This window comes from Salmo salar, chromosome 18 (assembly GCF_965601325.2).
Source record: "Salmo salar chromosome 18, fSalSal1, whole genome shotgun sequence".
In the NCBI taxonomy this organism is placed as follows: domain Eukaryota; kingdom Metazoa; phylum Chordata; class Actinopteri; order Salmoniformes; family Salmonidae; genus Salmo; species Salmo salar.
This window is the reverse complement of record NC_138308.1, coordinates 25068329-25140417: the sequence shown is the minus strand read 5'-3', so window position 1 is coordinate 25140417 and position 72089 is coordinate 25068329. Positions and strand designations below refer to the sequence as shown.

General features: G+C 42.9%; 2 protein-coding genes across 2 annotated transcripts; one reads left to right on the top strand and one right to left on the bottom strand.

Annotated features, from left to right (window-relative positions):
• Nucleotides 1–37938: 37938 nt before the first annotated feature.
• Nucleotides 37939–58972, top strand: sh2d4ba (SH2 domain containing 4Ba). The gene is made up of 8 exons (XM_014154951.3): nt 37939–38354; nt 38601–38760; nt 39008–39155; nt 45445–45583; nt 45862–46168; nt 46881–47008; nt 51197–51417; nt 58125–58972. The coding sequence occupies exons 1-8, from the start codon at nt 38186–38188 to the stop codon at nt 58215–58217; spliced, it is 1365 nt and encodes a 454-aa protein (XP_014010426.2). The 5' UTR covers nt 37939–38185; the 3' UTR covers nt 58218–58972.
• A 1573-nt stretch (nt 58973–60545) lies between these two features.
• Nucleotides 60546–71487, bottom strand: tspan14 (tetraspanin 14). The gene is made up of 9 exons (XM_014154886.3): nt 71364–71487; nt 70568–70656; nt 69002–69052; nt 67306–67452; nt 65568–65738; nt 65016–65141; nt 64463–64513; nt 63154–63267; nt 60546–63073 (listed from the first exon to the last, which is right to left on the bottom strand). Exons 2-9 carry the CDS (start codon nt 70646–70648, stop codon nt 63005–63007), a joined length of 810 nt encoding a protein of 269 aa, XP_014010361.1. The 5' UTR covers nt 70649–70656; nt 71364–71487; the 3' UTR covers nt 60546–63004.
• Between the last annotated feature and the right edge of the window lie 602 nt (nt 71488–72089).

The window sequence follows — 72089 nt, the reverse complement described above, 5'->3', positions numbered from 1 at the left end:
AGTCAATAACATATTAGAAAAAAAAGAAAGTCTATATACAGTGTGTGCAAATGGTGTGAGGCGGTAAGGCAATAAATATGCCATAGTAGCGAAGTAATTACAATTTAGCATGTTTCATGCTTAAGCGTGCTTAAGAGTTAGAGGACAAATTGTGATATCGTGATTGTTAGATTCAGTCAAATAACAAAAACATTGAAATAATTTCGCCCTGTGAGAACAGCTAGAACATAAGGACGCAATTTGTGCATTTCCTCCTCCTCACTAAAGACATGGTGAAGAGGAGACTAGCTAACCTTCCTCTCTCCACCTCTGCCCGCCTCAGTGCCCGGCCCCAGAGGGCCAACGCAATGCAGATGCCTGTCTCTTCTGTTCTGTGTTAGTTAACAGCCGCCATGAGCTTCACCACTGCTCCACTCGTCCCATTTCATCAGTCTAATTCACATCAACCCTGACTAAAAGCTAATAACGCAGGAGCTCGGCGATCATGACCTGTGCCAGAATACACAGAGGGGTCCCTATTGACGTAATAAAACACAAGTAGGATGAAGGAATAATGTTTCGTAGCAGAGAGTTACAGTAGGTCTAGTTTGGAAACATAAGCCCAAAAGACAGCTACCATACCTTAGGGAAGAGTGGAAGTCAGATAATAGATCTCTGCCTCTGGGCTACAGTCAGAGTGTCTCTTGAAACAGCTGAGTTGGGAACCTGGCCCATCAAACCTCCCCGGGATGCAGGAAATTGTGGTGTTCGATACTAACTAGTCAGTATATCAACCACCCTGTCCCAATCAGCATAGGTTCACAGCTCTCATTAATTCCACTTTTGCACCAAACTAAACTGGCCCAACAAACAGGTAGTGATGTTTTTCCAATATATTTTCGTTACACAGCACGGAGGCAGCCTAACCCTATTTTCCCTAATGGAGCATTTATTACACACTAGCATTCATGCCTTTGTTTCCTGTGCTGTTCAATTCCCTGTTGAATTCCCTAATCTTACAGGCCCTTGCACCACCTTGAGCACCTGTGGAGGGTGGCCTAATGCCAGCGCCGCAGGGACAAAGGAGAGAAGGAAGGGGGGAGGAAGAGAGAGAAGGATAATCCTGTTAGCAAACTAATCACTGTGCCCAGGAACCACACAGGGAGAACGTCTAGGGATGCCACGAGTCTCTACTACTAGGAAGGAAACCTGTCATGGCTGCAAACTCATCATTTAAGAAAGGCAAGAGGGCAGGCAATCAGAGAGCAGGCTGGGAGTCCATTACCCATAATCAGCCAAGGCCCTTGAGGAGAGTTCGCTGAACAGGAGTGCAGAGAGCAGAGCTCGGCCAACACTCCAGCAAGAGATCATGCCTTGCAACAGGTGAAGCACTGCTAGTCCTTTGACTTTCATATTTCAGAATATTACATCAGCACGGTCATGGGCAGGTTAACAGGCATACTACTGTGCCCTGCCAGGGGATGACTTTTCATAGAATGGAATGATTGAGTGTTCATTCTTTTTTGATGATCATAAGAGATTTCACTGTGGTTAAGTTCTTGCCCATTTGCCACCCTATGTGACTGCCTAGAGTTGCTTAATGGGAGGGCAGCTGGACACTGAGTTTCCAATAATTAAATAAGCTTGCATCAGCAACTATGGGTGTGTTCATAAATTCAATCTGGAGTGCCAGAGTGTGTTCAGAGTGCGCTCTGGGCACTCGTAAATTCAGAGCGTTCCGCTCTCGGAGCGTTCAGAGCAGACACAGGATGCTCAGGCCGAGGAGTAGGGTTGATCCAAGCATTCTGACCTCACAATGGCAGTCAAGCACCCAAGCTAACTGGCTAACGTTGGCTAGCTTGCTAGCTACTTCCAGACACAAATGAGAGAACACCTGAGTCCGAACATTTTAATCGCCATAGCAGAGTTGGTTAGGCTGTTTTCATGTTATTGTAACAATGCTGTTGGCAACATTTGAATTACGCTTTTTTGCCGACATTTACTGACACCAGCCATATTCAACGGGTGTTGAGCGTTCATAAATTCATCAGTTATTCTGCGCTCTGGCCAGAGTGCTCTGAAATCAGAGTACATAGCCAGAGTGAATTTACAAACGCACCCTATATAAAAATGCTACAGTATCCTATATGCTAAGCCTCTTTCCCTCAGATGAACAACCAGTCCTTGGTTCCTACTGTGTCCTTTGGAGCTGTGCACACCAAGGACAACCATGGCAGACACCTCAATGGTGTTTACATTAAACTTAAAAGTTATTCCAAAAGGAGAATATTATTTAAATAAATGAATACATCAAGTATTCTATGTAACAATCTTAGGAGTTGTATGGTACTTGTACATACAACAGAAGATTGCATTCATATTTCATGCCCGTCGAGATATGCTTACCATATATTTTATATTCAACATTTTAGAAAACAGAACACATTATGGCCTTTTGAAGCAATCAATCATATGTTTCAATACAAACATAAGTATCAACAACAAGAAAAGAGACAGCTTAGTGTAATTCTTAAAAGTCTAAACTGTTCTGGGGGGGGGGGGGGGCGTAAGGTTTTAAGGTGTCTGGAGATAGAAGAAAGCTCAGGAAATACACTACCGGTCAAAGGTTTTAGAACACCTACTCATTCAAGGGTTTTTCTTTATTTTTACTATTTTCTACATTGTAGAATAGTAGTGAAGACATCAAAACTATGAAATAACACATATGGAATCATCTAATAACCAAAAAAGTGTTCAACAAATCAAAATATATTTTATATTTGAGATTCTTCAAATAGCCACTCTTTGCCTTGATGAAAGCCTGTCACACTCTTGGCATTCTCTCAACCAGCTTCACCTGGAATGCTTTTCCAACAGTATTGAAGGAGTTCCCACATATGCTGAGCACTTGTTGGCTGCTTTTCTTTCACTCTGCAGTCTGACTCATCCCAAACCATCTCAATTTGGTTGAGGTCGGGGGATTGTGGAGGCCAGGTCATCTGATGCAGCACTCCATCACTCTCCTTCTTGGTAAAATAGCCCTTACACAGCCTGGAGGTGTGTTGGGTCATTGTTCTGTTGAAAAACAAATGAGAGTCCCACTAAGCCCAAACCAGATGGGATGGTGTATCGCTGCTGAATGTTGTGGTAGCCATGCTGGTTAAGTGTGATATGAATTCTAAATAAATCACAGCCAGTGTCACCAGCAAAGCACCCCCACACCATCACACCTCCTCCGTGCTTTACGGTGGGAAATACACATACGGAGATCATCTGTTCAATCACACCGAGTCTCACAAAGACAAGGCAGTTGGAACCAAAAATCTCCAATTTGGACTACAGACCAAAGGACACATTTCCACCGGTCTAATGTCCATTGATTGTGTTTCTTGGCCCAAGAAAGTCTCTTATTCTTATTGGTGTCCTTTAGTAGTGGTTTCTTTGCAGCAATTTGACCATGAAGACCTTATTCACACAGTCTCCTCTGAACAGTTGATGTTGAAATGTGTCTGTTACTTGAACTCTGTGAAACATTTACTGGGCTGCAATGTGAGGCTGTTAAGTCTAATGAACTTATCCTCTGCAGCAGAGGTAACTCTGGGTCTTCCATTCCTGTGGTGGTCCTCATGAGAGCCAGGTTCATCATAGCGCTTGATGGTTTTTGCGACTGCACTTTCAAAGTTCTTGACATTTTCTGTATTGACTGACCTTCATGTCTTAAATTAATAATGGACTTTTGTTTCTCTTTGCTTATTTGAGCTGCTCTTGCCACAATATGGACTTGGTATTTGATAATGGAATTTTATATCCTAATGCTATAAATTAACAATCAATAAGCCTTGACTAATCCCCAGGGTTTGTAAGACACTGGGTTCATAATTAGGCAAGGACTCAGCTTTCTGCAAAAGGTCTGTTCAGTTTATTCAGAGAACGTTCTGAGGTCTAAATGACAAAGATGTTCATTTTATCCTCTCTCCGCTTACGCACACACATCCACACCCAAAAGTAGATAACCTATGCACACACATACGCACAGACAGTAGGTGAACAGTATCTCTTCCTTGACCTGCTACCACTGTTCCAGCACTGCCTGTTCCTTTCCCCATAGATTAGGAGAACCTTGAAGGCTCCTCTCTAAATGGTATCCTTGAAGGTATCTCTAAATACACACACACATTTCTCTCCCTTTCCAGCCTCTACTAGACCTTTATGAGACTAACGTTCAGTACATTAATTATACATGCTCCATAAGTAATAATTAATGATGGATTATTGATTCATTTACCCTTATTAGATAATTCTCTTATCAGTATTTTACCAAATAGAGCTATATTCTGTATACCCCCACCTTGTCACAACACAACTGATTGGCTCAAACGCGTTAAGAAGGAAAGAAATTCCACAAATGAACTTTTAAGAAGGCACACCTGTTAATTTAAACGCATTTCAGGTGACTACCTCATGAAGCTGGTTTAGAGAATGCCAAGAGTGTGCAAAGCTGTCATCAAGGCAAAGGGTGGATATTTGAAGAATCTCAAATATAAAATATATCTTGTTTTACACATACACTACATGACCAAAAGTAGATGGACTGGACACTTGCTCGTCAAACATTTCATTCCAAAATCATGGGCATTAAAATGGAGTTGGTCCCCCTTTTGCTGCATTATCACCCTCCACTCTTCTGGGAAGGCTTTCCACTAGATGTTGGAACATTGCAGTGGGGTCTTGCTTCCATTCAGCCACAAGAGCATTAGTGAGGTCGGGCACTGATGTTGGGCGATTAAGCCTGGCTCGCATTCGGTGTTCCAATTCATCCCAAAGGTTTTCGATGGGGTTGAGGTCAGGGCTCTGTGCAGGCCAGTCAAGTTCTTCCATACCGATCTCGACAAATAATTTCTGTATGGACCTCGCTTTGTGCACGGGGGCATTGTCATGCTGAAACAGGAAAGGGCCTTCCCTAAACTGTTACCACAAAGTTGTAAGCACAGCATTGTATAGAATGTCATTGTATGCTGTAGCATTAAGATTTCCCTTCACTGGAACTAAGGGGCCTAGCCCGAAACATGAAATACAGCCCCAGACCATTATTCCTCCTACACTATGCATTGAGGCAGATAGCGTTCTCCTGGCATCCGCCAAATCTAGATTCATCCGTCGGACTGCCAGATGGCAAAGCGTCATTCACCACTCCAGAGAATGCGTTTCCACTGCTCCAGAGTCCAGTGGCGGTGAGCATTAAACCACTCGAGCTGACGCTTGGCATTGCACATGGTGATCTTAGGCTTGAGTGCGGCTACTTGGCCATGGCAACCCATTTCATGAAGCTCCCGATGAACAGTTCTTGTGTTGACTTTGCTTCCAGAGGAAGTTTGGAACTCGGTAGTGAGTGTTCCAACCAAGTGAAACAGTATAGCTTCCGTCCCTCTCCTCGCCCCTACCTGGGCTCGAACCAGGGACCCTCTGCACACATCGACAACAGTCACCCTCGAAGCATCGTTACCCATCGCTCTACAAAAGCCACGGCCCTTGCAGGGCAAGGGGAACAACTACTTCAAGGTCTCAGAGCGAGTGACGTCACCGATTAAAACGCTATTAGCGCGCACCACCGCTAACTAGCTAGTCATTTCACATCGGTTACACAAGGACATACAATTTTTACGTGTTACACGCTTCAGCACTTGGCAATCCCGTTCTGTGAGCTTGTGTGGCCTACCACATTGTGTTCGTGAGAGTCTCCCCTTTCTACAATGGGGTATTAGTTTGTATCCCAAACGGTTCGGACGATACAGACAAAAATTAGCACATCAGTGTTACCGACTTCAGACGGTTGTAGACCAAAACGGAGAACACCATCGTGTCCGTGAGAGTCTCCCCCTTTCCATAGAATGGTAGTCCAAACCATTCAGATGATACAGATGTTTTCATGAGAAGGACGATTTTTGGGATGTCTCCTGGTCCAGTAACAAACAGCGCTGTAGCTCTGCCACTTTCCACCGCAGATGTGGAAGGGTGACATAGGCGGATGTGACGGATTGAGATGCAGCCCATAAAAAAACAGATATCTCTAGCTTAAACTGACAGATTCTGATGGGGATTATTTTATTATGTTAATTACATTGACACACCGGTGCGTCAATAGACTCTAGGGGGTTTTAACAAGACAGCTGATGCAAAGGAATGATATGATTCACATGTGAACACAGTCTACTTTCCTTCAGTATTCTGATTCCCTGTGACTTACAGTGCTTGATTTGGGCAGGAGCTCACAGGAGCTGAGTACTGGCACCGCACATTTTCTACTGCTTGTTCCTCTCATAGAATATCAGCTCTAAAGTTTTATGGAGCTCCTGCACCTAAATATAAACAGTACAGGCACCCACATTGAATACCGGCAACTATATCAGTCCAAGTCAAGCGCTGGTTACTTATGATCTCAACAGGTGTAATCGGCACAATTTTTTTTAGCTTTTGCTAGTTTAATAAAAACTTGACCACCAAAATAGACACTATTCACACTGAGGATGTCCTGCGGCCGAAACGTTGGTCTTTTGTTTTCACCTTTCATTTATTAACTTTCTTTTCGACAGCGTGCAGCTCTCTATCTCATCCAGTATTCTTACTTTTACTCCTACGGACCTGGAACAGACACTATTCAGTAGTAAGGGCTTTAAAAGAGCGCAGACAGCCTCTAATCATTCACCAAAATAGACATGAAATGACTTCTCGGTCCTGTATGGACATAATGTCATGGCTGTGCTTTTTAAGTGACAGTACTTATTACGCTGTACAGTCTCTGCAATAAGTGTCAATTAATTCCCAATTAGACTGTCTCCTTATGTCATTACTGACACACAGCTGTTACTTTTCATGCAGGGACACTTGTTATTTTTTGGAAAGTTAACTCACCTGAACCAAGTCATGAAAAATATAACCCTCCTTTGAAACTGCAGTCAATTAGGAGTTGCACTTAAATTCCACTGTGACTGACATTTAGAAGGTTCTGCTGACATATCTCTGACAGTGATTTTAATTGCCTTTTTGGCTGAAATTTCCCACTAATTATAATGTACATACAGGTAGTTGTCGTATGTGACTGAAAAAAAAAATGTTATACATCCAATTGCACAAAATGGATTCTTCGTCCTTTCGTCATGGAGATAATATCATCAATAAAATTACTCCTGACACGAAAGGAGGGAAAATGAAAGTGTTTGGGGTAAGATCTTATGAGACTAGCGTGCAGCAAGATTACCAATCAATGGCTAACTGGAGAGAAAACCCTATGACAGATACTTGAGTTATGTTTAACATGAGAATTTAGCCTCCCAAATCAGGATGAATTGTACTCTGCTGCTTAAAGTAACACAGGGAGGAGGGACATTAGCCTTAGCGTGGTTCTCTCCTCTGTTGCTCTGCAACGCCACCAAGTTACAACGGTACAGCCTGTGCCTGTCTGATCCAGCTCCTTCTGGGACAACTCTCTCCATCCAATCCACACTTTAAACGTGTCAGCTCCCATGGTGCACAGGGAGACCCTAGGCAAGCCATTTCCCAGGTCATGGCGCTTGACATCAGAGTTTCAAAACCCAGAGGCCCAACATCGCAATACTTCAGGGAACGCTTTGCAAAGCAGACTCTACGGACCAGACTGGGTTTTGGGGTTTGAGAAGTCAATAAGAGAAACGTAAAATTATTCTTTAGTTGTTAATTTTCTCGATTTCTAAAGGAACTACCTAGATTCGAGCCAATATTGTAACTGTCCAGAAAAATCACACTTTTAAAAGTTCATATTCTGTTAACTCATACCCAAAGAATGTGGTTGTCTCATCCTATAAATGGAGAAAAAAAAACACTTCAAAATCCCACCTCAAAGTTGTATCTTAACAGACAGTTTCACAAATGCTTGAGGATGAGCTGGCCAATCAGCACTCTAGAGGAGAATGAGCTGGCCAATCAGCGTTCTACTGACATAAATATTTTTAATGACCGGTATTTCTGTTGTTGGGTTACCCCCACACCATTCCAACACAGAAAACTATTTCACTCATATTGTAAGTAATTATAGGTCATATTTCATAGAACTCTGGAAACACTGGACAGCTACACATTTTCATTTTCGTCAAAAACAACTTAATTTCGAAGGAGTGCCTTTGATTTGACGGCATTTGATGGCATGACTGTGAGACGCCATGACGTGTTTCTGTGCATGACATCGCCTACAAGCATGATTGGGGTTTTCTATTGGAGAAGCAGTTTATAGGCATCTTCATACTTAACCATCTTTGGCTTGACCCTGTCCGAAAGCAAAGCCTCTAGTGGGTAACTGGGAGGGGAACAGAGTAGACACTGATTACAGACATGGGGTGGGTATGATCTCATGTAGAAGGGAAAAAACATACCTTAGAGCTGTACAGTGGGAGGGGGCATGACAGATTCTGTCCTGTATTTCAGGGCACAGGGATGGAGGGAAAATTATGTGAACTGTAGAGATGACAGGCAATCCTGCAAAGGACAGGATGTGGGGGGGGGGGGGGGGGGGGGGATAAATATTGTGCATTCATGCATGGCTGTAACAGGCCACAATTATCCTAGCTCTTATACCCACTGTGTCCTGCAGGGAAGTCCTTGCCTCTATTTGACAATGACAATGGGCTACAGAGCTGACCGGTGGCTCTATTGTTTGGTGACAGTCAGTATGAGAGATGTCTATTCCCTGCTGTATTAATGGAAGTTTGGCTTCACTCCTAGCTGGTGCAATCAGGTCTCATGCAACAGCTATTCTTCTAAGAAGTGTGGTTTAGATGGAATAGTATTTCCCAGGACGCAAAGAGCTTTGAGACCCCCAGTTAGAAAACGTTATTTAACCAGTTAGAAAACGTTATTTAAATTCACAATGCTTTAAGCAGCAGGTAGCCTGGCAGATAAGAGCAATTCAACGGTAACAGTGACACTGACTCACTGTTACCGTTCAGTGACACTTTCCCTTGAAAATTATAAATTGTAATTTTACATTTATTTGCAAACATTGTTTTTTGTTTGACATGCATTTTAAAGTGAAAAGTCTGTGTCACTCTGTTACTGTGGAATTGCCCTCTTGCCTATCATGTTCATCTGAGAGGCAGAGAATAGACACTCTCTCCAGATCGAGAGGGATTGGTAAATCCCATCCCATGCATGGTGGCCAGGTCTTTATCTGTCTCGTCTGGGCCTCAGAGGGATGGAGGTACTTGGGATGTCCCCAACTTCACAGAGAGAAAAACAGAGAGTGAGAGAGAGGTGATTATAATGACTCTCTCATGCAGAAAAGAGAGAGAAATGGAGGAAGGGAGGACAGAGGGGAGAGGGGGATCTTGGTAACTTTCAGTAGGGACATTGTGCAGATAGCCAGGATTTGAATACAGGCCACAAGGACGTCTGGAAAGCATTCAAGACGTCTGTGAGTGTGGAAAGGAGGGAGCGATGGAGCCAGGGTGATCTAACAGATGTTGTGTCTTAGAAAATGGCTGGAGGAGATCCAGCAAAGCTCCGTTTCCCTCCTGAGAGAGTGGCAAACCGCGCTGCCTCCAATCCACACTGTTCTCCACTTAAACACAGGTGTTTGCCAATTACCGGTACTGAAAAGTGTTTGACAAAAATACACCCATAGAAAGCGGAACACTAGGGGATGGGGAAGGCTGAGGTGAATACCACAAATATAGTGCTTCTTGGGGAATGTTGTGCAGTACTACTTTGTTGACCAGAGAGAGATTCATTGTTTCCATTCATCCCTCGGTCTCCCTCAGATATGCCTATGCTAGGTCTCTCTGTTCCTGCAAAAGTACTGTCAAAAGAATAAAGTTAATATATTTGGAATAAATTAATGTCTTTACAAGTAAATGGGTTACAAAAATGAGAACACACATCACATTATGTATACAATTTCCACTGAGGAAACACCTACCTCAATTTTACCTTCCTTCTTCCAACAATGTTGCAGGAACATTTCCTGATTGAATCAAACAACATGCTAAAGCAAAAATCATAACTAGCACACTGTTAAAGAAAACCCTCAGTTCTATTAGATAGATAGCTCTGAATCCACAATATGGCAGAGGTTGAAAAGCTATAAAACATACATTTTCTCAACAACAAGTTATGGTCAATAATATCAAAGGCTGCACTGCAATCTAACAGTACAGCTACAACATTTTTCATCTCATTAATTTCTTTCAACCAATCATCAGTCACTTGTGTCAGTGACATGTTCAGTGCCCTTCTCTATAAGCATGCTGAAAGTCTGTTAGATAATTTGTTTACAAAAAATATATAATTTAATTTGGTCAGACACAATTATTTTTGCTAAGAGCTGGCAGCAAGCTGACAGGTCTGCTGTTAGAACTCTTGGGTAGCAGAATGACTTTGGCTTCCATCCTGGCCAAACACATTCCTCTAGCATCAGATTAAAGGTGATTGAACGGAGTTGCCACAGAGTCATCGACCCTCCTATGTAGCTTTCCATCTAAGTTGTCAATGCCAGGAGGTTTGTCATTATTGATTGATAACAATAATTTTTCCACCTCTCCCACACTAACTTTACAAAATTCAAGCTTACAATTATATTTGTTTTTTATACATGAATACAATGGCTCACTGTTCATTGTTGGTATTTGCTGCTGATTGCCACTTTGTCAAATAATTAAAAAAATATATAATAATAATAATAATATTTAAAATAATTAAAATCAAATCAAATATACTTTTATTTGTCACATGCGCCGAATACAACAGATGTAGACCTTACCGTGAAATGCTTACTTACAAGCCCTTAACCAACAATTCAGATTAAATTAAAATAATAGTTAAGAAAAGATTTACCAAATAAACTAAAGTTAAAAAAATTAAGAGTAACAATAAAATAACAATAAAGAGGCTATATACAGGGGCTCCCGGTACCTTGTCAATGTGTGGGGGTACAGATTAGTCGAGGTAATATGTACATGTAGGTTGGGGTAAAGTGACTATGCATAGATAATAAACAGTGAGTAGCAGTAGCGTAAAAAAAAGGGGGGGGGGGGGGTCAATGCAAATAGTCTGGGTAGCCATTTGATTAGCTGTACAGCAGTCTTATGCCTTGGGGGTAAAAGCTGTTGCTGTTAAGAAGCCTTTTGGACCTAGACTTGGTGCTCCAGTACCGCTTCTCGTGCGGTAGCAGAGAGAACAGTCCATGACTAGGGTGGCTGGAGTCTTTGAGAATTTTTAGGACCTTCCTCTGACACCGCCTGGTATAGAGGTCCTGGATGGCAGGAAGCTTGGCCCCAGTGATGTACTGGGCCGTATACACTACCCTTGTTGTCGGATCCCAAGCTGTTGCCATACCAGGCAGTGATGCAACCAGTAAGGATGCTCTCGATGCTGCAGCTTGGATCTGAGAACCCATGCCACATCTTTTCAGTCTGCTAAGGGGGAATAGGCTTTGTTGAGCCCTCTTCATGTCTGTCTTGGTGTGTCTGGACCATGATAGTTTGTTGGTGATGTGGACACCACGGAAATTGAAACTCTCAACCTACTGCACTACAGCCTCGTCGATGAGAATGGGAGCTTCCTTTTCCTGTAGTCCACGATTTTTTACTCTGTCTTGATCACGTTGAGAGAGAGGTTGTTGTCTCTGACCTCCTCCCTATAGGCTGTCTTAACGTTGTCGGCATTCAGGCTTCCCACCGTTGTGTAGTCGGTAAACTTAATGATGGTTTTGGAGTTGTGTTTGGCCACGCAGTCAAGGGTGAACAGGGAGTACAGGAGGGGACTAATTTGCACCCCTGAGGGGCCCATGTGTAGAGGATCAGTATGGCAAATGTGTTGTTACCTACCCTCACCACCTGGGGGCGGCCCGACAGGAAGTCCAGGATCCAGTTGCAGAGGGAGGTATTTAGTCCCAGGATCCTTAGCTTAGTGATGGACTTTGAGGGCACTATGCTGTTGAATGCTGAGCTGTAGTAAATTAACAGCATTCTCACGTAGGTGTTCCTTTTGTCCAGGTGAGAAACGACATTGTGGAGAGCAATGGAGATTGCGTCATCTATGGATCTGTTTGGGCGGTATGCAAATTGGAGTGGGTCTCAGGTTTCTGGGATGATGGTGTTGATGTGAGCCATGACCAGCGTTTCAAAGCACTTCATGTCTACAGAAATGAGTGCCACGGGGCGGTAGTCATTTAGGCAGGTTACCTTTGTGTTTTTGGGCACAGGGACTACGGTGGTCTGATTGAAACATGTTGGTATTACAGACTCAATCAGGAACAGGTTGAACTTGTCAGTGAAGACAAATGCCAGTTGGTCAGCGCATGCTCTGAGTACAGGTCCTGGTAATCTGTCTAGCCCTGCGGCCTTGTGAATGTTGACCTAAAGGTCTTACTCACATCAGCTACGGAGAGCGTGATCACACAGTCGTCCGGAACAGCTTGTGCTCTCATGTATGCTTCAGTGTTGCTTGCCTCAAAGCGAGCATAGAAGTCATTTAGCTCATCTGTTAGGCGTGTGTCACTGGGCATCTCACGGCTGGGCTTCCATTTGTAGCTTGATTTCTTATGAGAGTCTTAAAATGTATTTTAATTGACAACATCAAATGGTTTTGTGATTAATACACCATCTGATTCGATGAAATATGGAGTTGAATTTATCTTTCTGCCCATATTTTCATTTAAAGTTCTCAAAAGTTGTTTTTTTTTCATTATTCTTCATATAATTTTCTTGGCATCATAATATAGCTACTTCATTTCATTGAGGTTAGTCACATAATTTCTAAAAGTTGCTGTAGGTCAGCCAGTTCGATGTGCACCTAGACTTATTAGCCACTCCTTTTGCCCCATCTCTTTCAGCCATACAGTTTTCAATAGCTCATCAATCCATGGAGCCTAAACAGTTCTAACAGTCAGTTTCTTAACAGTTGGTAATTGGAAGATGCAATTTCATAAATTCATCCAGTGCAGCATGCTCCTTATTAATGACGGATACAGCTTTAGAACAAAGTTCTACAGTATTTGTAAAAATGTGATCAATACATGTGGATGATCTTGTTCCTGTAGTGTTTGTAAACACCCTGACAGGTTGATGTATACTTTCTTGGGGACCTGAAATTTGACTGGTTTTCACTCAAGAGGAAGCTTCTTACTGTAACCAGTGCCTGTAATCTGGTTCAGGTTATAACTCTGTTTACATCACATACCCTATCAATAATTTTACAAACATTTATATACTGTCTGTCAGCACTTGGTGGCTGATAGCAACACCCCAAAATAAGAGGCTTTAGATGAGGCAAGTGAGCCTGCAACCACTTCAATAACACGTGACAACTCTAAGCATTGCAGTGTCATGACTCTCCTGATAGTGGATCAAAGCACCCATCAGTTAGGCAAATATTTGAAGATAGTAGAAGGGGGAAGAGGGGCTGTGCTGGTCTTGACATTTTAACACTGAGTCGTAAATTTAAGCAGGAGAGAACTTTCTCTCTCTGCCTTTCAGTATCCACCAAAGGAATGCTTTGTCTAGAGAGAGTGTGGCCTGCCTAAAAACTCTAACGTCAAAAGATTGGACATTGGAACATTAATTTATGACATCCAAATGTTAAGAATGGTACGGGGGGTCTGAAGAATAATCCTGTCACATTGTTTATTATTTTGTGATGTCATTAAGGACGGTATAACAAAGTAACTGTGTCTCTGAAAGTGTACGCATCCCATGTACCAAGTTTACATTTAAATGCTATATAAATTATATGATTAACCCTCCTGTTGTGTTTGTTTCATGTTAATTAATTCTGTCTTCCCGGGCCAAAATGACTGCCCCATTATAGCTGACTATAAATCCATAAATAATACATATATTATCAACTCTCAACATGAGTGAAGAAGGTAAAGACTAGACCAGAAAATTCACAGTCTGCAGCTGTGCATGAAAAGTGGTTTTAGAACTTTGATTAAAGACACGAGGGAGGAAGGAACACAATTCTCTCTGATACAACCATTGGTACATCTGAAGTAACTATTCTAACGAACACTCCAAGACCAGAGAAGCTCTACAACTAAGAAGGACAATGTGACCTCTGGTGGACAACCAGAGCCTTACATCAAGCCACTACCCATAGACGGATCGATTGGATTCAACACAGAGAAAGACATGTACGGGTAAATATATATTGCATTTCTTATCCGAATGAGCGGTGGTTAGGGTGCTAAGTATTCTGGTTACTGTGAGCGTAGTTTCCAAATGTACAGTATGTATTTTTTTATTTTTTTATTTAACCTTTATTTAACCAGGTAGGCTAGTTGAGAACAAGTTCTCATTTACAACTGCGACCTGGCCAAGATAAAGCAAAGCAGTGTGACATAGACAACAACACAGAGTTACACATGGACTAAACAATAAACAAGCCAATAACACAATAAACAAGTCAATGACACAGTAGAAAAAAAGAAAGTCTATATACATTGTGTGCAAAAGGCATGAGGAGGTAGGCAATAAATAGGCCATAGGAGTGAATAATTACAATTTAGCAGATTAACACTGGAGTGATAAATGAGCATATGATGATGCGCAAGTAGAAATACTGGTGTGCAAAATAGCAAAAAAGTAAATAAAATAAAAACAGTATGGGGATGAGGTAGGTAGATTGGGTGGGCAATTTACAGATGGACTATGTACAGCTGCAGCGATCGGTTAGCAGTTCAGGTAGCTGATGTTTAAAGTTGGTGAGGGATATAAAAGTCTCCAACTTCAGCGAGTTTTGCAATTCGTTCCAGTCACTGGCAGCAGAGAACTGGAAGGAAAGGCGGCCAAATGAGGTGTTGGCTTTGGGGATGATCAGTGAGATATACCTGCTGGAACATGTGCTACGGGTGGGTGTTGGTATCGTGACCAGTGAACTGAGATAAGGCGGAGCTTTACCTAGCATAGACTTATAGATGACCTGGAGCCAGTGGGTCTGGCGACGAATATGTAGCGAGGGCCAGCCGACTAGAGCATACAGGTCGCAGTGGTGGGTGGTATAAGGTGATTTGGTAACAAAACGGATGGCACTGTGATAGACTGCATCCAGTTTTCTGAGTAGAGTAATGGAAGCTATTTTGTAGATGACATCGCCGAAGTCGAGGATCGGTAGGATAGTCAGTTTTACTAGGGTAAGTTTGGTGGCGTGAGTGAAGGAGGCTTTGTTGCGAAATAGAAAGCCGATTCTAGATTTGATTTTGGATTGGAGATGTTTGATATGAGTCTGGAAGGAGAGTTTACAGTCTAACCAGACACCTAGGTATTTATAGTTGTCCACATATTCTAGGTCAGAACCGTCCAGAGTGGTGATGCTAGTCGGGCGGGCAGGTGCGGGCAGCGAATGGTTGAAAAGCATGCATTTGGTTTTACTAGCGTTTAAGAGCAGTTGGAGGCCACGGAAGGAGTGTTGTATGGCATTGAAGCTCATTTGTAGGTTTGTTTGCACAGTGTCCAAGGAAGGGCCAGAAGTATGATAAGTTGACTCTCTTTGTCTCTCCCTCTCTTTATCTTTCCCCACCCCTTATCCATTGTGTAACAAGCCGTCCTACCGTGTCCATCCACTAGGGATTTTAATCTCATGTAAGTGTGTATGGGTATTCTGTGTTATTATTTAGTTAGTTAATAAATAAACAATTAAGCCAATTTGTGTATTGCTGATTCATCAATGAGGTTAGTGTTCTTGCAGACGTTCAGAATGAGACTGATGAGGCAATAATTAATAATTGACTGTTATTGATGTAAGAGATATCTATATATCTTTAGAGTTTAAGTCGGGACATAGTAACTTGTTAAAACACTTTTCCCGTGGTGCCCCAAATTCCTAATGAGTTAATTGTTACATGATTCATTTAATAGAGTAATTATTAAACATAGTTAGTTTATGAAATAAATAACAGTCATCAGATTGATGATAGTCACGTCATGACAACAGGCTCTGAATATATACAGCAACACGTCCCCCATAGGCATTCCAATGTTGTTCCGCCTTGATTGTCCCTGGAGATAATCTGATTTCTCCATCATTGTTATCATGGATTCACATACAGAACTGATGTTCTCTCTCATTGACTTACAGATTGCTGTCATCTTGCCATTTTCCTGTTTAAATTCATCAAAATGACCATGTGAGAAATGCAAACTGTTTTTCAGGTCATGGAGCTCACTGGTCAGGTTGTCCGTAGTTGACTTCACCAGTATTTGGACAAAACACTTGAAGCTATTTTATTGTTGTTGTAAAAACTGCTAGTAAAACCAATTTTGTTCATTTTAAAGAACCTTCACCTGCGATAAAAAGACACCACAGTCCTCAACAGCACTCCCACCAGCTTTGGTCATTGTCATGGTAGCAATGTAGGCTACACTGTTACTCCTTACAGTTCCAGACCGGGCTGGTCACAGGGAAGATGTAAACAGCAACAAACAGCAGGGATCTAGACAGCCACAAGCCCGGGACAATCCGCAGGTCCAATTTATCCCAAAGGTCTTAGATGGGGTTGAGGTCAGGGCTCTGTGTAGGCCAGTCAAGTTCTTCCACATCGATCTTGACAAACCATTTATGTATGGATCTCACTTTGTGCATGGGGGCATTGTCATGCTCAAACAGGAAAGAGCCTTCCCCAAACTGTTGCCACAAAGTTGGAAGCACAGAATCGTCTAGAATGTCATTGAATTCAGTAACGTTGAGATTTCCTTCCACTGTAACTAAGGGGCCTAGCCCGAACCATGAAAAACAGCCCCAGACAGCCTCCTACACCAAAATGTACAGTTGGCACTATCGATTCGGGTAGGTAGCGTTCTCCTGGCAACCACCAAACCCAGATATGTCCGTTGGACTGCCAGATGGTAAAGAGTGATTCATCACTCCCGAAAATGCGTTTCCACTGCTCAAGAGTCCAATGGAGGTGAGCTTTACACCACTCCAGCCGATGCTTGGCATAGCGCATTGTGATCTTTGGCTCGTGTGTTGCTGCTCGGCATGGAAAACTATTTAAAGCAACTAGGTAGGAGGTAGGATGTTGATGTACATCAAATCACAAAGGGAGAAGAGGGAACCAGTCCAAGCCCCACTCACCATAGCAAAGCTAAACATGGCTCACTCCATCTTCCTCTGGCTGGGTCTGCACCAGCTCTCTTCATCATCTCCCACCCTCACCAGCCCCCAACGTCTGGCAAGCCCAATCGAGTTGCTCTGTGGTAGGCTTGGTCATTTAGGCCAGTCCCAGGCCTGTGTGGCCCTCATCATATCCACAGATACTTAGGGTTGTGGTGATAGCTAGCATTAGACATCAAACACAAGGAGAGCTGGAAAGAGCAGAGAGGCAACAGAAGCAACCTAGCAGGGGATGTTTGTAGGAGTACCCCTCACCTCAGCCAAATGACTACAGGCTTTACGTTTGTATTATGTGCCCATCCGCAGTGCTAGCTTCTTCCTTCAGCTCTAACATAGGAAGTACCCATTGGAAAACTGTTTTGGGATGAACATCTTAATTAAGAAGTTGTAGTTGATCAATTGGTTGTGTGTTTTTCTCCTCTTCTCTTGGTTTTAGTCCTTCAGTACCAATGCCAATTGTCTCTCATTGGATTACATTTGGCATAACCAGCAGACAATATTTCAGGTCTGTAGGAGGTTGGCAGTATAAGATAAGTAGCTTGCTGGTGGATAGGTTCTTCTACAACAATGGTCCTTGTGTGACATTGCCAAGGACTCCTCCTCTAGGCATTTGAAAGAACTCATGGCCTCTTGCACGAATGGAGAGCTAGACCGAAGAGGATAAGGGAGAGGAATATAGAGAAGGGGAGAGGCAGAGGGAATACCAGCTTCTGCCTTCTAATTCCCCAGGTCCCAGCTGTTTCCTATCTGTCTCTCTTCTTCCTCATCTCTGGCAGGTGTTGAATTCTTTTTGTCACACCTTTTTTCCTCACAACATTCATGGTTCCGAGCCTCACTGATACTTTTGTGTGAGCTTGATAAACAAGGGGCTTTTCTGACTGCCCTGTTTTCTTGGATAATTATTCCCCAGAGAGAGAGAGAGAGAGAGAGAGAGAGAGAGAGAGAGAGAGAGAGAGAGAGAGAGAGAGAGAGAGAGAGAGAGAGAGAGAGAGAGAGAGAATCAGTTATAGAACCCATTGCCCTTTATGGTTGTGAGGTCCGCTCACCAAACAATAATTCACAATGGGACAAACACCAAATTGAGACTGCATGCAGAATTCTACAAAAATAACCTCTGTGTACAACGTAAAACACCAAATAATGCATGCAGAGCAGAATTAGGCCGATACCCGCTAATGATCAAAATCCAGAAAAGAGCTGTTAAATTCTACAACCACCTAAACCTTCCATAACAAAGCCATCACCTACAGAGAAATAAACCTGCAGAAGATTCCCCTAAGCAAGCTGGTCCTGAGGCTGTATTCACAAACACAAACAAACCCCACAGAGCCCCAGGACAGCAACACAATTAGACCCAACCAAATCATGAGAAAACAAAAACATAATTACTTGACACATTGGAAAGAATTTACAAAAAATAGAGCAAACTAGAATCAATTGCCGTTGGGAGTACACAGTGGCAGAATACCTGGCCACTGTGACTGACACAAAGGACATCTTTGAGGACATCTTTGATTATGTACAGACTCAGTGAGCATGGCCTTGCTATTGAGAAAGGCTGCCGTAGACAGACCTGGCTCTCAAGAGAAGACAGGCTATGTGCACACTGACCACAAAATGAGGTGGGAACTGAGCTGCACTTCCTAACCTCCTGCCCAATGTATGACCATATTAGAGACACATATTTCCCTCAGATTACACAGACCCACAAAGAATTTGAAAAAAATCTAATTTTGATCATTTGTGACCTGTTGCCACAAGAAAATGGCAACCAGTGAAGAACAAACACCATTGTAAATACAACCCATATTTATGTTTATTTATTTTCACTTTTGTACTTTAACTATTTGCACATCGTTACAACACTGTATATAGACATAATATGACATTTGAAATGTCTTTATTCTTTTGGAACTTCTGTGAGTGTAATGTTTAGTGTTAATTTTTATTGTTTATTTTCTACCTCACTTGCTTTGGCAATGTTAACATATGTTTCTCATGCGAATAAAGCCCTTAATTGGAATTGAGAGAGAACGAGAGAGAGAGAGAACTCTACAAGCGCTCCTTGGGCAGGGGCTGACTGCAGAACCAGCATCTTTGGGCTTTAAAACAGCAGCCCCCAGTGGCCACCACCACTCACTGCAGCCAAAGCCTCAGTCCGTCTCCAGAATAAGATAACTTTATTTATTCAGAGTGCAGCATCATTTAGATAAGGCTGCGATAGTCACAAGCTAATCAGGGCAGGCTTACGGCCAGTGGGTTTTTTAATCGAGAGTTGTGATGTCTTGTTCCCGTGCAGGTATTGGTTTTCCCCAGTCCTTAGATGTGTGTAATAGAGGGAAGGTTAAGTCTGGCTCAGTGTAGAGAATCTGTCTGACCACACAGACACAACACAGCATCTCCCTGTCACTACTGAGCCAAGCTTGTTTGGGATGCAGCCGCGATGACAGCCAGTGTGATGAACCAATTTGTTCCATGCTCATCTCAGGCCCTATTCCCCACCGCCAAAGCAGGAAATGTACAGGCCCTAAAGAGGGTTTAGTGAACACAGCTGCAGGGGGGAGACATGGTGTTGGACAACTCTGGATGATTTGGAGTCCTCTTCTGGAATCAGCTCTTTCTAGCTACTCAACACTGGTGTTACTACAGTATGCATGTCTGTGACATTGGTGACAGTTCAACTGGATGAAGAGTAACAACACAATGATTTGACTGCCGTTGATGTTGTTTTGATGAATGATAGAAGGGCTGTCATTAGGAAGCACCAGGAGACATGCACCAGTAACAGTAAAAGCGAAGCCGGAGGCTCCCTAGAGTGGTGATCAAAGTTGTTGTGTTCAATAAATTCCTGACTGCTAAAAACCTCCCGTCAGTGAATGGAAAAGGGCATTTTACGGTCTTTACGCACGTTGTTCTAGTTTATCTGCCAGAGAAGGCAGATGCAAAGTAAACACATTTTCTGGGACAGTTTGTCAAAGAGTTAGAGTGACAGCCACTTACTTCACACTGTTGACTGTGAATATAAGTAAAATAACATTTGAAAGATCTCCCTAGAGAGTTCATTTGCACTCACTGTATATAGTCTTTTTTGTTTTCTTTTGTTCTACTGTATTATTGACTATGTTTTGTTTATTCCATGTGTAACTCTGTGTTGTTGTTTGTGTCAAATTGCTACGCTTTATCTTGGTCAGGTCGCAGTTGCAAATGAGAACTTGTTCTCATCTAGCCTACTTGGTTAAATAAAGGTGAAATAAATAAATAAATAACACACACACTGCATTTTCTGCATTTCTGAACGGGGTCAGAAATTTGACGGGAGCGGAATTGGTGGAATGGTATCAAATACATCAAACACAAGGTTTCCATGTGTTTGATGCCATTCCTTTTGCGCCGTTCCAGACATTATTACCAGCCGTCCTCCCCTCAGCAGCCTCCACTGATCTCAAGGTCCAGCACATCGCTCAGCTCAATTGGTGAAATGTTTCACTGCAGTAAAGATATGGGAATGCATTCCCTTCTAATGAGTCTAGCACGTATCAGGTGATTTGGAGGCAATTAACAATGAGAGGAGGAGAGGTCCTCACCCCAATACATCACAGTGAACATGGGCTCCAGGGTTCCAGTTTATGAAAATTAATATGCATGGAATATAAGTGTTATAATGAGCAAAGTAAGGTCCATTGGGGAGGGTTATTGTTACTGCAAAATAGGTAACAAATATGGGACATTTACAGTATGTTTCATCATAGAGAAGACTTCACAGAGGACAACAGGTGGATGATAACTTCTTTAGCATACCCACCTTGTTGATTCACAGCTAAATATTTTGTCTCATGAAAAAATGTTTATTGGATCAATCTGATCCTCTACTGACACAAATAGGGGGGTTCACATGTCTGTGTTTACACAGGCAGCACATTTCTGATATTCTTTTCAATAATTGGTCTTTTGACCAATCAGAACAGCTCTGAAAAAGATCTGATGTGATTGGTCAAAATACCAATTAGTGGAAAGAAAATCAAAATTGGGCTGCCTGTGTGAATGCAGCCAATGCAGCCATTATGTACAGGCTTTAGAAAAGCACACAGGCCCAGATTCTGACCCGAGTTAAGCGAGCAGAAATTGATAATTTTCCCTTTTTATGCAGTTCTCTCTATGCGTATTCTGATCTTGAACTTAAGCATGAGAATAGTATGCTATTCACCAACTATTCGTTCGGGGTGGAGATCTAAGGAATTAAGGTGTGGCGGAGGTGTGTCTATAGATAATCCGTATTCTGACCTTGATAACCTTATTCTGACCCTCATAATTCCACCATCAATAACATCGACCAAACCTGCCGGTTCCAAGTGGAAAAAGCATCTAGTTTATTTTTTCCCGATAGAAATTCTCCATACACTGTAATTTATAAATGGATAACAACTATTACAAAGAGCTAGGTAAATCAGTAATTCATTTGGAGAAGGGGATTGTAAATACACAGATCCCTGGAAACGAATGTGAAACCAGCCATATGGAAGCAAACTGAAAATCAAATCAACATGACATGTATTACGGCCCCTTTTCCACAGCGAAATAGGCTCTAAATAGCTGTGCCGTTATTCAGTATTTTAATTGTGTGCACTCATAATTTGCGTGGATGAAATTTGGACACCCATGCTATAGGCTTCTGTAGGGCTGAACCTGCCGAATTGATGTATGCGCTGTAGAATGTATTAATTATAGCCTATGCCCAGGCATTTCTCCTTTTTATTTTACAATTTGTATCATACTAAATATTAGCCACTATCGGGAGCCACCATCAGTAAATACCCACATACATTTATAGCTGTCACTTTAGTGTTCGTTGTCTTCAATTTGTAGTTTACATTTTGCATCATTCCATTCCGTTGACCTTTCTTTTCTCTATCATGTCCAAGTTGTTCCTGAGGGTCGCTATTAGTGCATCATATTAGGATGACGTTGTGCAGTAATTTGGAACATGTAGCCTATTTGAATCATTATGGAACTCAGACCACACCTACTGTAGCAGGTTCAACCTGGAGCCTGGCGCACAGTTCACAACGACTGGACGGTTGATATATCATTATGGAACTCAGACCACACCTACTGTAGCAGGTTCAACCTGGAGCCTGGCGCACAGTTCACAACGACTGGACGGTTGATATACAGTTCCATGATTAGTGAGGATTAGGGTAGATTCATAGGATTATTGTTCAACCCCTACTGTATACTTTTTTCCACCTTCCAATATTGAACTTGAATATGACAACTTTCAGGATGAATTAAACCACTATATTTTTTATTCATCAATATAGATCGTGCGTAAAGGCTCTCCAAACCTGTTTTTTTTAATGATTCATAGAAAATGGGTCTAAAAAATCTATAAAATCAGGGTATTTTCTATCTACCAGTTGGTGCTGAAATGGAAATGAAGATGCATAGATGGAATTCTTTCATTGATCCATATATTCTGAACCTGTTCTCTTGGTGTATTGTAGTCTTTTGACAAAATTCGAATTAAAGGTACACCGTATTTAAAGGGATGGCTTAAGAGAAACGTACTGAAAACCCTATTGAATGAAAACCATGCCTGGGTTTCCATCAGTGTTAAAGCACTGCCTTACAGCAGCCACACTGTTTGAGATGCCACTGCTGCACTCAGATTGTCTCCACCAGCCTCAGAGACGTGATGGCCATTTGGAGTTGTAATTGCAGCTGAGATCCGTTGAAGGCACCCAAAACTACAATTACCCAGGGACCCCTCCTTCTGTCAGCCTCTCACAGCTTTGTCCAAAGTCACCATGGCGTTACAGAGTGAATGAATGCATGTCACGGAGCTGGAGGAAATTAAGTTTGCGCTCCAGTCTTTTTGTTATGATATGACAAATAAACATAGTGAGGTGAAGGAAAGAAAGATAGAAAAATGGTATGAGTGTTTTTGTAATAAAGGATTTATCTTCAGAGGATAATTAAGGGAGTGTAAGTGAATCGTTTCAAGCAGGGCCGTGCACAGACCTTTCAGGAGTAACTCAAACTGAGACTTTTTTTTATAACAAAGGCCTATTTATTTCTGCAAAAACCCACTTACTCCTCACAAATTGTAAGCAAGCCAGTTACAGTGCCTCCTAGAGACATAATTGACATCTGGAAAGGAGGGTGGGCTACCAGCTGATCATTGATGTTGATGATTGATGTAAATCTGCTAGTTTGCTAGCTCAATTTTTTTTTTACTGATTGTGATTTATCTTCAATGCTCTTAAAATAATAACTTTATATTGTAATATTCATAACTCAAGATATATGGCTGGTTGGCTAGTGGCTTATGTGGATATTTTAGTAGGCCTTAATGTTGGTTAGCTAGAGTCTAGACTACTTGTGTTGCTGCTGCAGACTGAGGAAGGGATGGAGTTGGGTCGGAGAGGCTCTTCTCTCTTTCTGCCTTTCTCAGCTACGCGTATCACCCAACCAGACCGAATATGGATGATGATGTAAATCAAGTGTTATCAAGTGTCAATACAATGTTGTGCTGCAGTGGCAGAACTGTTGGTATTTAAACTAGGTAGCTAGCTACACACACTCGACCAGGCGAGGTGGGGGGGGGGGTGGAGGTGGAGGTGGGAGGGTGGCGAACTTGATGACATCAAGAAGACTTACGGACAATAGGTTCAGAACAACAACGACAAAACTTGTTATCCCAAAAAATGTACATCACCACCCAAAAGGGCACCTAGTTAGTGGGGGACAAAGGTCACGTACTGGGAACAGATCGATTCTGATCTGTGCACGTACCTGGTCTCAAGTAAGAATAACAACAACAAGATTTAGGGAGGGCCTGTCTCTTTCATCTTGTGAAAGAGACAGGCACTCACAGACTATTTACAGTATGTAAATTACCTAGTGGGCATATAGAAAGATGAGGTGTGCAGGTGAGCCTGGAAAAAGTCTCAGAGCCTAAACCAAACACCATAATCATCATGATGGCCATTATACATGTAGACCTCCCAGAATTACCTCGGAAGCCCTGAGAGGGTAGATGAGGCCAGCCGGAGTGAGAAGAAAGTACACTTTCATGTTTCAGCTGCACTTAATGTTCTATCATATACAGTATTAAAGGTGTACTCCCACTAATGTGTCCCCACATTCCCTTTCAGCCAACATTCACTATGCAGGGAAGGGATTTTCAGGAGATATGATATGAGGACTATTACGCGACGTGGACTAATGTGCTTTACAGAAGTTTGTATGTAACTTTGTACAAGGATGACTCAGATTAAAGGATAAAACCTGTAATATTCTAATGACTGACAGTGCCCACTCGTAGTATGTGAGGACAGGGCAGGAGCCTAACATAATATACTTACCTTGTCCTCAGATGTTAGCTTTAAGATGCACTACTGTAGTTGTGCTTTGGCATGGGCCCATAAACTACTGTAGTTGTGCTTTGAGATGGGCCCATAAACTACTGTAGTTGTGCTTTGAGATGGGCCCATACACTACTGTAGTTGTGCTTTGACATGTTTACACTTATCCTGAAACGTATACAGTACACCCCCAAAACTTCTAAACTGTCCACTTATTCACTGACCAAGACGTGATACATATTTAATTCACCTGAACAAGCATTGATATTAATTCCTTTCTCTATTTTACACACTTACTCCAGCTGATCCAACATACAGTAGTCCCTCTGACACACCATCTGGGCCATAGTAGAGGAGAGGCTGCAACAGACGGTCCTCCACACAGAATGAAATATAATATATGTGTATCTATATGGTTCAACACACAGAATTAGGAATTATAATAGATCTCTTAGGTCCACCATCCCCCCTCAGAACTGTGGTTGGCCCCTGAAAACAAGCACTCTGGAAGTGTGAGGACAAACTACTGCCAAACCATGGCTGCCATAGTGAGGATTAGCAGGGTTGTTGTTCCCAGCCAACTCAGTGAAGGGTGGAAGTGAAGCCCCCGCTACCCAGACAGTGTGTGTGTGTGTGTGTGTGTGTGTGTGTGTGTGTGTGTGTGTGTGTGTGTGTGTGTGTGTGTGTGTGTGTGTGTGTGTGTGTGTGTGTGTGTGTGTGTGTGTGTGTGTGTGTGTGTGTGTGTGTGTGTGTGTGTGTGTGTGTGTGTGTGTGTGTGTGTGTGTGTACGTGCGTGGGATGGAGGCCCCTAGAAGACACAGCTGTTAATGCATAGAGCAGTGTCTGCCATAATCTTAATTGAAATCTCCTAGCCGCCCTCTCCCTCTGTGTGCGTGTGCTGAAGTAGAGAAACATTTTCCTTCACTAAGCTCACCTCAGTTTGTGTGTGTGTGTGCGTACTTTCATGTGTTGAAAAATATATAAGGTTGTTCCATCACTATGCTGAAACAACAATACATAGGTCTACATTTAAAAACCGATCAAAGATAAACAGAGCAAAGTGAGACTTATTTCCAATAGGGTCTTTTTGACCAAGAGCAGAGGTTATACAATGATAAAATGCAGGGCCCATTCTATTTACAAGAAGATGATGCAGTATTTCACTGCAGTGGAGCGTTGAACTCAAATGACTAGCTTAGCGTCTAGCTGATTACTGAGCTGAAATTCAGGTAGCAGTGAAAGTCAAGCTGACAGCTATCCTGACAGTCTGCGCATTAGTGTGTTCCCTCCCTCGTCTACACGACCCTATTATGAAACAGCCTGCATGCTAAGCAGGGCACAATTCCCTTCCCCATCACAGCACCTGACGGAGAACGGAAATGATTCAAATGAATATCAATCCATTTCAATAAGTTGAGATCCCAGCTTAACTTCAAACAATTACTCTGCTAAACGCCTCACTGTTACAACATTTATTTTCAGAGAAAAAATCTAATTAGGCTGGAAGGTGAAAAAGTTAGGAAGAATGAAAAGGGTGCTCATTGGAGTCGTTCCAGAGACTGCTCCCTTTCTTTAAAAGCAGTGTTTGACATGTTTGCAATTTGTTTGATTTAACTAGGCAAGTCAATTTAGAAAATAATCTTATTTACAATGACAGCCTACCCCAGGCCAAACCCAAACGACGCTGGGCCAATTGTGCGCCACCCTATGGGACTCCCAATCACGGCCGGATGTGATACAGCCTGGATTCAAACCAGGGACTGTAGTGATGCCTATTGCACTGAGATGCAGTGCCTTAGACCGCTGCGCCACTCGGGAGCATGGGTGCACCTGGGCTTGCTTTACCGTATCCGCTCAAGCGTCGCCTTAACTCTCTTTTGTCTGTCATTTAAAGCAGTGAAACTCACTGGTCAGACAGTACAGATACTGTTCCTGACATTCAATTCAATAAAGAACATCCTAAAATCTAGGGATGTGTTCTACAGATGATGATGATGCAATATTATGGGGAAGTACACTCCAAATGTAATATAACTTTCAGTCGGCCAATATCAGAGAGCATCATGATAGTCCTCACATGACATCTCCTGACTGAGAACCCCTATCCCTGAACAGTCAATGTTGGTCGTTAGGGAATGTGAGGACACATTTGTGTATTATTGTGAACAATCTTATTATCTTCGATCTACCCATGTAGACCTTAATACTGATATTAGTAGATGCTGTTAATTCTAGCTGCACTGTCATTTCTTCTGCATTTCCCCTGATCTGACATCAATGCTCTACAAAGCCCAACGCTTTTATGATATTTTATGACTTTGACTTCTGACAAGTGATAATGGCACGCAGCATGGCATTGCAAAAAAAGCGCCAAATCAATTACAAGTACAGGGCGTGGGGGATTTAAACGCTGGCTTAATCCTTAAAGAGGCATCACATTGTGTTTCTTAGCGACCCCTTTGGTTCAAGCCAGCCGCAGTTCTGCAGCTGACTACTGATGGTTCAGATTAGAAGTACCTGCTGAAACGACTTGCCTACTGAAAACCGCCCTCTCTGCTGGAGCACCAGATAAGAGTTTGAAGTGTGTTCTGCGAGATGCTCGACATCCATGTTCAATGCCAAGGCCTTATCACCATATAAAAGGCTGGAGGAAATGTCCAGTACTTTCTGTTTTGTTTCTGTTTTTCTCTTTTCGCTGTCAGCCATAATTTGATATCCAACTACTGTCAGATATAGGCTGCTTCTTTGTCTGAAATGCAAGAAGAGCTCAAGGCCTGTTGTTGTGTATCGTCTGTTTGGGCTGCACTCTGATAAGTCCTGCAAAGGCCTCTGGGAAATATGGGCTACTGAGGGATTGGACAGGGTGAAAAGGCAAAAGTCTGGCCTGGGTGTAATGAACATCAAGTTTAACCACTTATTAACTGCCCTCCCATGTTTTGCTCCAGAACTGTTGCCAAGCAACTTGCACAATCTAATGACCTAATAGGACACATTAACCCCATAGATGCCAGTCTCAGCATAATGAAATAAGAAGAACATTATCTGTGCTACATTCACATGGACACAGAAATACTACTGTCATCCATCACTCTGCCGAGCTCACGGCCCATTATTTCCATCAGTGTGTTCCTGAAAAGAAGGGAGGTGGTGGGTAGTGACCCTGGTTAACACTGCGCTCGTTGGTGCCGCTGTGTTTTACACACTCCCCTCTATGCCCCACGCGCCCCACCTCCAACGCACACACACACTCAGACTCCAAACTTGGCGTCAACTCTGTGGTCTATCACTCTAGCGTGAAACTAAAACAGGATAAAGTAATTTAACAGCTTGATGGACAAACTCCCCAGCACTGACTCCTGAATCTCAACTCTCACTTGGCTTACCATATCTTTTGTCAACCCAGCAATGACGATATGCCCTTTAATCATTTGTATTTTATTTCACAGCGTTAACTTCAATATCATTACATGCTTTGCAAGCCACATCTACATCTATTAGTCTGACTGCAGGTGGGCCACCACCAGGTAACCTCTGTGGAACAGTTGGGTTCCCCTTGGTTAGCTAGAGGCGACCAAGGGAAATTATACGACCTTGGTTAGCAAGAGGCGACCAAGGGAAATTATAATGGAAACTAGATAATAAAGTTAGACTTTGGAAACCTTTCACCTCTGAACATTTCTTAATTCAAAGGCCTTTTATTTCAAAGATTGGATCATCTTTGACACAGGTGTCATGGACGTTAATTCCCCTCAGCCTTAATGTCCACTCTTCCTGTACATGGGCCAAAATCAGCCAGGGTAAGAGACATGGTAGCACACCAAAGGCTCTTTTTAATCCGTGCCAGAGAAAGACGGTAAGGTCCTGAAGGTGGAGGGAGCCTCTCACTAAATGAAAGAGTCTGTCCTGCCATCTGTTCCCTCTCTTCACTCCTTAAGCCTTAGAGCTCTCTCTCTATCTCTCTCGCATTCCATAAGTCATTTTTCATCTCTGCCACCATTTCTTCCCTTGTCTTCATCCTTCGATCTTGTCTTCCTTTGTGTTTCTGTCTTTCTCTTCTAGCCACCAGTTCCATCTCTCGTTCTCTCTTTCTGCAAATTCTCCTTTGTTTTCTCTATCTCCTTATTTCTCTGTTCTCTCTCCCTCATTCTTTCTCTCTTCGATGGCACTATTTGTTTCCTCAGTATATCAGGCTCTTGAGGCTTACACCATGTCTCCTCCTAATCCTGGGTTGGCAGGGTGGTGTCATCTACCAGATTCATCTGTCTCCTCTGCATTACCATTAGTTTAGCTGGCTCCATGATCCATGAAGACTTCAAGGGACACACCTCCAGGCCATATTTCCAATGGCAAAAACAATGCCAGATTTTCAATGAAGTATTATTGTAATAGCTGAGTTTTCAACAGCACACCCTCATAGAGTACTTTTTTTAACTTAATCATATCACAAATAATATTTTACCAGTTGAATGTAGACACAAATATAATACTTTTGTCTATTAAAACGTTTCTGAAAAACTTCATAACAATATGCAAATGTTATTTACAACATATCAACAATTCAACAATTCCCTCAGGGCAAGTCTAGAGAATATATCTAAGGATAACCACACAACATTTGGTGAATGCAGATGCTTTTGAAGCTGCGAAAATTGAGTTAGCAAGTGGGAGGGGTTTGACTTTCGGGAAATGGCAGTAAAAGACAAGTACGCTGAATTTAGATTATCAAATAACAAACACCTATTTAGACCCAATCCCCATCTCTTCAAAGTAAGTTGCTAAATATAGTCGTTTGTAACATTCTCTATGAAATGGCCTTTTAAATTATGTGTATGTCCATTTTAAAGTGGTTAAAATGTATTAAAATGTTGATGACGGAAGTATGATTAACTAAAGAAAATATACATTTGCATCCAGGTTTTGACATTTTTATATTTACTTTTTGAAAATATTAATATTAAATGGACCAAAATGCCTTAAAGGCCTTAAAGGCTATTACAATGTTAACATTAGAGCCCAGCTTTCATATTTTAGTTCAGTTGAGGGAGAAAGGGTCCACACTTTCTCTTTCAGTTTATATGCTGAGTCGTTTTAATGTTTGGTGTCATGTTTCATTGGCCTGGTCAGTCTTACAGATAAGGATGAAATCTAACCAACTCTTATTTTATCATCCATTTGCACAGTATGACCAGCCTTTCCTTCTTTATTTTATTCCACATTTCATTAGTTGCCCCAACTACGTTAAGCCACAATTAAACCACAGAGCTAGCACTCCAATTAAAAACAAACAAATCAAAAGACATCCCCTGCTGTCGTACTGGCTTGTGTCACATCAACCGTTTTGTTTGGGTGGAATATAAAAGAAAACGGATGCCTGGGCAACAAGAGATTACCAATGCAGCCACGGCCTTTGGAATTACAAGGGTGACATTTTTGCTGGTATGCCACTTTCCTCAGGCAAGCCTCCCCATTACTGCATCCAATCAAAGTGATGACATGGGTTTCTAAATCGTTTTCATTCATCGGGTTTACACAGAGAGCTGCTTTGATGTTTCCCTATTGAAAATATTATATCGTGGCCCAAGGCAGATACAGTACTGTAGTTCAGGATGAAATTATACTTACATCAGCCTGCCGTATGAGACTTAAAACAGTGACAGACAAAGTACATGATGTAACAGTGTGAGATGTAGCCTCCAGTAGTCTTTTGCATGTAGCATGCACACTGTTTCATTGTGTGAGTCATTATAGTGTAACATAATCGTAGGTATTGTACTATGTCACTGTGTCACGCATAGACTGCACATGCATGTGATCTGCTGTGCATGGCATCCATATATTCATCCATCTGCAAAGGTAGATACTGTAGCTGATGGAGAGTCTAAGGAGTCTAGACCGTTACTGAATTCATACTAGATCAATTATAGTCGGGCCTTTCAGTGTTCAGTTCCTCTTCTTTCCTTCATCCTAGCCCACCAAGACATCTCAGCCAACCTCAGCCATTTCAAATGCCATATCAATGAGCAAAAGGTCTTCAGCCAGGCGGTAATTTGACATCATGTTCTTCGCTCACCCAGAGCAAATTATATCAGCGTAGTTCCCCCGTCCAGTTGCTTTTCCTAGCAAAGCGTCCCTGTGCAAACAGAGTCCTGGCTCTGGAGATCAAATGTACCTTACAGTATGTTCAGCAGCTCACTGCACCAGAGCATGAACTAAACATGCTTTAAATATTGTATGTTTTTATTGCATTGGAATTGTAAATATTGTGATTTGTATGATTATGTGCAGGGCTCCCTTGTAAAAGAGGCCTTGGTCTCAATGGGATTTCCCTTTTTAAAAAAAGGTTTACAAAATAAATGCTTCCTCACTTGCATAAGAAGCTCCCAGTGGGTTAAAAACAAATTATTGTTACATAAAACACTCCTTTATGGAAGAGATTTGATATGCAATGAAGTGTTCTGATTTCCTGCAGACATTGGGGAGGTGGTGGTGATCTGTTCTTCTCATTAGTCCCCTCCTTTATGTCGATCTGTTCATTCTGTTTGTGTGCCACGGGAGGGAGAGAGGAGAGGGGAGGAGAGGAGAGGAGAGGAGAGGGGGAGCTGGATAAAAGTGCTAACTAAATGCTGCTGGTTTACATAGGCAGCAATCATACACTATAATGTATGAGAATCATACTGTATAAAATAATTTATGAGAATCATAGACGTTGGGGTTGCAGACGACTGAACCTGCTGTTACAGACTGCCGTTTGTGCAGGTTGGCTTTGCAGGAGGGCAACATAACCCTCTAGCCTCCTAGAGTGTTGGAGCATTGTGGGTATGTTTGTTGCTATGTAATCTCACTGAGTGGTCTTCCCACAGACAGCTCTTGGGTATAATTATATGGGTGTTTTATCTGACTGCTAGAGAGGTTGAGTCATTCAAATTTGACTGTAAACCATGGTGTTTAGAGAAACATGATGAAAGGTGGTGGAGCATTAAGACTTTAGAAAACACTTTGTGCCTGTGGGAGTGTGTATACGCATCTATTCATATGCAGGCAGAAATCATGGTTTAGTCAAATCAAATGTTATTCGTCACGTACACAGTTTACAGCAAGTGTTAAAGGTGCAGCAAAATGCTTTTGTGCTTCAATGCAGCACATGAATCAATAACAGTAATAACAATAACAAGAATCAAGTAAAAAATAACAAGGAGTAGAAGTAATAGAAGAGGTAGTCTGCACTGTAATAATGGACCGGACTACACTGTATGTACAATAGACAGTGGGTTGTGACTTGGTCACGCAATGGAATCTACAGTACGTAATACAACAGCAGTGTTGACTGTGTGTTAGTTAGTTCTGAGTGTGTGTGGATGCGTGTGTGTGTGTGTGTTTATGGGTGTTTGTGTGTGTAAATTTGTGTGTTAGTGCTTCTCCGCTGAGGGCCATGCATCTTTTTGACGCTAACACAAATCTGGGCTTGGGTGTGGACAGAGTGTGTTCCTGTGGGAGAGGGGAGCCATACATACCGCCTCCTCACTTAAGCCACCATAATAAGGCAATAATGTTGAGAGGAGGCACGTCCACACCAGCACATCTATCCAAGGGGCACTGCTCTTACATTGATCTCTTCATCTCACTGGCTCCTCTCTCTCAGTCTCTCTCTCAGTCTCTCTCTCAGTCTCTCTCTCAGTCTCTCTCTCAGTCTCTCTCTCAGTCTCTCTCTCAGTCTCTCTCTCAGTCTCTCTCTCAGTCTCTCTCTCAGTCTCTCTCTCAGTCTCTCTCTCTCTCTCCCATAATAAGGCAATAATGTTGGGAGGGGGCACCTCCACGCCAGCACATCTATCCAACTCCCTGCTTTTTTCCCCCATAAATGTATTATACATAGCCTGCACAATCATTTATTAAAGCTATAATCCTGTATTGAAAGAAAACAAAGCATACTCCCCGCCCCTGTTTTGCTAAAAAGCTATGGGATGGGGTCTGGAGAAGTGTAACCACTCTCAAATTCATAGCTATGGATGCAAGGACTGACAAATGTATAGTTTTAACCATGCTCTGAGGCTATACAGCGATTGTTTACATTTACGTTCCAACAAACATTGGAGTAAGCGTATATTTTGGGTTCTGATGGGGTACAACAGTTGAACTAAGCTCATGGGGCATTTATGAGTTATATTCTTCAATAATCAATGGGTATATATCAGTAATTTATAAGTCCAAAAATGGATTTAGCAACTAAGGATTCTAGATTTAAATGGCTAAGCCAGATGGAGAATGGAAAAGCGTGTGAATCCAAGCTCGAAGAGGAGGAGGGGAATAGGACACAGAAGAGAGAGAGAGCAAGAGAGAAGCAAGTAGAGCCAGACTGACATCATTACTCAAACTCTGGCACCAGACTGTGACCAGCAGGTAGTGCCACCAGGCCATTGCAGCCTTGGCCCTGATTGGTTCTAGTCATGTGAAAACCTTGGTCATGATTGGCTCACTATGGCTTCAAAATCCCAGCTCAACAATGCCCCCTGTCTGGCAGATCTGTCACTGAGGCAAGTTCTTTACAGCAATGGTACATCAACACACAGACACTTATCTTTTCCACTCAGATCAAAAACCACTCTGTCCATACAGTTAACAATGCAGATTAGCGTTTTCCGTCATGAATCTTGTTCTGATGGCAGCTCTACAGAGTGGTCACTAGCTGGTACAGCCACAAAGTCACAAAATCTGCTTTTAAGCCTTACCTTAACCACACTGCTAACCCTAATGCCTAACCCTAACCACACTGCTAACCCTAATGCCTAACCCTAGCCACACTGCTAACCCTAATGCCTAACCCTAACCACACTGTTAACCCTAATGCCTAACACTAACCAAACTGCTAACCCTAATGCCTAACCCTAACCACACTGTTAACCCTAATGCCTAACCCTAACCTTAAATTAAGACAAAAAATAGTTTTTAAAATATATGCAATACTGATTTTACAGCTGGCCTATGACAATAAACGTCAACCAGCGTTAACAATAACAAGCGAAACTTTATGGAAACAAGCGGCGAGGAAGCTGTATTGTCTGTCTGTGAATTCAAATTTGAGTGAAAAAGTTTTACAATAAATTGTGTGTGTGTGTGTGTGTGTGTGTGTGTGTGTGTGTGTGTGTGTGTGTGTGTGGTGTGTGTGTGTGTGTGTGTATGCTTCACCACCTATGGTGTGTATGTATGCTTGTATTGTGAGCCATGTATATCTCAGTGTGTTTTCACATATTCAAGTGTTTATGGATGCACACCAGCAGCTTCTTCCCCACCAAAATGGCGGTTGAAATCCAAAGTTTGATTCATTATACTGCAGTGGAATTATGCTGCAGATGCCTGCCACTTGGGGAGATGGCTCCATATTCACAGCCCCCGATGCATTCATAAATCAAGCTGCCTAATGTTCTGTGTGTCATGTGCTTCAGGCAGAGGATGAAAGGGAGAAATAAAGATTCCTGAGAACGAGGGATTTCAACTCGTAGTTCTTTGTGTTAAGAACCCGGGTTGATGTGGACTGTAGCGGCCCACAAGACCAATAATACTCCATCAATCAACGCTGTGTGAAGAGTGTAAGGCTTTGGGGGACATAAACACACTCACACACACACGGACAGTTGGACATGCACACAAACACACAGAGCAGTCTTTATCTCAAGTCTCATTAATGCTAAGCAGAGAGAGAGAAAGTGATGTCTGGTGTTGTGGTAGGCTTGCAGATGGAGCTGAAAGGTACCAAATAGACTTATTTTACAGGCCGTTTGATGGCAGCTTACTTGACTGTCAGACAGACTTAGACTCCGGAAAGCATGTATTATTGTGAGTATAAAACTACCGCTCCAATGATGTCAAGTCGAGAGACATGCAAACAGAAATCAACTACATCAGAGTTGTTTATTAGTAGACACTAAGACTGTAATTAACTCTCAATAGAGGATGATACTATTTCTGTTCAGTCTGATTGCTTTCTAAAGTACATTTTCATCTTGTGATAAAGTATTATTTCACCAGCTCAACCCTGGTTAGTTTTCATTATAGCTATTCATATAACAATGATTAATGACATTTCTGAATAAATGGTTTCCTACTTCGTTATGAAGAGGTTTAGCCTTTCATTTCCATTATTACTATGCTGTTGAGAGGCTTTCACAGTAAGAACTAGGGCTGGGAATTGCCAGGGACCTCACAATACGATATAATCACAATACTTAGATGCCGATACGATATGTATTGCGATTCTCGCAATTTCCACAATTCTATACAGTATGTACTTACATTTGATACTGTGATTTTATTGTGATTCAATGTTCCAAACATATTGCAGACCATATGTCTGCTGCAGAGTGTCACGTTCTGACCATAGTAAGATGTTATTTTCTATGGTAGAGTAGGTCAGGGCGTGACAGGGGGTGTTTTGTGTTTTTCTATGTTTTGTATATCTATGTTTAGGTTCTAGTTTTTCTATTTCTATAATTTTTTGGGGGGGATGATCTCCAATTAGAGGCAGCTGGTCCTCGTTGTCTCTAATTGGAGATCATACTTAAGTAAGGGTTTTTTTTTCACCTGTGTTTGTGGGTAGTTGTCTTCTGTTTAGTTTATGTACCTGACAGAACTGTGCGCTTTTGTTTCTGCTTTGTAGTTTTTTTCTTTAGTATTCTGAGTTAAAATAAATATTCATCATAAGCAATCAACACGCTGCGCTTTGGTCCCCTCTCTACGACAGCCATTACACAGAGAGACAAGAGAATGCTATGAGAAAATTTGTTTTGATCAGTCATGAAAATAAAATAGCTGAAAACAAATTGGCTCCATATTTAAAAAGAAGATGAAGAACAAGCTATGAAGAAAAAATCCTGGAGTTTTGCTGGGGGTACAGCAAACTAGTACAAAAATATTGTAGCGATATTGTGAAAACGATACATCGTCAAAAATAATATCCCCATAAGTAACTGTATTGATTTTTTTCCCACATCACTAGTAAGAACACCCAATTAGAGTATTTTATCCCTAATTATCTATCCTAAAACTATGCTTAAGGCCAAAGTGATCAACAATATAACAACTTTTAATGGTCTTTGACGCAAAGAAGACAAATTACTGTTTGGTTGAAAGAGAAAGGTTGATAAGAGAGCAGGAGAGAGAGAAAGAGATGTTGATAAAGAGAGCAGGAGAGAGAGAGAGAGAGAGAGAGAGAGTGTTGATAAGAGAGCAGGAGAGAGAGAGAAAGAGATATGTTGATAAAGAGCAGGAGAAAGAGAGAGAAAGAGAGATTTTGATAAAGAGAGCAGGAGAGAGAGAAAGATATGTTGATAAAGAGAGCAGGAGAGAGAGAAAGAGATGTTGATAAAGAGAGCAGGAGAGAGAGAGAGAGAGATGTTGATAAGAGAGCAGGAGAGAGAGAGAGAGAGAGAGAGGTTGATAAAGAGAGCAGGAGAGAGAGAAAGAGAGATGTTGATAAAGAGAGCAGGAGAGAGAGAAAGAGAAATGTTGATAAAGAGAGCAGGAGAGAGAGAGAGAGAGAGAGAGATATTGATAAAGAGAACGGGAGAGAGAGAAAGAGAAATGTTGATAAAGAGAGCAGGAGAGAGAGAGAGAGAGAGAGAGAGAGAGAGAGAGAGAGATGTTGATAAAGAGAGCAGGAGAGAGAGAAAGAGAGATGTTGATAAAGAGAGCAGGAGAGAGAGAAAGAGAAATGTTGATAGAGAGAGAGAGAGAGAGAGAGAGAGATGTTGATAAAGAGAGCAGGAGAGAGAGAAAGAGAGATGTTGATAAAGAGAGCAGGAGAGAGAGAAAGAGAAATGTTGATAAAGAGAGCAGGAGAGAGAGAGAGAGAGAGAGAGAGAGAGAGAGAGAGAGAGATGTTGATAAAGAGAGCAGGAGAGAGAGAAAGAGATGTTGATAAAGAGAGCAGGAGAGAGAGAGGGAGAGATGTTGATAAAGAGAACAGGAGAGAGAGAAAGAGCTGTTGATAAAGAGAGCAGGAGAGAGAGAGAGATGTTGATAAAGAGAGCAGGAGAGAGAGAGAGATGTTGATAAAGAGAGCAGGAGAGAGAGAGAGATGTTGATAAAGAGAGCAGGAGAGAGAGAGATGTTGATAAAGAGAGCAGGAGAGAGAGAGAGAGATGTTGATAAAGAGAGTAGGAGAGAGAGAGAGAAAGATGTTGATAAAGAGAGTAGGAGAGAGAGAGAGAAAGATGTTGATAAAGAGAGCAGGAGAGAGAGAGAGAGAAAGAGATGTTGATAAAGAGAGCAGGAGAGAGAGAGAGAGATGTTGATAAAGAGAGCAGGAGAGAGAGAAAGAGCTGTTGATAAAGAGAGCAGGAGAGAGAGAGAAAGATGTTGATAAAGAGAGCAGGAGAGAGAGAGAAAGAGAAATGTTGATAAAGAGAGCAGGAGAGAGAGAAAGAGAGCGTGGAGAGAAAAAAAATGTGCCTTATAGCAGTTTGTGGATGACGGTCCCCAGCAGAGCATATTATGTTGGGCTGTATGCTTACTGAATACTAAGACCCTGAGACAGACAGACAGACAGACAGACAGACAGACAGACAGACAGACAGACAGACAGACAGACAGAAACACACACACACACACACACACACACACACACACACACACACACACACACACACACACACACACACACACACACACACACACACACACACACACACACACACACACACACACACACAAAGCTGACAGCCATGGCCACCTGGTGTTTGCTGTAGTATCCATTTTCAGTGTTGGCCTGTGAAGGTAAACCAACCTGTCCGCCCCTGAACAGGTCCCTATTCACTTTATGTGTGAGTGGGACAGGTAGGCAGACAAACAACAGCACAGGGAATGGTAGAGGAAGTCATTCTCCCAATGACATCACTGTGAAACAGAACCGAGCTAGAGGAGAGGTAAACTCTATGTCTGCCCTATTTACTGTACTGTGGATGGTTCATTTAGCTGGTGGGAGGGAGAAGAGATGTTGTAACTAAGTCCCATTATAAGAGATTGTTGTAAATCTAAAAGGCACATTACAGTGGACATGAATGGTATAATGACTTCCATGAATCAGGCATTTGACTGGATTTTAGGTGGTTTATATAATTTCATTATAACCTGTTGTTTAGCTCTGAATAAATGAATGATTTGATAGCAGGAAGGATAGAAAGAAAACAACACTTATGTGAAACATTTCCATGGGTTGTACATGGAAGATGGGCATGAGTTTCATTCTTTCCCACTCCTGCACTAAAGACTATCATGTTGCACATCAGGTAAAGGGATCTGTGCTTACACACACACACACACACACACACACACACACACACACACACACACACACACACACACACACACACACACACACACACACACACACACACACACACACACACGCACGCACCAGAGATCAGGTTAAAACCCCTCGCTTCAAAGCACATGGAGCAGAGGGAAGGAAGATGGCCCCTGCATTTTGTTCTGGTGCTGGATCCAGTATGATGGTGAGAGAACAGGGAAGAGGAACAAGGATCTGAACTCTACAGCCCAGTAGGGTCTCTGAGGACTGTATGAACACATAGATGGAGGGAATGACACTTGTCTTCAATATGAAGTGAACTGATAAAAGGGGTTCATGGCCCCCTAACCCTCACCTAACCCCACCTTGGTTAACAGATCTCTTGGGTGTTTGGAAGCTTTGTGTTGCCAAGATGATGCAGCAGATTTTGAGGGACATGTACATCGATCCGGACCTGCTGGCGGAGCTCAACGAGGAGCAGAAGCATATCCTATTCTATAAGATCCGCCAGGAGCAGGTGAGGCGCTGGGATGAGAGGGAGAACCAAGAGAACCAGGAGAACCAGGACCAGGAGAAGAAGGGTGAGTCTGGGTGTACTGTACTGATTCTTTTTTGACAAGCGGAGTGTAGATTTAGACATGCTTTTAGCTGTGTCTACATTATGATTTCATAGGGATGTTTGGTATTGGTACTGGTAAGATTCGTCAAATAGAATATTCCAAAATAAACTGGAGACTGTAGAGGTTGTGTTTGAAATGGTTTTATTAGTCTCAGACACAGACAGCCAAAGGTGATGCTAACATGCTATCCCCACTGTGCCCGCTCAGGCAGCAGGAGAAGTATCCAGTGGCTGCAGGGCTGCGATGGGGATGTGTGGGTGTGGGTGATGGGCGACGCTCCTGGGGATAAGCCTTATGAGGACATCATCAAGGAGCTGATGGGGGAGAAAGCCAGACGGCAGGCTCAGCAGGAGGCCAAGGAGCTCTGGTGAGTGGGGAGGGATAAACCATTGTAAATGGTAAATGTTATTGAAGCAAGGGAAAATGTGCCAGAGAGATTATACTGTATGAGGGATGAGATGGGTAGATAGGGAGATATGTGTGTTATAGAGCCAGAACTAGATTGAAACTCTCCAAAGACATCTTTGATGCAACCCATGTCAAATTGGGCTTTAGGTAGGTTTCTCACCCCTTCCTTTCACAACAAAGTGTTTTTCAACAACCCTCTTGCTCAGGCGAACCAAAGAGGCTGAGATTGAGGAGAAGTTCCGGGATGCTATGGCGAAAGAGAAGGCCCGTTTTGTGGCAGGGAAGTGGAAAGAAGAAACGGAGGACAGGAAGGCTGCCAAGCAGGAAGAGGAACACATCCAGGAGGCTCTCAAGGTAGGGCAAAGGCTGTGTGTGTGTGTGTGTGTGTGTGTGTGTGTGTGTGTGTGTGTGTGTGTGTGTGTGTGTGTGTGTGTGTGTGTGTGTGTGTGTGTGTGTGTGTGTGTGTGTGTGTGAGTGATGGGGATCTTTGGTTGCAATTTGGAAATGCGAGTCGGATTACTTTTCCCATACAATCCAAGTGATCAATGTCATCGACAGGGATTGTGTTGATGCCCACCTTCAGGCCATACATTCTTTTTGCTGGACTACCTTGCCAGAACAGTCCCATTAAATATTTAAGCCTTTAAGTTGCATGGTGCAACGCCACACTGCTGTTAGAGAGAGAGGACATCCCCACAGTTTGCATCCCAGCGCACCCTGCTCTACAGGAGAGGGAGAAATATGAGAGAGGGGGATCGGTCGATCGATACTCAATCTGGGAAGCACACAAGCAGAGGGAGAATCAGCCTTATTAGAGGGATCTGTGGGGCAGGGGTGAAGTATTTTCCAGGGAGTGCACTGCACAGAACAGCCCTGTGTGTGTGTATATGTGATATGTGTATGTGTGTGCATGTGCGTGGGTGTAGAGATACCGTATATGTATATGAGGATTGATCATGGAAAAGGGTTTGGTCTTTATCAAACTTAATCATCTTTATACCTTCAAAGGAGAAGAAGAGGAAATAAGGGGGGAGCTGGAATCTGTGGGGGATGGCAGCACCACATCTGCTGTACCATAGAGCCCTGTTGGAGCATCAGCAGTCCTGGGTGATGTAGAACCCGGACGAATGAGACCTTCTTAAGAAACTCGTGAAATATTAAAGAGCTTGTTTATCATTGCCCTCTGTTGAGCTCGCCTGAAGGAAAAGCGCTGAGTCATTAAACATTTTCCTGTCTGAACCTCTGGGACAAACTGGGACTAAAATATAAAATATAGAAGACGCTAAAGTCGTATCACTAGACTATGTATAGCAGAGTTAGGTCATTAGTCTTCCACCAATTCAGTTTTCAATTCAGTCAATTCACAACCCTGGCTTCCACCACAATGTCTAAAAATACCATTTAACTGTTCTGTTTGATGGGTTAATTGTGCTGAAAACCCTGGTTTGAACCCCTGTTGGTTACATTCACAGCAGAGTAGCCTTTGACCTCTTTGAGAAACCCAATCGTGGTAAGTGCTTGACTTACCATTGAAGCAGAACCCTGTGTGGTCTGAAACTATGAATATGTTCACTGAGGTTCTATACACGACATGTTCTTTCCACAGTATCAAACAACACCAATTATCTCCCCATCACAACTGTCAGAAACATCGTTCACCACTCTCCAGCAGGGGGAAAAATCCTTTTAGCTAGAACAAAACACAACAGCTAACAATGGTCCTGGTCAAAAGCTGCCTGTTTTCACTCCATAACTCAATGACAATTACTCCATGCAACTAATTACAAGGCTTAAGTGGTTCAAATTACCACAATGCCATGTGTTTGTCCCTGGGAATAAATTATTCAGTAAATTATTACCACATCAGTACAGATGATGAGCCGAATGCTTGTGTATGAAATATCATACTGGGCCCGATTTCCCAAAAGCATCTTAAGGCCAAGATCATCGTAAGAACCTTTGTATGAGCATCTTTTCATCTCAGAGTCCATCGTTACTAAAGTTGCACTTGAAAACGCTTGTTATTTATCGACTGCCTCAGACCACTCGTAAAACAGCATTGTTAGGTGCTTTTTGCCCTTCCGCATCACTTTACACACAAATGATCTGTGGTTAACATAGAATCAAGATGCTCATTTGTCTCTCTGTGACTGCAGATAACTTCAGAACAAAGTTACCAATGTCTTTGTAATTTTTACAAACAAGCATGGTATAAAAATATGCTTCAAATGAAAACCTAGATGACTAAAATATTATTACAGTTTACATATATATTTAAATAATATTGAAATCAATTTCTTATTAAGTCAATAAGTTCTATTTTGCTAATTGTAGGTTACAGAAATGTTTGCCTCAGTATACACTATATATACAAAAGTATGTGGACACCCCTTAAATGTGTGGATTCAGCTATTTCAGCCATTTCCTTGTCCTGTTGTTGACAAGTGTATAAAATCGAGCACACAGCCATGCAATCTCCATAGACAAACATTGGCAGTAGAATGGCCTTACTGAAGAGCTCAGTGATTTTCAACGTGGTACTGTCATAGGATGCCACCTTTCTAACAAGTCAGTTCGTCAAATTGCTGCCCTCCTAGAGATGCCCCGATCAACCGTAGGTGCTCTTATTGTGAAGTTGAAACGTCTAGGAGCAACAATGGCTCAGCCGCGAAGTGGTAGGCCACACAAATCAAGCTCACAGAACAGGACTGCCAGGTGCTTAAGTGCATTGCATGTAAAAATCGTCTGTCCTCGGTTGCAACACTCACTACCAAGTTCCAAACTGCCTCTGGAAGCAACGTCACCTCAAGAACTGTTCGTCAGGAGCCTCATGATTTCCATAACCGAGCACCCGCACACAAGCCTAAGATCATGCGCAATGCCAAGCGTCGGCTGGAGTGGTGTAAAGCTCGCCGCCATCGGACTCTGGAGCGTTGGAAACGCGTTCTCTGGAGTGATGGCTCACGTTTCACCATCTGGCAGTCCATCGGAGGAATCTGGGTTTGGCAGATGCCAGGAGAATGTGACCTTCCCCAATTTATAGTGCTAACTGTAAAGTTTGGTGGAGAAGGAATAATGGTCTGGGGCTATTTTTCATGGTTCGGGCTAGGCCCCTTATTTCCAGGAAGGGAAATCTTAATATTAACATGACAAAATACAATGACATTCTAGACGATTCTGTGCTTCCAACTTTGTGGCAACAGTTTGGGGAAGGCCCTTTTCTGTTTCGGCATGACAATGCCCCAGTGTACAAATCAAGGTCCATACAGAAATGGTTTGTCGAGATCCGTGTGGAAGAACTTGACTGGCCTGCACAGAGACCTGACCTCAACCCCATCGAACACTTTTGGGATGAATTGGAACGCCGACTGGAGCCAGGCCTAATCGCCCAATATCAGTGCCCGAGCTCACTAATGCTCTTGTGGCTGAATGGAAGCAAATGCCCACAGCATTTAACAGCACGAAGAGTGGAGGCTGTTAAAACAGCGAAGGGGGACACGCTCCATATTAATGCCAATGATTTTGGAATGTAATGTTTGACGAGCAGGTATGTTCGACGAGCAAACGTATTGTTGTTCATGTAGTGTATTTCATGATGTGTAACAACATGTGCGCCATCTGTGATTTTAGTGCATTACTATTAGCCTGGCTAATGCGCGACGTTAAGGACGTAGAGAGGTTGGTGTTAGCAAGACTAGATTCTTATTGTGTAAACATTAGAATAAGGGTCCGGTTTCATTAATACAAAAGTGAAGACGGATCATCTCCTGGAGATATATTATTATCTTTATGGCTGTAAATATCAGAATCAGAGATTATGCTACAGGACACATTTGCTGATTGGAATATGTCCTGAGACTCTGCTGATAACGTTGACGAGCTAACCACCTCCGTCACCGGCATCGTAAGGAAATGCATCCGCGACGTTGTCCCCACAGTGAAGGTTCGCTGCTTCCCCAATCAAAAGCCCTGGATTAACAGAGGTTGGTGCTAAACTAAAGGACAGGGCTACCGCATACAACCATGAGGCTACAGCTGAGGACAGGAACATGTTTAAGAAGTCCCGCTACAAGGACTATGTAGGAATAAGGTGGGATGATATTACACAGGAAGACCCAGCCGTGATCTGCTCAATGATGCCTCTCTTCCAGACGAACTCAATGCATTTTATGCACGCTTCTACAATTACAACATCGTACCGTGTATGAGGGCCCCCACCAACCCAGAGGACTGGGTGATCTCACAAGGCCGCTGGCTGGACAGTATTCCAGGGTAGGTTCTCAGAGCATGCGCAGATCAGCTGGCAGACATATTCACGGTAATTTTCAACCTCTCCTTGTCCCAGTCTGTAATCCCCTCATTTTAAAATGACTTCCACCCTGTGGCACTCACATCTGTAATCATGAAATGCTTTGAAAGGCTAATTATGGCACACATCAACTTCATCATCCCAGACACCCTACACGCACTCCAATTTTCATACTGCTCCAAAAGATCCATAGATGACGCAATCGCAATTGCACTCCACACTGTCCTCACCCACCATAAGAGGAATACCTATGTGAGAATGCTGTTTAACACCATTGCCCCTCCAAGCTCATCACCAAGCTTAGGACCCTGGGACTGAACACCTCCCTATGCAACTGGATCCTGGACTTCCTGATAGGCCACCCCCAGGAGGTGAAGGTAGGCAACATCACCTCTACCACACTGATCCTCAACACAGAGGCCCCACAGGGGTGTGTGCTTGGTCCCCTCCTGTACTCCCTGTTCATCACGACTGCATGGCCGCGCACGACTCCAACACCATCATCAAGATAGCTAATGACATGACGGTGGTAGGCCTGATCACTGGCAACAATGAGCCAGCCTACAGGGAGGAGGTCAGTGACCTGGCAGTGTGGTGCCAGTACAACAACCTCCCTCAACGTCAGTAAGACCAAGCTGATAATGGAATACAGGAAACGGGAGGGCGAGCACGCTCCCATCCACATCAACAGGGCTGCGGTGGAGTGGGTTGAGAGTTTCAAGTTCTTCGTCCCCAAATCAATAAGGACTTAAAATGGTTTACTCACATGCGCACAGTCGTGAAGAAGGCGCGACAGTGCCTCTTCCCCCTCAGGAGGTTGAAAAGTTTTGGCATGGACCCTCAAATCCTCAGAAGTTCTACGGTGGCACCATTGAGAGCATCTTGACTGGCTGCATCACTTCTTGGTATGGCAACAGCACCACTCTGTCCCTAAGCCATAAGACAGCTAAATAGCTAACAGACTATCTGAGATGAAAAATATGACTGTCTCTATGCACACTCACAGGGCGCTACACTGCACTCATCCAACACACACATAACATGCACACACATTTATTCTGACTCTACTCTACGGGGGCGGCCGGTAGCCTAGCGGTTAAGAGCGTTGGGCCAGTAACCGTTGAGCCAGTAACTCGAATCACCGAGCCGGCAAGGTGGAAAAATCTGTTGTTTTGCCCTTGAGCAAGGCAGTTAATACCAACAACAACAACTGCTCCCCGGGCGCCGATGATGTGGATGTCGATCAAGGCAGCAGCCCCCTGCAGCTCTCTGATTGAGGGGTTGGGTTAAATGCGGATGACATATTGGTTTAAGTCATTCAGTTTTGCCACTGACTAGGTTTCCCCTTCACACACAAACTCACATAGAATCATCATTTACGCTGCTATTACTCTTTTTATCATATATCCTGATGCCTAGTCACCTTACCCTTATATACATATCTACCTCTATCACTCCAGTATCCCTGCACATCGTTAATATGGTATTGGAACTGACCCTGTACAGTACATTGCTTCTTACTTTCTCATGTTCTTATTTCTTATTTTTATTTGTTGTGTGTTTTTGTTCTACCTTATGTTATTTTTAGAGATACATTGATATTGATTAGTACATTGTTGGTGTTTGAGCTTGCAAGAAAGGCATTATACTGTACTTGTGCACGTGACATTAAAACGTGAAACTATTGAGGTGGCTTGTTCTAATGCTCAGTCTACCTTACAATAGGCTTAATGTACAAAATCTTAGATTTGGCCCATCATTCTGCACATTTTGTTACATACCATGAAATGTATTGAGGCAAAAAAATAGTCTGTAGGCTACACTTAGCTAAATAGAACTCAATATGATTGAAATATGGATTATGTAGCCCACTGTATTTAACTTTTAATTCAGTCATCTCAGTGTTCATTTGAAGCATAATTTATTTATTCGCTTGTTTGTAACAATTGCAAAGACATTGGCAACTTTGTATTTGTAGTCAACTTGGTTCTGAAGTTATCGGCGGTCACAGATTAACAACAAGTGCCGTGGAAGGGCCAAAAACGACCAAACGACTCACCTACTGTTCTAAGAGTGGTCTGAGGCAGTCGGTAAATAACGAGTGTTTTCAAGTGCAACTTTAGTAATGATGGTTTTGGGAAACAGCTCAGCGATTTAACAATTCTCCTACGAAGGTTCTTACGATTAACTTAACCATTATTACTGATGTGTCTTATTACAAAATGATATGCAAATAACTCTGCAGTGTGTGTGGGTGTGCGTACGTGTGTGTGTGTGGTGTGTACGCCCGCCAGTCTTTTGTTTCCCATTCCTCACACATTTCTTCTCCGACAGAAACGAGAGGAGGAGGAGAGACAGCAAGGTGAGGAGGAGATAAAACGTGCAGAGGAGAAGAGAGCGAGGGAGCTGTATATCTCCCTGGAGCAGGAACAGAGAAGGAGTGAGAAGGATGACAAGGAATGGGAGGAGCAACGTAAGTCAAGTGTTCCCTGCCTTTTCTGTCTACAACTGTTTTCCTTTCCAGTGATCACCTCCTTCAATTCTCCACCCCTCATTTTTACTCCTTTTACATCATCCTCTTGTATTTACCTGTCCCTCCCTAAATATCAACTCCAAAACTTTGGTTGTTTATTCTCAAACTTGTACAGTTAAGCTCTCTCGTGGTACTACAGGACACATCTGAGAATGAAAGTCCAATGCAAAGTCACTTCCTTTTCAAATCCTCTCTCTCCTCCATTTTGCCCCTTCCAGTGCGGCGCTCTAAGATGGCTGACCAGGAGATGCAGAGAAAAGCAAGGCGGGCACGGGATGAGTACAAGCGTCAGTCCCTGCGGGCTATAGAGAAGGGTCGTGTGGCAGGGCTCAGTGGGCTGTTCCAGCAGGGCCCAGTGGTGGGGAACGGACCAACAGCAGCCCCCTTCAGGAGATACAGCGACGTGCTAGAGTCCTCCTCCTCCACCACCCACCGCCCCGGCCTCCAGCCTGCTGCTCCTCCATTGTACCGCCGCAGACAGAGCCAAAGACACAGCACCATTGTTACACAGCCACTGATGGACAGGTACAGATATAGCGCTAGCCTACTACTCATGAATACGTATAAGGATAGTTATAAACTGGGTTGTTTGAGCCCTGAATGCTGATTGGCTGCTCTAATTACGTTGGTAACCAGTTTATAATAGCAATACGGCACCTCAGGGGTTTGTCGTATATGGCCAATATACCACGGCTAAGGGCTGTATCCAGGCACTCCACGTTGCGTGCAGGATGTATAAGGATAAATATGGCACTAGCCTACTACTCATGAATACGTATAAGGATAGATATAGCACTAGTTTACTACTCATGAATATGTATAAGGATAGATATAGCACTAGCCTACTACTCATAAATATGTATAACGATATAGCATTAGCCTACTACTCATGAATATGTATAGGGATAGATATAGCATAATTACTATGCAAGAACCAATCAATATACAGATCAGATGCATAGACTGGTAAAGTAGAATAAATGTATATAAAATGCATTTATGGGTTTCCATAACCGAGCACCCGCACATGTGTATTAAGTGATACACAGAAGCAGACCCGATAGGCCCACCATGCTTTTATGTGCCTGGAACTCATCTAAAGCATGATGCACCTTTATCATGGCAGCATTAAAAGGCTTAGGGCAATCTGTGCTATAATATGTCTTAAATGCTTATTATGATATATGATGTGGTTATGTCTTGCTTCCCTTCAAAAAAAAATCTCTGTCTTCTCCAGTCCAGCCTGGGTGAGAGCCCCCCGGCCCAGCTCCAGAGAGTGTGTTTTGCTGTGGTTCAAAGAAGAGCAGACGCCCAAACAGGCTGGCTATGAGCGCAACAGCACCACCATCGCCCCCTGGTTCCACGGTCAGTGCTGAGTTGTTTTCTTGATCAATAGTGGATCCCTCCAAGCTTCCCCTCTTGCACCAATCTACTTACCACTGCCACATGCAAACTATCTAACTCAAAAGTATTCTCAGGAATTGAGCATTGAAGGGAAGTGTCAGTCTGTTCGTGCATGCTAGGGTGTGTGGCTGGAGGGATGAGGCTCTTCAATAATAAATAGGCCACCCTAGACTAATTACTGGCGAGTGGCCCTGAGCCCTAACTCTCTCCATAATAGGTCACAGTGTGTAGCTCCTGGTTAAGTGACAAAAGCCCAGATGAATGGGCCTATGAGTGGCACACTCCACTGGAAAGAGGGGTGCAACATGCACTTCATGCTATCATGCAGAGACAGGGTATCAGGAACCTAAACAATGTGAGCACATCCAAACCCACTCTTTATATTGAAAAGATGCCAGTTTAATACCGTTTTCCCAAATCATGCATTCAGGCAACTGTCATTATCTCTCTGTCACTGAGATTACTTTTGTCAGTAACAACGTTAGACAACATTAAAAGGAAATATTCACGCATTTTAAATGTTATTTAGTATTTGTGCATCTCTGAGCAATGTCCTATCAATTCCTGGGGTCAACTTTGTTTTCATGTGTATCTGAGCTCTTTCCATTTACGCAGGCAGACATACAGCCGGTATGACGTAGCATTGTGAAAAAGTTGCTCTCACTACACTGGAAGATTACTTTAGATCGCGAAAAGTCTATCACACAGGTCAGATTTCAATACTGTCTGATGTCATAACGCGGGAGGTCTTCTCTCGAATGAGCCATTGATCATATATTTGCGATATTCCTACCTTGAGATTTTGTAATTTAACAGAGGGTGCACCACATTTCTCCTATTTCTCTGCCACTTCAATCCAAGGTGCCGTTGCAAACTTCACACTGCAAAGAACATGATCTGTAGGTTGAACATGGTGAGATTGTAGACTCCTAAATTGATATTGCAGTTTGTTTAGGCAATTTTGCAGATGTTGCTATTATTGTGTGTAGCTAGCCCATATAGAGCATAGCATTATGGGTTTTGTAGTCGACTTGAGCTGCAGATATCCACAACGATTTTCACATGTTGCTAGCAATCTTTTTATAAAGACAAAATAAAAAATTTGTTCACAAAATATATTGTTCTCACATATTAGTGTAATCTAACACTGTAAATTACAGGCAGGTTTGGGGAGTAACAGATTACATGTAATCCATTACATGTAAGGGATTACAAAAACAGGTAACTGTAATCTGTTACATTACCAACAAAAATATTGTAATCAGATTACAAATACTTTTGAAAAACTAGAGAGACCACTATGATGACACACCAAATGTGTTTGGTCGATCGCGGGAAAAGAACAGGAATAGGTTTTTGTTGGCTACAGTCCAAGCTATGTCTTCCAATGGTGCGACTGCTGTCAGCATCCAAAGATGATCCAATCTGAATAAACGCTTGGAGGTAAGGATGACAGTAGTGGTATAGTCTACGACAATACGGATATCCCTTATTGATATCTACGTAGCGCATTGATGTGAATCACACTGCTACTCTCTCATTTAGCTATTTGCGCCTTACGGATTGTGGTTGTTGTGGATGGCTGTTCACAAATCTAAATATGTATTTGAACCCAGTAATGGTTGAATTCAAGAAGTTTAAGCTGCCTGTCATTGTTTTTGAAACCAGTGGACAGCCAGTGAAAAACGGGCTCTTGCAACAGCTGCATAGTGTGGATCCCAGCCTATGGAATAAGTGGAACTTTTATTGCTCAACCTAATTCATGCTGTAAAAAAAATCCATAGGTCTAATGGACACATGCTCAAACTCGCACACTTTTGATATACTTAAAAGGGCAATCTGTAGTTGCTATATCCATTTTTGGACGGATATATATATATATATTGTTAACACATCCTAGATCTGAATGAAAGAAATAATCTTATTAAATACTTTTTTCTCTACATAGTTGAATGTGCTGACAACAAAATCAAGCAAAAATAATCAATGGAAATCCAATTTATCAACCCATGGAGGTCTGGATTTGGAGTCACACTCAAAATTAAAGTGGAAAACCACACTACAGGCTGATCCAACTTTGATGTAATGTCCTTAAAACAAGTCAAAATGAGGCTCAGTAGTGTGTGTGGCCTCCACGTGCCTGTATGACCTCCATACAACGCCTGGGCATGCTCCTGATGAGGTAGGGGATGGTCTCCTGAGGGATCTCCTCCCAGACCTGGACTAAAGCATCCACCAACTCCTGGACAGTCTGTGGTGCAACGTGGCGTTGGTGGATGGAGCGAGACATGATATCCCAGATGTGCTCAATTGGATTCAGGTCTGGGGAACGGGTGGGCCAGTCCATAGCATCAATGCCTTCCTCTTGCAGGAACTGCTGACACATTCCAGCCACATGAGGTCTAGCATTGTCTTGCATTAGGAGGAACCCAGGGCCAACCGCACCAGCATATGGTCTCACAAGGTGTCTGAGGATCTCATCTCGGTACCTAATGCAAACCTTCTTGCCACAGCTCGCATTGATGTGCCATCCTGGATGAGCTGCACTACCTGAGCCACTTGTGTGGGTTGTAGACTCCGTCTCATGCTACCACTAGAGTGAAAGCACCGCCAGCATTCAAAAGGGACCAAAACATCAGCCAGGAAGCATAGGAACTGAGAAGTGGTCTGTGGTCCCCACCTGCAGAACCACTCCTTTATTGGGGGTGTCTTGCTAATTGCCTATAATTTCCACCTGTTGTCTATTCCATTTGCACAACAGCATGTGAAATGTATTGTCAATCAGTGTTGCTTCCTAAGTGGACAGTTTGATTTCACAGAAGTGTGATTGACTTGGAGTTACATTGTGTTGTTTAAGTGTTCCCTTTATTTTTTTGAGCAGTGTATATATATATATCTATTGATTCTTGAAGAATATAACTTATAAATGCCTCATAAGCTTAGTTCAACTGTCACACTCCATGATAAACTAAAATATAAGCATGTTTTTTTCCAATATTTGTAAACATTGTAAATGTAAAAAGACACTGTATAGCCTCATAACATGTTTAAAATAATACGTTTGATATCATGGATGGTCAATCCTTGCATCCATAGCTCTGTCTATTAATCTGAGAGTAGTTACATTTCTCCTGGCCCATCCCTCAGCTTTTTATCAAAACAGAGGCGGGGTGTCCATTTTGTTATTGTTTCATCTGTGGATTTGCCCTTTAAACCGCTGCATATTATCAAGATAAAGTGTCACCAACAAAAAGGTAAACAATAGGCCTATAGCAAATGCAGCATATGGCATTCATTTTTCACATGTAAATAGCACTTTTCAGTAGTGCTCAAAGCATGCCTTTCCATGAGCGCAACGTTTATTTTTCAACTCGAATCAATGAGCCCAATAAGTCCTCTATGACAACAAAATCATAAACAGCGTAGGGCTGGCTAATAAGTCCTTAGTTTTGGGGTTATGCTCAAGTAAACAATTTGGCTAATCTATACTTCCATATTTCCAAGTCCTATTCTTGAAGATCAAGGGTATAACATTTATTGGAATGACTGGAATTCTGATAAACTTTGGTTTTAAATGTAAATATATAATTTAATCGGATTATATGTAGTAGAAAGCGATGGATTGGAAGAAGCCTACATTACCAACCAATAAAGTAAATTTAACATCCAGATATGGCCAGCTATGTAAAGTTCAACATTGATTTATCCTGCAATAGATGTTGTTCAATTGGTAACATACATTTTTGTCTTCTACTAATGCCTCAAAGGGAAAGTAATCTAAAAGTAACTGAATGTAATCAGATTACGTCACTGAGTTTGGGTAAACCAAAAGTTACGTTACAGATTACAATTTTGGACAGGTAACTAGTAACTAACGTATTACATTTAGACAGTAACCTACCTAATACTGATTATAGGAATGTGTGGTTTCAGGTGGAGTTTTACTTTAATCATTTAGGGCAATGAGTTCTTCTGGGCCTAATGAGAGGAAATTCAAGAATATTGTGCAAGGACCTTGGGCCTCTCTTTGCTTTGGATTTAACTACTGTCAGACTCTCCCTCCTCCTCAGGTCTAATTTAACTACTCAGACTCTCCCTCCTCCTGACCTCAGGTCTGATTTAACCACTCAGACCTGCTCCCCTCCCCAGGTCTGATTTCCAGACAGGAGTCAGAGACCCTGCTGATGAACGCAGCAGAGGGTTCCTTCCTGGTGAGGGTGAGTGACAGGATCTGGGGCTACACGCTGTCCTATCGCACGGCCGACAGCTTCAAACACTTCCTGATCGATGCATCAGGAGACTACTACAGCTTCCTGGGTGTGGACCAGAACCGCCACGCCACCCTGGCTGACCTCATCGACTTCCACAAGGTGGGCAGGTAGTTTACAGTATGTACAGGGTTTCACACAGTGAACTGCAGGGGTTGGGTCAGACACTTAGCATGCTATATACATCAGTAATGTCAGTGTCAGCATAGAGACTCCATGTGGAAATCAGATTATATGGTTACTTAGTAACTCAACATCAAAGTGACAGCCAGCAAACATCTGGGAGTAAGTCTAATCAAATGCTCCATGATATACATCCGTGATCTTTTCATATCACATCAACTATTTTAGCAACCAATCACAAGCACGGCTGAACTGCGTTATCTTCAATAACACTGACTTACTTACCATGGAAACATATTCTCAGATGCGGAGGCTGACAGAACTGAATGTGTGAACTGTTTATCTGTGACATTAGTTATATGCTAATGTGAAAAGTGTGCACGTTGGTCTTCAGGAATTTGCATGTCTCTTTGGCATTACACACACATACAGTATAACATGGAGTCACTGTGTACTGATCAGATAGAGCATATTGACAAACAGTTTGAATATGATTCACCACAGATCATCACATTGAATCTGGAAAAACGAAACATAAAACCATCCTATTACTATATACAGTGCATTCGGAAAGTATTCAGACCTCTTGACTTTTCCACATTTTGTTACGTTACAGCCTTATTATAAAATGTATTAAATTGTTTTCCCCCCTCAATCTACACACAATACCCCATAATAACAAAGCAAAAACAGGTTTAGGAATTTTTGCAAATTTACTAAAAGACCCCTTAGTCAGTACTTTGTTTACACCTCCTGTTGGGCAGACCACGAATCAACTGCACCCATGGTCCTGGTGAAGGTTGACGGACACGACACGGAAGCTCTATTAGACTCCAGAAGTATGGTTACCCTCGTAACCACGAGCCTGCTGAACCAGGATACCGAAAATGGTAGGGAGATGTCCATTTCCTGTGTTCACGGGGACACAAAGTGGTATCCAACCATATGGGCGAACATCGTGACGCCACAAGGGAACTGCCAGATGATGGTGGGTGCAGTACCAGAGTTGCCAGTATCTCTCCTAGTGGAACGAGATTGTCCGCTGTTCGCGGCCCTGTGGGGGCACGAGCTGAGGAAGAAGGTACGAGCCGGCCGAAGACAAGAGCGAGGACCCATCGCCTGTGCGGCCCGGAAGCAAACGGTTGATGAACCTGTATCTACGGCTCCGGAGTCAGAGGGGGGGGGCCGGAACCCGACCCCCCCCCCCCCGGGGAACCACGGGAGAAAGAACCCAGCCTCCCCCTCCTCGATTTCTAGGGGCCAGTCGAGACACCCCCTGGGGGCCAACTGAGGGGACAATTCGGGGCGGCCCAGTGGGAGGATCCTAACTTGAAAGCTGCAGCAGCCCAAGTGATAGCGGTGGATGGACAGCTACTTCCGGGGGTGAGTGACTGGCGATACCCCATTTCCAAATCAATAATAACCTTTTGTATCAGGTGTCGCGCCAACAGGGGGAACATCGAGAGGTATTGTTGCTGCCCCGACGGTAGGTGAAAACCGTTCTTCAGCTGGCCCACACGCACCTGTTGGGGGCGCACCTGGGAATGGAGAAGACCCGGGAACAGATCGCCACCCAGTTCCACTGGCCCGGGATGAGGAGGACCGTGGAAGATTACTGTAGCAGCTGCCCGGAGTGTCAAATGACTGCCCCAAAGGCACACTGCCCCAAAGGCACACTTCCGAAACCCACTGGTCTCCCTACCGATCATCGGGGTGCCCTTTGAACGCATCGCCATGGACGGGACCCCTGGTAAAAACAGCACGAGGACACCGGTACATCCTGGTAATAGTGGACTATGCCACCCGGTATCCCGAGGCCATTCCACTATGGACGGTGGTATCCAAGGGAATCGGCCGGGAGCTGTTCCACCTCTTTAGCCGGGTGGGCATCCCGAACGAGATCCTGACAGACCAAGGAACTGAGTTTATGTCCCGCCTAATGAAAGATTTGTGTGCTCTCCTGCAGATCAAGCAGATCCGGACCTCCGTCTTCCACCCGCAGACGAATGGGCTCGTCGAGCGGTTCAATAAAATGCTCAAATAAATGCTGCGGATGGTCATCGAGCAGGATGGGAAGAACTGGGACCAGCTACTACCCCACCTAATGTTTTCAATCCGAGAAGTACCCCAGTCCTCCACTGGGTTTTCCCCTTTCAAACTCCTCTACGGGAGGACGCCACGAGGCCTACTGGACCTAGCCAAGGAGGTGTGGGGAAGCCCAACTGACACCCTTACGCAGCATGGTAGAGCACGTGGAGACAATGAGGGAGCGGATGACAGCCATATGGCCAGTCATGAGGGAACACATGGAGAAGGCCCAAAGCGCCCAAGCCCAGGTCTACAATCGGGGAGCCCAGCCCCGAGAATTCCAGTTGGGAGACAGGGTGTTGGTCTTAATCCCCACGGCCGAAAGTAAGTTCCTGGCAACATGGCACGGGCCATACGAGGTGATCGAGAAGCTGGGACCTGTCAATTACCGCGTACGGCAGCCGGGGAGACAAAAACCCCAACAGATTTACCACATTCCAGCGATTGATGAATAAAGTACTTCGACCACACCAGCAGTACGCAGCGGCCTATTTGGATGATATCATCATCCACAGCCAAGGTTGGGAAGAGCACCTGACGCGCCTCCAGGCAGTGCTGGACGCGCTCAGGCAAGCTGGGTTGATCGCGAACCCCAAGAAATGCAAACTAGCGTTCGAGGAGGTGGAGTACCTGGGGTATTTGATCGGACTGGGGAACGTCAAGCCATAGGAGAGGAAGGTTTACGCGGTACGTGACTGGCCCATTCCATGCACCAAGACACAGGTCAAGTCCTTCCTAGGACTGGCAGGATACTATAGCCAGTTTATCCACAACTTTGCGGCTATAGCTTCCCCCCTCACCGATCTAACCAGGGCCCGCCTCCCGAAAACAGTGAAATGGACGGACGAGACAGAAGCGGCGTTCAGCCGCCTAACGGAAGCGCTGTGCTCCCATCCGATTCTCGTAACGCCCGATTTCCAGATGCCGATGGTGGTCCAGACAGATGCATGTGATACGGGACCAGGGGCAGTTCTGTCCCAGATACACAATGGGGAGTAGCACCCCATCATGTACATCAGCCGAAAGCTGATACCTAGAGAAATAAGTACTCCATTGTTGAGAAAGGGTATCTAGCGGTGAAGTGGGCGCTAGACACTCAAGTATTACCTGTTAGGTACCCACTTTACCCTGGTCACGGACCATGCTCCCCTGGTCTGGATGGCCAGGGGAAAGGACACAAACGATTGGGTCACCTGGTGGTTCTTGTCCCTTCAACGCTTTCCTTTTTCTGTTGTGCACAGGTCAGGGGCGAAGCATGGAAACACGGATGCCCTATCGAGGATGGAGACATAGGTTGCACTGATGACAGTCCCCTCCCTGACAGAGCTAAGGGGGGGGGGGAGGGGTGTACCACCAGGGGGAGACTCATCGAGGCCTGGTGACAGACGGAGTATACATCATAAGGCAATGGCTCTATCTGCTGGACGTGCCAGGTCTTGACGGTCTCTCCGGCCAGGACTAATTGAGGCTGATTGGGGATTGGTGAGTAATCAAGGGCTGATTCCTCACCAGCTGTACAAGTCCCATAAAGCTGCCAGAAGGGCAGCACACAGGGAAGAGACTGGGGGAGGAAAGGACTCCCGTATAGTTGGGGACGGTACCAGAGGTAACAGGAGGGAGTTCAGTTTTTTATCCCCACAGGATACAGGAAGACCCGGAGCCCAGAAGACGGTATCCCGGAGAGGGTCTCTTGGGGGAGACCTATTCTTTTCTTATGGACTTTTATTTTAATAAACACCTTTGAAAGTGAGCTAATCTTACTCTGTCCGTGTCTGATCTGTGTAAACGTTTTGACCCTACCGCCTGGTCTGCCATATTCTCAAGGATGATCAATGGAAACAGGATGCATCTGAGTCTAATAGCGAAGGGTCTGAATAATTATGTAAATAAGGTATTTCTGTTTTTTATTTTTAATACATTTGCATAAATGTATAAAAACCTGTTTTAGCTTTGTCATAATGAGGCATTGTGTTTTGATTGATGAGAAGAAAAAAATATTGAATCCATTTTAGAATAAGGCTGTAACGTAACAAAATGTGGGAAAAAGTCAAGGGGTCAGAATACCTTCCAAATGCACTGTAGATATGTAATATGCAAGCAGTAAACAGCAACAGACAAACAACAGCTGTTGATAAAAATGTATAGCACAGACATATGAGACGGTCATGTAATGTCTGTAGGGCAGTGGTACTCATTGCGCGAGCCATTCATTTGAAGCTTGCGGTGATTTTCCTATTTTCCATTCATAATACATAGTAAGGATGCAATTTCAATTCAAGGTGTTTAATACAGGCCAGAATCACTTTAATGCAGGCCAGAATCATATATCTAGTTGTCCCTGTACGGCAGATAGATGGCAGTATGGCGCAGCTGTTGAACAGAAAGGCCGAAATAGAACGTTTGCCGAAATAGAACGAAACCGCTCAGCTACAGCGACTGACACATGTCAGTTTGCTACTAGCTAATTTTGCAGTCTTGTCGACGTGGATCGATTTATTGTAAAAATAAAAAATCTGACAATGAAAATGAGGGGGAAGTGCTGGAGAACAACGTGACAGCTATGAACGAACCACCGGAGAACCAGGAAAATCAGGAAGATGGCGGCTGTGAAATGCAGCGAGCTAATGTGGCTCCGATGGGTAAGAGAAGGATATGGTCGATTCAAGAATAACACAGAAAGTTCCAAAAGAAATGGACAGACAAGTCTTTTTTGTAGTACATAATGGGACTAGCTCACTATTTCTTATTTGCCAGAAGGCAGTCAATTGTTTTAAACGAGCAAATTTAGAGCAACATTTCCAGTCACACCAAGCCCCCTTTGATGAAACATATCCGCCACAAAGCAACCACAGAAACAACAAAATAGCGCAAGGACAGCTCAAGGGACAACAAATTATGGACAGTTCTAGCACTGTTGCAGAGGCAACATATGAGATTGCTTGGATACTCGCGAGAAACAAGGCCTTCACAGACTCAGAGATTGTCAAACAATGTTTTTCGGCCCGCAGCCGAAATATTGTATGCTGATTTCACAAACAAGGAAGCTATTTTAAAGCAAATTAAGGGACTGCAACTCTCAGACTCGACCATAACAAGATGCATAAAAGACATCGGCAAGCAACTGATGACTGACATCCGTGGCGCTGTGTTTTAGTATTGCGCTTGAAGAAAGCACTGATGTAAGTGACATTCCCCAATTATGTGTTTTGGTCCGCTTCCCTCAAAATGAGTCGTTCGGATAGGAACTTTTATGTTCACTGCCCCTTCAAGACAAACACTAGGAGAGGATATTCTGAAAGCCCTTGTTACATTTGTTGCTGATAATAATATTGACTGGTCAAGTCGGGCATATGTGTGCACTGACGGCACCCCAAACATGTTAGGGAATGAGAAGGGACTCATAGGCCTGATGAGAAAGAGAGGATGTTCCCGAATTTGTTACATTTCATTGTATTATTCATCAGGAAGCACTTGTGGCTAAACTCAAAGACTGTGACTTACAGAATGTGACGCAGCAAGTCGTACTCGTGGTGAATATTATTATTGTGAGGGTACTGAATCACTGGCAATTCCGCGAGTTGCTGGAGGAATACCAGACAGAATACGGTGACTTGATATTTCACAATGATGTGAGATGGCTGTCTCGTGGCAGAGTTTTGAAAAGAGGAGCAAGAGCTGGATGATCCACAGTGGATATTAAAGCTGAACACAGTGAATCTCCAGCTCCAAGGGAAAGCTAAAACTCCGGGCAAAATGTTACATGTGGTCACAGCATTTCAAAATAAAATCCCCACACTGTTCATACCTGACAGACAGTTTGTTCTTTCCCCAAAATCAGCAGTCACCACATACAACCCAGACATACTGCAACATTTTAGCTATGATGCATTTGTGCGTGTGTTGGAAGAGTTGGAGTCAAGATTCAAGGATATCATGGAGTACATGGAGTTTTTCAACATCATTGAGAACCCCTTTCATGTGCCAGTGTTATCTCTGACCCCAGTCATCACAGCCCTCTGTCCTGACAGTGCTGGAATAGAGTGAGATAGTGGAGCTGCAGGCACATGACACATTGCAAGGTGAACTAAGATCAGGTGTTACCCATTTCTGGAGCCTTGTATCAGACACAGAGTATCCACTTCTGAAGCAGTGTGGGCAAAAGGTGACCATTTTATGTCAGCACTTACTCATGTGAATCAACATTTTTAACAATGAATATTGTGAAACAAAAACAGAAACAGTCTGACCAATGCACACCTGGATTGCCTCAAGGATAGCCACCACAGACTATACATTTAGAATGAATTCAGTCAAGGAGCAGAAGGGACATTTTCGCTTATCCAACTAATGAGATAACCCTTAATATGGGTCATATACATGTGATGTAGCCTATGTGATGTGCTGTACATCAAATCAATTGCATGTGCTATATTGCTCTGAATTTGCTCTCAATTGATGATAATGGAAGAAAAAGTACAACAAATGAAAGATCTGTGCGGCCCTCTGAATGATTGTCTCAACCCAAAGTGGCCGCCTTACAAAAAATAGTGAGTAACGGCTGTAGGGTTTGTTCTGATGATCTGTCTGACTGTCTCTAGGAGGAGGTGATCACCACATCAGGAGGAGAGCTTCTGCAGGAGGCATGTAAACGTACAGTCTCAGCCACGGACTATGGGGGGCTCTTCCAATGACCCCCTCCCTCTACACCCTGTCAGGTCACTATGAACACCTTTCTGCTCTCTGCAATGTTACTTTGACCTCCCCCTACTGGATTCACACAGTGAGCTCAGTCTTTCTCCAGGCATGGAGCCATGTCTTCAGACTCGAACCACTCCACAGAACTGTCTACAGACATCCATTCCCCCAGTAGCATCTTGCATGTGCCTCGCCACTAGCTGTTGCAGTGGGGAATTACTGGTAAACAAATTGCTGCTACAAGCTGTTTGGAAACTGGAAACTGTCTAACATGAGAGTGAGCCATTGAGACATACATTGTTTCTACCTGAGAAGTTACACAAATGTTGAGCAACAGTGCAATTCAGGACAAGATCAAGCTCTTAGGGAAAGAGCAGACTTGTGTACGCGGGTAAGCAGACACACCCAGACACCAGAGGCAACAAGGAACAGAGGTGGATTGTTAAAAGTGTCTCGCATCTGTCAAACACTCCTATTGACACTATTTCTTGTTGAAGACAAAGATTCTCACTTTGTACTTATGCAAACTTATGATGAGAAAGAGCTACTTCCCCACTTGAGACACAAAACACATTCAGATTAAACAAAGGTTGTCTCAGATGTTATGCTTTTAGGGAGTAGTGAAGCTTCAAAGTGGAGTCATAGAGGACTTGTTTTTATGCACTCATTCCTATTGGGAATCTGATGTCATCCTGATTGGGCTTTGTTCCTGGGCAAGACTGCAGATGAAGGAGAAAATTTGCATAGAAATCACTGACATACAAATTACATATACCAAATGAATGCACATCCTCCTCCCAGTTAAAGGTACTATACGAAGGAAGTATTCATAATTTCTTGAGGTCCACCCATCTTTAGAATGAATGGAGCAACTGCCCACCTGTTCATGATACAAGACTAGTGCTGTCGCAGCACTGACAGCTTTTTCCATGCAAGTGATAGCCTCACTGGACCCGAGTGGGTAACCAGAGCTCTTCTTTTCCAACGGCCAGAATCATTCAGCAGTTAGAACAGCCAATACTAAACAGCACTATGCTAATGCCGCCACCCCCCAGTTAACATAATCAACACACACTCCCACCCACCCCGCAAACACACACAGTCAATTATAAGCTCAGGTTTCCACAACACTGGGACGCAGCATTTTCCTGGCTAGTATAGATAGGCTGCTGTAGTAACGCAGCAAGAGAGATTGTTGTGTGGCAGGCAGCCTTTGTCCGGCTTTAGGTGTCAGTTTCTCAGCAGTAGGTCCAGCATTAATCAGTGAGCTAGGTGGTCAGTCTGTTTAGAGCAGCCAGTAAGTAGTCAGCCAGACACACAAAGCTACACTGAATATCAACTTCATCACAGTCTGTCACTCATCAACCTGTGGAAAACAGAAAAAAAGGCCCCGTGGGCATCAAAGGGAGGGATCAAAGATGGAATTGTTCCTACTACTTTGCCCCAAAAACAATAAAACGCTTCATCTAATATAGAGGGATTTTGTTTTCCTATCAGGCAACACCTTTTCCGGGCAGGCAATAGCTGTATATAGAGTTACTGCCAGTCTCTGCTCTAAATGGTTTGGACTGTCCTTCCTGTCTCACATGGTCACTTCATCAAAACTGAGGAGGTACTATTGTGGCTGTTTTTACAGAGCACATTCTGCAGAAATGACTCAAAACACAAACTGTCAGAAACAGAAATTGGCAAGCGACACATCGCCACCAGCAAATTACACAGATCTGTACTTTCATGTGATAAATGACTTTCATCTTCTTGGAGATAAAGGATAGACTATATACATTGTATAAATGTTGCTTTGTGAATAGTATACTGCCTTGACTTGTAGTTAACTGCAGGGAATCTATTACCAAAATTAGGGTAGTCACATTTCACATAATCGCCACAATTAAGTAGTTGCCAACACCCTAACGATAACAAGCTAATTCTAGGGCTTGAACAAAACAATCACAATTATGACTAATCAATTTATAGTGTAATATCTACACTGTCTAAAATGTTGCAAGATTCCAAAATAAATGTTTTTAATAACTCTTACATGAAGGTTGTTCAGGACTTGTGGTCATTTCCCATTATGAACACAAGAGGGCTCTAAAACACAAGTCAGTACTTTTTAGAATAAAGTTGCCTTTGTTTTTTTTGGGCGAAGCCAATATGGATGGCTGTGTTTACAAAGGAAGCCCAATTCTGATATTTTGCCCAATTATTGCCAAGAGCAGATCTGATTGGTCAAAAGACCAAATAGTGGGGGGAAAATGTTAGAATTCAGGTGCCTGTGTAAATGCAGCCTTTTTAATCTGTGATAATTAATAACAGAGACATTTAACAAAAAAGGACAATTTATTGCTTATAAAAACCTATCCAGAATTAAGAAAATTCACATTTACAAAATGTAATTTGGTAAAACAGAGAACATCTACATATGAAAAAAGTCCCTTTTGTTAAAAACACTCCCATGATCACATGGAAGCAATGTGTAACACAAGCACACAAAATTATGTTAAACTACATAAAAGGCCTTGACCATCAGATGTGTAAATGGGAGTTGAAGGCCTGAATGAAAGTCCTTTAATTTGATCTTGTAACATATGACATTTAGCATTCATCAGCTGTAAAGAAATCCTCATTCAACAATTACATTATTGTCAATCGGCACTCTTACACAGAGCAATTGGGTTAAGTGCTTTGCTCAAGGGCACGTCAGATTTTTCACCTAGCAGGCTTGGGGAGTCGAACCAGTGACCTTTCGATTACTGGCCCAATGCTCTTAACCGCTAGGCTACCTGCCATATATGGCTCTGTAAAGCTCCCCATTCAGGTATGAGGACAGCAGTGGAGGGGGAATAAGCAGGGCATTATTGGACAGGATGAAGGTAAAGCAAGCTCAATGCGTGTAGGCACTGGCAGTTACTTAGCTTGCAGCAAACACCTCCGCTGAAAACACTTTCAGAAGGCTTGGAGTAATGTTTCAGGAAGTCTGTGCTCATTCTGTGGTCAGAGGTCACTTGGATGTGGGCTGGGTTTCTTGTTGAGGTGTAAAGGCTGAGCAGGAGACACGAGTTGGGCATCAAGACCTGCTGTACAGTTGTAATTGTATCATTTCTACATAAAGTGCCTCCGGGCAGCCCGATCATACAACATTGTATTTAATATCTAACAAGAGCAGAGTTGAACAGCTCAGCACATTTTCAAGCTAAAATTAAGAAGGCGCTGACTGGGTTTGCGTTTGTGAATGTGTTTAGAAAAACAGATCATCATCAAGATAAGACAGTACAAATTATTCAAGATGTTATAGGTGAATACAATCTCTCAATTAAACCTTTCACCATGCAGGCAGATAACCAGGTATAGTGATGTGATCACAGCACGATCCCAGCTATAGGTTGATGGGATGTGAGCGCTATGATCAGATCTCACCTGTAGTTCTAGTGGCCCATGCTGCTCTGGATGTCTCCCTGTCTGTCTGAGAGACACCGGGCTCTAGATGTCTCCCTGTGAGACACCGGGCTCTGGATGTCTCCACTGCTGCACTTGCCCAAGCTTCCTTGGCTGGAGTCAACACAACAGCAAAATAATCCAACTCAGCTACTCTGAGTGAACAAGCCAACAACTAATACTTCACTTAGGGGTCATCTAAGACAGATCAAAATAAAACACGTCAACTATCTACACACACATTGCGTCAACAGTTGTTTCCCTTAAGTTGTGTATCTACATGACCAATACGCAACACTAATTGGCATGATGCAGTAAACGTTGTGGAATGACAAGTATGTATGACAAGTTGTGAGACACATTACTGCTAGAAAAGACAAGGCATGATGGACAATAGGTCAGAGGTTCAGCTGTGCACTTTTGGTTTTGACCGGCTGCAGACTTTGATTCTAATGGTTTAAAAGGTAGACTCAGCTAATTGACTGCCACGAGCAACACCGCAGATACTGAGACGAGCAAGATGCAAGACTTTGCGCTCAACACAGTATCTGCGCATGTGCACGGGTTCGCTTCACTCTGTTACAGCGTTGCAGGTAAAGAATAAAAAAGAAGTTCAGCCTCGCACTTTGTGGAAATTGACCCACCATGCGGTTTACTTCCTGCATCTACTTCACGTCGCTGAGTCTACCTTTAAAATAGAGCTGCATTTCTCATGTTTAGCTGAGGTAAGGGACAATGGTGGTCCCAGTCGAAAGCCTGTCACATAACAGTGCCGAAATGCTGTTGTTTCAGATTGCGCTCTAGGGCGAGGTCTTATATCGGAGCCATTGCAGCTGCACTGACGTGGTAAACCTCCTACGGATTCCCCAGTCTGATATGCTACCATTCTACTCATGAAACACTGCAGGCTAGAGAACACACCTTTTAAACCTGTGCGACGACTTGAATTGTTTTTTTTGGATCATTGAGGTATGACGTATTGACCCAAGAATCTACCTGGGTTTATTGGTTAAGACGCTGTTCCCGGGAAAGAGGATACAAGAATGTATCTAATTACAAAGACAAAGGGAAACCCAGGGTGTATTTTTAAGTCCGACTGCAATCTTGTGAGAGAAGGCACATAAGAGTCTTGAGTTGAATAAGGCGGATTAATGTCCACTGTGCAGGCTCTGCAGAGGTATCCCATCTCCAGAGACTGACAGAACAGTCCAAAGATAACAAGCCACGGGTATAGAAGTATTCTTGTCCCTTGCCATGCCTCAGAGGGAGATCAGAGAGTGGGAGGAATGTATGGTGTATAGTCCCAGTACTGTCTTCTATAGGCCTATGCATTCCACCATACCACTCAGTAGTAGTTAAACTTGACCTTCTCAATGTCACCGATCAGTGTCCGAGCAAAGAAGATGCCCATCATCTGAGAAGTGAGAAGAATTCACAGCATTAGCTTAGAACATATCCACATGTAGTCTGTCATTTCAATATACTTATATTTACCTGGAGTACAGATATAACGATGAATACTCCAGCTATTATGTAGATATTCCGAGGCAGCCACTCCTCCAAGGCTGGGATGCAGCCCTTGACGTAAATGGCGTTACTCCAGACCCCCTGCAACAGGAAATGACAGCTATACGGAATGCTCTTTCATACCTTCGTATATACCGGCTTACGCAAATCACCTTACTACAACTCTTGGTGCACTTAATGCATCTTATAAAGGCTAGATCCAACACATTGCTATTTCAAATACTAAAGATTTAACACCAAGTGTGTCGCCAAGAAGTTTCCAGAATTTGAACAAAAAAAAAGTACTTTCCGCAGCCTTTATCCATGACAGCCTATGAAAACATCTTAGTGAAACTGATAGAGCATCATAAAAGGGCAGAGGAAAGGTCAACGTTGGCAAATATTTGGTTCTTCTGCAATGAATTGAGTCATCTATGATGAAAAGCAAAACTCAGCTCTTCCATTATCAATGCGCATCTGCAGTGTCTACGACGTTTTTCCTGACCAACAAAGATGACAAATAAGTCTGCCTTGAAACCTTGTAAATCCCTGTATGGTTCTTCCGTCTCCCAAACTAATAACAATGAAGACAAATAGTTCATTCTGAGCCAGGGGACCAGAACCAATATAATATAAAACAAGGTGAATGTGAAAAACACCCATTTAAACCCCAACTTGGAGAGCGACCACTGAAACACTAGGCCAAAATATAGATGAAGAGTAATTTATTTTTCAGCCTGCCGCTCTCCGTAATAAGAGAGATTCACAGGGGCAGAAGGGAGCCTAACACGACATGTGTTTATCCCATTTGGGTAATAGGGAGAAAAGACACTGTCAATACAGAGTTTAAATGACCTGCCACTAAAGCCTGTATCATCTACCCTTAAGAAATGGAAGTTCTCTTTCCGCACTGAAATTGCCCCTTAAACTTTTACTCACAATACAAAATGTTTTCCTTTCACAGCAATAGTTTTAATACAGCTAGTACAGAGGCGGATTGTTGCAAACAGTAGACATGGATGCATATATAGGTGATAAAGACAGTTCGGGATATTTAACACTAGTTAGCAATTGCGGTAACGCTAGTTGGAAACTTCCTTCAAACTGAACGCAGAGACATACATTTTATCCACGAGTTCATCCGACTCTGGGGAAGTAGATAAAGGGCTTCTTTGCCAAAACCCTGAATTATCCCTTTAAAAGACATGCAGTAGGATATAATGAAGAGAAAAAGCATTGCTAAATAGCATATATTATATACACATGTATGTGATGTGTGCGCTGGATAGGGTCATACCTTTGGACCTTTACGGACATCATATCCACACTGGGTGTTTAAAACGGTGTCCTGAGGAGAGAGAAACAGCTCGATTTAGTACCGGCAGTGTCAAGGACTAACAAGAGGCATACCTAAAAATGAGCATGACAGTGGGAGTTGTAACATCGAGAACAGAGTGACTTATTCAGAGGAGACGGATACTGATGGAGCAATGACACCAATGGCGTATTTCCATACAGGATTTGACCAGTGTTTCACCCAAAATAAATCAGGCTTTTCAGTTTCAACCTACGCAGCACAGCACCCGTGTCTCACTTGGGGCCAAAGCCCAGGCCACTGGTACTTTTCAGCTGGCATTTACATAACAATGGCTAACTGAACTTTAACACCTTCTCACAAAGCAGCCGTTTTGATTATGCAGAGGTTGTTGATTCTGCTCTTCACAAGTCTCACTGTCGGCCCTAGCTATACAAACACAATTTCCCAAGTATAAGATAAGGGTGTATACACTAGTGTAACAGTGGAAAAGCAGCACAAAAGAGACATGGAGAGAAGGGCAGAGAGTACTTACTGCAGGGTCACTGAGGCAGCAGGAGAAGGGCACTCCACAGCTCTCTCTGCTGGGGTTGTTGACGGTGCAGTTGAAGTAGAGATTCAGGTTCCAGTCATCAGGCTCCTTGGCTCCGCAACAGTGGTTCTAGGACAGACAGTAAAGGGGAGTTTGAATCAGATGGTTCTAACTAACCAAACACACTGAAGCGTCTTCATACCACACATCTGACAGTGTAGGACTGAGCATACAATACAAATACACTGGGACGACAACAGTTCAGGTCTCATCAGGTCCCCAGAAAACAACAGGCCATTGTAGCGAGACTTATGAAAACAAGCACACACTAACACTGGAATGTATGAACAATCTCTGTGAGCGGTTAGAAGGAAGGGAAACAATGTGACAGAAAGGATTGAGAGACGGCATGAAACAAAACAGCAGCAAGACATTATCAGGAAAGGGAAAGAGGCAGTGGTTAAAACATCACCTTGTGTCTCACAATCCCTTTCTCTCTGCCTCTATATCCCATTACCCACCCCCACAACTTGCATAGCTCTCCCTCTCTCATACCATCTTTTGCAGGGAGTCGATGAGGTTCTGCAGGTCGATGTCCTCTCTGTAGGCCTTGACGTTGGCCAGGAAGAAGTCATTGATCCACTCCCTGACGTTGTCCTGAAAGACAAACGCCAGCACGGCTGCCGTCAGCTCCAGGAAGAAGATGAACCCGATGACCCCTGAGAACTGAAGGAGAGAAACAAGCCATTTACCTGTGGTGTGAGACTAATAGAGGGGCATCAGAGTCAGACACAGAAAGACAGGACAGTCGTGTTTGTGGTAGCATGAGTAGAATTTTTTTTTGCATACCCTTATCAATAGTGTTATCACAATACCAAAATGTTACTAATGATTCGATACCAGGCCAAGAATAGCGATACCACAGAGGAAAACAATTCTGAGTGGCCTAGCGCCCGGTTCATCCCGTCCCTGCGATGCTTGTTCCCATTATCTAAATGTTATGCGCTACATCAACAACCTTTCACTGATATTCACACTCCTACTCAACACATATAGTATTCAACATCACACTAACATACTGGATAGAATGGCTGATTCTCACATTTTTAAAGGCCTACCTGTGATTCGGCTGGAAGAATACACATGCATAATGATCTGCATGTCATTGTGGCAATAAGGGGGAAAACGCAGCATGAAACCTTTACCTCTTCATTAAAAACAGACAGATGCTCCCTCTGTCTCCCACACACTAGGCCTACCTGTTAAATTCTCTAGCAACAGCTGTGGTGGACATTGCCTGCAGCCAGCATGCCAATTGCACAAATTTGTGCACAAAATTTGAGAAATAAGGTTTTGGTGGGTATAGAAAGCTTCTGGGATGCTGCGTTTATATTTTTGTTCAGTGTATATGAAATATGCATTAAATCGAGCAGAAAATAAAGGTAGCTCTGGTTATACGGGCAATGTTTTTTTGCCATTTGAGCTAGAGACAAGATATTCTCTCTGCTGTAAAGCTGCAAGTATGCCTGTCATTTACCTGTGCTGTATTTGTCCTCTGGCACTCAAAGGCTGCTTGACAGTGAACTTGCACAGCCTCAGACTGGCCTGTGCTTTATGAAATGATACATTGTATCAACTTTGCTCGCACTGCTCCAATGTAACAGAAGACTCATCAGGGTGTGCATTCCCACTCCACATCACTGCTAAATTCTATTTAAAAAACTGATTGAGGAACATATGCAGACAGAGCGGACTGAGAGAAGCAGGTGAGTAATGGCTGGAAGGGGATGTGGCTGCCGGCTGGCTGATTACAGCTCCCACACCTGATATATGCATAAAAGTGAAGTGGATATTATTGGACTGGGGCATTCAAGAGACTAGCGCTGCTTAAAAAAAAAATCTAACTGAATTTATAAAACACTTAACATTTTATAACAGGCGCCAGCAGATTCTTTAGATTGGTAGGGCTGAAGAATGTGGTACTGTCACATGAAACTTTACTACGGTTCTTAACTTTGTATCGTAAGTATCGTGATGTTTTGATACTCTGATATTACCGTGCAACACTACAATGCAGGATGTGGTGAATGAAGGAATCCCTTATTCATAGATTCACTCATTAAGATAGACACCCCTTGTTAGTCATCGGATGTGGAATCAACAGTGGAGCATGTCTGACTCATGGAGCACAAGCTGGGCCAACAGAGGTTCATGTTTGTAAGGGCAGCTAAAATATATTTACCAGTACGCTATGAGACAGAGAAAAGGATTGTTGAAGGGGTGCAGTACTCACAAATTTGAGGAGGCAAATGTTCTCCCTGAGTGCACCTACACATCCTGCGAAGCCCAGGATGAAGGTGATCGCTCCCACGGCCAGCACCAGCCACACAGGGTCAAAGCCATGCAGCCGTGTCACCTGGGTCAGGTCCAACAGCACACCCTATAGGTGAGAGAGCAGTCGAGTTAAAGGCCTAGTGCAGTCAAAAAGACGATATTTCTAAAATATAGATATAGCCACACAATGAGGTTGGAATAATACTGTGGTATTACACAAATTATAATGCTCTAAGTCCAAGAGCTGTTTGAAAAGACTGCCTGTTTTGTTGAGATGGAGGTTTGGCCTGCAACGGTGACATCACCAGGCGGTCAATTAGTTAGAACAATAAGTTCCAAACATCTTACAATAACAGCTAGTTTTCAGTTTTCCCCACTCCCAAAACAGCCCTAACAAAATTATTGCTCTTTGCTAAGAAGCTATTGGTTTCTTTTTTACCATTTTAATTGAAAAACAATCCCAGAAAGGATTTATTAGAGATAAAATGGCTGCATCAGACCGTTAACAGTTGAGCCAACAGACCCCCAAGCTGTTGTGTATGGCGACACAGGACCAAAGTCTGGTCAATTATTTGAAATCTATTCAGCTAATTTTTTTCAGTGAGCTCAATTCACATATTGCAGTTTCTCTAGATAGAAATCATATCAAGTCTTTACTGTGCGATGTAGTAGGGAGTAATAGTTTCCAACAGGCCAATATCCTATATAGCTTTGTGCAGAAAATGTTGTAATTAACTACAATGACCATAATCCAGCTACTTGTCCGGTCTCTCTTTTATGACTGCTAAATTAGGTTAGAATGTACAAGGGGGTAGAGAGCAGTTGCTTCACAAGGTGTCGCTACATGAAAATACATGGTTGGTATGCAGCAGTGACAAGTTTACCTTATTTACTTTAAAGAACTAAAACTGTGATTTTGTCAAACAGCATAGGCAGCAGCTCTATAGAGATTAGATGACCAACAAATGTAATATACACAACTGAAATATTGTATTAAAGTGTTGTGAATAAGTGATAAGCAGTAATGGGCAGTCACTAACATCATGGGAATTTTATTAATTGTTTTATTCTGTGTTGGGACAGCACTCAACACAATGCATTTAATGTTTACTTTTTTTAATCGAAATTGAAAAGTGATTTTTAATAATCAAACTGAAACAGGCCTAAGAAAAGCACTAATCGCTCAGCACTAAACACTGATGACACAGAGGCTGATATAATTTCAAGAATAGCATCAACATGCAGGCATTATTTCAAACATTGAATAAATCACGGAGTACCTGTGATTAAAAGCTGCTGTGTTACCTAGTAACATTAATAGGTCCAATACGCATTAGAATAACCTCCAATGTAGTCGAGCGGTTCGACCCTACACAAGACATTTACATTAAAAATGCCTTATCAGCTAAAGTTAAGCCATGTGTAACAAGAGGGGAAATTACATTTGAATTTGATAATTGTGAATCTTTCAAACACTGGATGGCAGTGATGAGAAGTGACTTGATAATCCTGGCTTAAGTATTATACTGCCAATCAGTCTGTGTGTTTAAGGTCTATCTCAAACACAATTATACAAACAGTCATTGGGCAGAGTTCAGTTGTCTCTGTCCAATGGTGAAACATTCACAGGACCATGGGAGAAGCTGCTCACTCACCTTCTCACTCCAGGCCCAGAAACCAATGGCGATGAATGCTGCTCCAGCCAGCTGAGGAAGGAAGCATAGAAAGTATTCTTTCTGGTGTGTTTATTTGTTTACATCAGGTGTGTTTACTTGTATTTAACCAGGGGATTAGGTCGACCTCTGCACACTAAAGAACATTGAAGCATAGTTATAAAAGAGGGATCCTGCTGACAACACCTTTAATTACAAAGGGGAAGCAACATAATTAATACATTTTTAAAAACAGGAAGAGCAGTCACAAATGGTTACCACACCCCCTTCCCTATCAAGAGATGAAGTAACACTCTTAACCAGAAAACAAACTGAAACATTTCTACATTTCCTGTTGACACCAAGAGAGGAAGCTCGCACCCATCAGACTGAGTCCGGTTCACTCTAAAGCAGGAAGTATGGGCTCTGAATGTTCATTCTGAACTCGATGTTGGCAGGGAATTGATAGAAATGTGTAAAGTGGCAGCGCAAAGCCCAAAACAATATTTTGCACTATTCTTTAATTGACAAAATAAACCAAAGCCGTGGCTGTTACCAGTGGAGGATTTTATCAGAGGGAGAGGCTATGGAAAAAGTACTGTGTAGAAAGACAGTGGCAGGGGCACCGGGTCAGCCTGCAGAGGTTGCTATCTGGCCTACGAGGCAGAAAATGGTTGAAGTGAATCAATGTGTTTCCTACATGGGATTCCTATAAATTCTTGCATGAAAAGAAAACAATGTGCGCCACCCCATTGTTGCAGTATTCTAGTATCTGATTTAGGTACTGCTCATGGATGACTCATAACCAACAGTATATTCATAGCTACATTCATTGCTTAGCACCAAATGAGACATGGGGGTGTCATAGTATTTGCATGCCTGAACATCAGACTTACCACGGTTACCCCATGATATTCAGTCTGAAAGAAGTCTGCCTAAAAAAGACAAGAGTCTACGAGCCAGAATGTTGAATACTTACATATTTACACTTACTTAACCGGTTGTCTGTGCTTTTGACAGTATGTGGTAGAGATAAGGTATCCACAGGAAAGTGTTGTTAACTCGACTTTTTGCGATGCCTGTAGGTTCTGTCGCTTGGATTTTCAATCTCCTGGCACATTGCACAATATGTAACCAATAGCCGAATTTAACAGAACGTAGTCAACCGAAGCACGTTTCCTCGCAATCAGCTTGAAGTGTTTGTGAAGTTTGCCAACTGATTGGGATGGTACAGGTTCGGTCTGTGGTTCGGCCATATTGTGCAAGTGTTTGTTGTGTCAGTATTGAAAACACAACCAGAAATACAAGCCAGCATACTCAAAGTCTGGTTGATAACACATATCCACACACCTGTGGATATTTTGTCTCAGATTACTTCAGACAACAGAGACAAAAGCAGCAGACAATAGGTGAAGTTTGTTCAACATTCTGACTTGTAATGGGACTGTTCAGGAATGCTGAGCCTACATGTTAGAGATGAGTGTAAGTATTTCACTCTCAGATTCTAAAGAGAGGCTAACCATTTGCCTGCCTTAAAAGGTTTACAGGGCTACCGCTAGTGTTACTTACCCAAAATATTATGTTGTAGCTAAACATGAGGTACTTGTAGCAGCAGCTGACCTCTTCATTTTCATAACGATAGTAGTGCATCTTTTCCCCTGTGTTGAGAGACGAGACATAACATTTAGCTAGGTGGCACTGATATAACAGTATGTGAAAGGTTTACCTAGTTAGCTAGTGTATAATCCAGCTGCATCTTCATAAAGGTCAGCAACATATCTGGTTAGTTAGCGCAACTGAAACACTGAATGGTAAGTTAGCTACAACTGATTATTGACAAGACCGAAGCTAGCTTTTAAAACTTATTTGGCCAGCTAACTAGCTAAACGTTAGTTTACCAATTTCGAGCTAGTTAACGTTAAATAAACGTTAGTCGTTACCTGGCTACCATGTTAGTCGGTCAAGACAAACAATTTATACTGCGGCTAACTATCGCTAGATAACATGGTACAGTAGGTAGCTACATGTAAACACAGCTAATTTAGCAAGGTAGGTAACGTTAGTTAGCTAACGTTACTAGCCATGGTGGCTTCCCGGGACGTAAATATGTGATTCATTGGAAAGTTAAACACATATGCCATTCAATAATTATGCAGCTAAGCATCTAAAGTTCCCTTGCTAGATGCCATGCGCTCTCGCCAACGTTCATTAATTTAGCTAGATAACGTTAAGTTAGCTAGCCATTGACTAGGACTCAGCTAACTAACGGTGACGATATTGTTTGTATAACTACTGTAGCTAGCAAACTCGTTACATTTAATCAATTCGTAATACTTATTTTCTCCGTTGCTATCTCAACACTCACCGTTGTGTTGGCTTGGCTGAGTTTTAAAAACTCTTTGGAGACTTTATTCTCGACTTCCCGTAAGGGCAGTAGGCCACGCCCAATTTGTCCGGGCGTGGCCTGCTTTCCTTACTGGATGTGGCGAAAGAAAGTCATTGTTAGTCATTGTTACAAAGAAGTCTAAGGAGACTAATACGAAACCCAAACCGGCTGCGCGCGTCCGCTATCGTGCATACATTTATTTTTTATCTCCTACACCAAACACGATCACGACACGCAGGTTAAAATATCAAAACAAACTCTGAACCAATGACATTAATTTGGGGACAAGTCGAAAAGCATTAAACATGTATGGCAATTTAGCTAGTTAGCTTGCTAGCTAATTTGTCCTATTTAGCTAGCTTGCTGTTGCTAGCTAATTTGTTCTATTTAGATAGCTTTCTGTTGTTAGCTAATTTGTCCTGGCGCTGCGAGCAGTGTTGGTGCAATAATTGAATAACATGGATTTCTAAATTTATTTTGCGACGCTCGAGCACGCGACGTGTCCGGTCTGGACTAGTGAAGTCAGTTAAGAACAAATTCTTATTTACAATGACGGTCTATCGGGGAACAGTGGGTTAACTGCCTTGTTCAGGGGCAGAACGACAGATTTGTACCTTGTCAGCTCAAGGATTGATCCAGCAACCAATCATTCAATCAAATGTATTTATTTATAATGCTCTTCTTACATCAGCTGATGTCACAAAG

Coding starts and splice junctions, on each gene's coding strand:
- sh2d4ba (XM_014154951.3), top strand. CDS start 38,186: ATGATGCAGCAGATTTTGAGGGACATGTACATCGATCCGGACCTGCTG. Junction 38,355..38,600: donor CCAGGACCAGGAGAAGAAGG/GTGAGTCTGGGT, acceptor GTGCCCGCTCAG/GCAGCAGGAGAAGTATCCAG. Junction 51,418..58,124: donor ACCTCATCGACTTCCACAAG/GTGGGCAGGTAG, acceptor GACTGTCTCTAG/GAGGAGGTGATCACCACATC.
- tspan14 (XM_014154886.3), bottom strand. CDS start 70,648: ATGCACTACTATCGTTATGAAAATGAAGAGGTCAGCTGCTGCTACAAG. Junction 63,268..64,462: donor ATGTCCGTAAAGGTCCAAAG/GTATGACCCTAT, acceptor TTCCTGTTGCAG/GGGGTCTGGAGTAACGCCAT. Junction 63,074..63,153: donor TCGTTATATCTGTACTCCAG/GTAAATATAAGT, acceptor CTCACTTCTCAG/ATGATGGGCATCTTCTTTGC.